At 39.6% G+C, this 72089-nt stretch overlaps 2 protein-coding genes across 2 annotated transcripts in view; both read right to left on the bottom strand.

The window, feature by feature from the left end:
- The window catches only part of LOC135464425 (uncharacterized), a 1353-nt gene extending 55 nt beyond the window's left edge, over positions 1-1298 (bottom strand). The window contains exon 1 of the mRNA XM_064741852.1: positions 1-1298. This exon is cut by the window's left edge and continues 55 nt beyond it. Coding sequence (XP_064597922.1) covers positions 1-1298 — 1298 coding nt within the window.
- Positions 1299-34743: 33445 nt separating this feature from the next.
- LOC135464758 (chitin synthase chs-2-like) lies at positions 34744-63602 on the bottom strand. The gene is given in 16 exon segments (XM_064742298.1): positions 34744-37824; positions 39445-39793; positions 39795-40064; positions 40536-40933; positions 41496-41696; positions 42315-42528; positions 43009-43165; positions 43469-43577; positions 44095-44174; positions 45019-45176; positions 46378-46486; positions 47189-48216; positions 50031-50226; positions 51472-51669; positions 52321-52619; positions 63310-63602. Coding segments are annotated over 16 exon segments (5100 nt in total). The 5' UTR covers positions 63343-63602; the 3' UTR covers positions 34744-36523.
- Positions 63603-72089: the final 8487 nt, after the last annotated feature.

Genomic DNA, 72089 nt, shown 5'->3' with positions numbered 1-72089 from the left:
AGCCGTAAATCCTTTCTATTCCAGAAGTCATGTCTCAGCTGAAAACCCTTTCTATTCCAGAAGTCACGAGCCAGTCGAAAATCCTTTCTATTCCAGAAGTCATGTGTCAGCTGAAAATCCTTTCTATTCCAGAAGTCATGTGTCAGCTGAAAATCCTTTCTATTCCAGAAGTCACGAGCCAGCCGTAAATCGTTTCTATTCCAGAAGTCATGTGTCAGCTGAAAATCCTTTCTATTCCAGAAGTCATGTGTCAGCTGAAAATCCTTTCTATTCCAAAAGTCACGAGCCAGCCGTAAATCCTTTCTATTCCAGAAGTCATGTGTCAGCTGAAAATCCTTTCTATTCCAAAAGTCACGAGCCAGCCGTAAATCCTTTCTATTCCAAAAGTCACGAGCCAGCCGTAAATCCTTTCTATTCCAGATGTCATGTGTCAGCTGAAAATCCTTTCTATTCCAAAAGTCACGAGCCAGCCGTAAATCCTTTCTATTCCAGAAGTCATGTGTCAGCTGAAAATCCTTTCTATTCCAAAAGTCACGAGCCAGCCGTAAATCCTTTCTATTCCAGAAGTCATGTGTCAGCTGAAAATCCTTTCTATTCCAGAAGTCATGAGTCAGTCGAAAATCCTTTCTATTCCAGAAGTCATGTGTCAGCTGAAAATCCTTTCTATTCCAGAAGTCATGTGCCAGCTGAAAATCCTTTCTATTCCAGAAGTCATGTGTCAGCTGAAAATCCTTTCTATTCCAGAAGTCATGTGTCAGCTGAAAATCCTTTCTATTCCAAAAGTCACGAGCCAGCCGTAAATCCTTTCTATTCCAGAAGTCATGTGTCAGCTGAAAATCCTTTCTATTCCAGAAGTCACGAGCCAGCCGTAAATCCTTTCTATTCCAGAAGTCATGTGTCAGCTGAAAATCCTTTCTATTCCAAAAGTCACGAGCCAGCCGTAAATCCTTTCTATTCCAGAAGTCATGTGTCAGCTGAAAATCCTTTCTATTCCAGAAGTCATGTGTCAGCTGAAAATCCTTTCTATTCCAGAAGTCATGTGCCAGCTGAAAATCCTTTCTATTCCAAAAGTCACGAGCCAGCCGTAAATCCTTTCTATTCCAGAAGTCATGTGTCAGCTGAAAATCCTTTCTATTCCAAAAGTCACGAGCCAGCCGTAAATCCTTTCTATTCAAGAAGTCATGTGTCAGCTGAAAATCCTTTCTATTCCAGAAGTCATGAGCCAGTCGAAAATCCTTTCTATTCCAGAAGTCATGTGTCAGCTGAAAATCCTTTCTATTCCAGAAGTCATGTGCCATCCGAAAATCCTTTCTATTCTATGTGCCAGCCGAAAATTCTTTTAGTTAGTTTATGACAGTGAGTGGAACACAAAAGTAGATTTTTTTCATTAGATCTCCTCTTGCAACTTTCCAAATAAGTTTACAAAATGAAAATAAGTCTTCATAGAGTTTTGCCATTTTAAGTCGCCCTTTTGTCATTTTCAGAGGTCAATTTACATTGGAGAGTGGCTTCAATGTACATGGAGAGCGAGTCAATAGGCACGCACCAGGAACATCTCAGTGGAAGACACCATCTTACACCTGTCATTCCATTGCAAGTCTACAGAATTGACGTCGTGAAGTTTATAGAAAAATGCTTCATGGCCGGAATCTTTTTTTATTCACTCGGGTTCGTTAGTTGCGTTCGTTCGTTACGATTTTTTAAAAATGCATCAAATATTATACACCGATACTGCACTGAATGTGTATAGCATGTACGTATGTTTAAACTTACATCTCAACTACTTCTTATGTTGTTTTTTTCCGCTCTAGGTATTGACAATATTTTATTAGATGTGGTTAAACGTCACGCCTGACTACATCAGATGTAACGAAATGCGCAGAAGGATACTCACACCATTACAAGCTCACTGAACTGGACCATGAACTATACACAGGGAGTCACGATCTGTGTTGTCTAGACATCTTTGTAAGAAGGTAATGAAGCCGACAAACTGCGTCGGGATTTCTTTCTTAACACTCTACTTTCACTCTTACAGTATCGCCTTTTAGAGAGGGGTTAATGTCCTTATGCTGTCGTTTCCAGGCCCGGAGAGCACTGTATTTTCATTTTCATCAGATTGAAGGCTTTGACTTATCTATACTGAGCATTTCATCCTCTGTATTTTTTCTGTCAGCTCAAGTGCTTTGTACAAGCAATAGTTAAGTCTTTTCTTAATTTCTGGGTCGTCAATGGCGTTGAGCACTGCCTTTTCCGGCGTTTTATTTATTTATTTTTTTGGGTTTTTTTGTGGGGGGGGGGGGGAGCTTTTAAGAAAGTGTGTCATTCATTTCGTCCACAGAGATACTACGATCATCTGCTGTGTTCAGCTCTTTTGGCACAAACCACTATCTGCTGGGTCCCACGTAGACTGAATCTCAGCCACGTGCACACCAAGCGCACACCTACAAAAGCTTTCATTTTCAACTTTTCAGAATGCAACGAGTACAAGACTATTTGCGATTCTGACCAGAGTACAGTGGAAGAGAGCTTTACTCCGAATTCCTAAAATACTGTCTTACCCAACTATAGCGGCGAAAAGTTCAAAGCGACGAATTGTCGTTTGCTTAAGGGGCACACCCTTTATTTCCCTTTGTTGAAATCAGGCGAATACACGCTCAAGATTTTGTCGGACAGCTCAAATACACTACTGCAGTAGTGTTTGTGAAAATGAGCATCTCAGGCGTACAAACTGCATCATTTAATTATAGGATTTGCTTCCCCGTACATTTTTTGATGTAGATGGGGGCCTCTGTGGCTCAGTTGGTTAGCGCACTAGCGCAGCGTAATGACCCAGGAGTCTATCACCAATGCGGTCGCTTTGAGTTCAAGTCCAGCTCATGCTGGCCTACCTGCGGATGATCGTGGATTTCCCCCGGGCTCTGCGCGATTTCCTCCTACCATAATGCTGGCCGCCGTCGTTTAAGTGAAATATTTTTGAGAACGGCGTAAAACATCAATCAAATAATTAAATAAATAAATTTTGATGTAGACGATTATATCTGTACCGTTGTTTACATCGTATGTCTTGCATGGCTATTCTTGCCTTGATAGTTACGACAGAAACCAGTTTGGGGGCCTCTAGGGTAAAGTAATTAGCCTGCCACTGTATGTTCCCATGTACCATAATGCTGACCACCGTCGTATAAGTGAAATAGTACTGACTGCGACATAAAGCACCAATCAGATAAATAAATAATTAAAAAAATAAGAAACTTCTTCGATGAGAGCAGGCAGTGTTGATTTTAACAGATTTTGGCAAACACCCAAGATATTTTCTTTGCCCATATTATATTATATTCGACATCTATCAATCTAGCTGAGACAATCTGTATATCTGTCTCTGCCATGAACTGTAGCTGATGTGACTGTTACTCTTCGCTCTCGTCGGCGGTGTTTAGCATAACAAAATTCCTTGGAAACGGTTTATCACCGAACGTGACTCTCAACCTGTACGCATCATGGTCCCTGGCTGTGCCCATGTTTCGCTACAGGGGTCGATGAACGTGCGTACCCGCTTTTTACAGGTACATCTGAAAGAACATACAACGAAAAGTTGTATAGCAATCAGTCTGGCAGTGAGACAAGGACCTGTCAGAATTCCGAGACCTTACGTGCGTATTCCAGGATGCTTGCTTTTGACCCATTCCTTTGCAAACTGTTTCACAGGGACAGGAGTCGTCTTTTGACCAAATCGTGATAATCTCCTACACATGACGAATCTGGCTTTCAAGGAAGATCAACATTAAACCATGATCTGTATTCTTCCTACATGAAAATTGAAACAAGTCAAGTGGCTGCTTATTTCCGGTGACATCGCCATCGGGCAGGGACATTTAGGTACCTGAATACAAAGGGTTTCAGACTAGTAAAGCGTTGCCACATAAGCTTGGTCGAGGGTGCCCGTTTTCATTTGTCTGACGACATACCAACCTAACCTAGAAGGTAGCAGCATTATCTTTAATTAAGGATAGCACTTTCAGGATATTGAACAGATTGTAGTGCTGGAATTGATAGTGACCACTGCGGCTTTCGAACCAGCGATTTCAGAGCCATGCAACAAATCATGCCAACCGTCCAGACCATTCGACCATTGGGCATGTACGCCTGGCGAATTGGTGACTACCATTCAACTTAGAAAGTGGATTTCTGGTCGAGGATGAGGGGGTTTGCTTCTTACTGTAGCCTGTAGAGGGCACCTGCAAGGTTTGTGAATTGTTGGCTGCTAAACAAGATTTACAGCATAGAGAGTGAAAAGAGAGCGGCGACGACATTGTGATAATTGGTGAATGCTCACATGGACCAGGTGAAACACCGATCCTTGTTAATTTATCCCAGGTAAGATTTTATTCTAACGCGTTCATCTGATTTGTAGGTAATGTATTACCTACCAACCCTCTGACTGATTCTAACCCCTGACTACTAGATATTTGACGTCTAGTCCCCATTTTATGACAAAGCTTGGACTACATGTACCTCTTGGAAATCTACATTTCCGTGCTCCCATGGCATAGTGGGTACAGAATATAATTCAACGTAGGAAGCTTTCCTTCAAACCTCTGTGGCTCACCTCGACCTGAAGTTTCTAAGTAGCCCTGTATTTCGATTTCAGTGTTATACCGAAAAATGCCAAATTTGTCTACCGCTGGAATTTTGATTTCTCCATCTCCCCAATTGCTCAATGTGTTCTTCAACCGCGGATTCACATATTTGTTGAATGCCTTGCATTTCCTTCATTAGACTTCCTCTGTTGTTTTTTACTGCCACTGATGGTCTCTCGCGCTCTATTAATTGCCCTGATAAAATTGTCACGAAACAATTTTTCGCAGGCCACTGGCCTGTGCGCTTTCATCGCTCACTGGTTTCTCTCCCCTGTTGGCCCTCCGGCTGCTTGTTGCCTCTATGTTCGCGTTCACTCATATCACACCCTCTTACTTTCAGGCGTCGCTTGAATTACCTGCAGTCAGCGCAGAAATTATTAAATCTTCAGAAACTATAGTCAGGAAGCAATGAGCCCAACAACCTACGAGACATTCGTGTATATCTTTAGTTTGCATTTTTATGTGCAGTTTTTAAAGTATATGTACCCATGTATGCTTGAGATTTAACGTCGTCGTTAACAATTTTTCAGTCATATGACGACGAGGAGTCATTCAGTGTGTATACAAATATTGTGTCTTCTTGAGGCACGGACTGGCCCCGATAGCACAGCTGGTAGAGCAGCGGAAACAGGGTCAATCCTGGGTCGAGTCACACCTAAGACTTTAAAAGAGGAAGTTGTAACTTCTTGGCGTTCGGCATGAAGGGGATAGTGCAACGACTGGTTGACCCGTATCAGCATAATGGCTCGGAGGGGCCACCTTACGTGCCTTCGTCTCAGTAAAGCAGCACTAGATAAAAGAGCGGTGGAAATCCTTCCTGTAACAAGGAGGCACATTACATGCACTCTAAGGATTCCTTCGTCGTCATATGACAGAAGTGGCAATATTTGTCGAGAGTCAAATATACAGTATTTAGTCTTCGAATAAAGAAACATGTGTATAGGTTTAAATATGAGGAAATTGAAGCTTTGTGGCCTATGTTATAACTTATCAATATGGCTGATGATATCCACATATGCTATTGAAACAGTAACAAATCGATATTTAAATTTAAGCTCAAGGCCAATAGTGGTGATAAAAGGGACTTGAGTGGAATATGTACTGTCGCGACCCAATACCCTCTTCCGCATTCTACATAATCTTAGACATGTAATACCAGTAACTCTTATAATGGTTATTGATTGATGTTAAACGACAAGCCTTGATGGCTTGCATTTGATACAGAATAAAATATTAACAGAATCAGTGAAATTAAGAGACAATATTTAAAAGATAAAAAGTCCCACACTTGACATCTAATCTTGTATGAAATCGGTGCAGAATTTAGAATTTCATCTGTGAATTAATTTGGGCACTGAGAGCATATTCATTTGCTGGGGTAAAATGTCATTTGCGAAACGTCTGAATTTCTGTGCCACTATTTCATGTGTTTTTATTTCAAGAGCAGATTGTAAAGATCTCTTTGTGTGTATTACTATCTCTCTTATCCGATCGGAAATTCTGGATTTCACATGTTTATCAGTGAAACTTTGAAATCAAACGATCTCAACAGCTGCTTCTCTTCGACAAAACAGTGAAAAGAAACGCCTCGTGTCAGCGTATGTTGTTCTTTTAAAAGGTACTAAACGGATGGCTAACGTTTCAATTGCCCTGTGACTTGAAAAATAAAACGCCAGGGTGTGGGATTCTATTACTGTGAGTCTTTCATGTAGCGATGCAATTTGTCATGAATGATAACAGGTTTAATAAGACCTTTTGAAATGATACGACGCTGCTGAAGAAAAGCTGTCAGTCAGAAAGCTGCTGATGTCTTCACTTGATTTCGTCTGAACTCAAAAACATGTTCTCATCCCAGTCTGCACCAGCATATATGACGCACCTTCACCAGCCAAAGAAACAGCACTTGAAGCTTTTTCATAACACGCCGGAGCAATACGTTCACAAAACCTGCGCTACATGGGCTGTCTTTACGATAGATGTAGTGTTACATATTACACGGAAATAGCACGCACAGGCCAACATCAAGATTGTATTAGGTATAATTGGGCACATTTTGCTTAGCCAGTAATAACCAAACGGCGATACCCGGCCCGGATAGCACAGTTGGTAGAGCGTCCGCTTCGGGACCGGTAGATCCAGGATCAAGCCTTGATCGAGTCACACCTAAGACTTTAAAAAAGAGGAAGTTGTAACTTCCTCGCTTGGCGTTCAGCATGAAGGGGATAGTGCTTCCGTCCTGCAACAAGGAGGCACATTACACGTACATGCACCCTAATGATTCCTTCGTCGTCATATGACTGAAAAATTGTTGAGTACTACGTTAAGCCCCAAGCACTCACTCACTCACCAAACGGCGATACATGTAGACAAGTCTGAAAATTGACGCCGACAGGAACTGTGCGTTCGTAGCATGATTCACAGTGTTATGTCAGTGTTGTGTGACTCAGCTGTTGTGTTTCTGTGTTACTGGATGGTATGTCACGTCTGGTGTCAGTGTTGTTTGACTGTTGTGTGACTGCGTGTGTTGTCAAGTCGGGTGTCAGTTTTGTATGATTGGACAGGGTGTCATTTATTTTGTCAGTGTTGTGTAACTGTATGGTGTGTCATGTCTGATGTCAGCATTGTGTGTCGGGGGTGTCATGTCTTTTGTCTCTAGGGGTCACTGTCTGGTGTCACTGTTGTGTGAGTGGGTGGTATGTGATGTCTTAACTGTCAATGCTGTGTGACTGGGCGGGGTGTCATTTCTAGTGTAAGTACTCTGTAACTGTCTGGTGTGTCATGTTTGAATTGTTAGTGCTGTATGCCTGGGCGGTGTGTCATATGTGGTGTCAGCGTTGTGTGACGGGAGGGGCTGTCTTATCTGAATTTTCGGTGACATGTATCTGTGTGGTGTGTCATGCCTGAATTGTCAGTGTTAGGTGCATGGGTGGGGTGTCGTGTCTGGTGTCACTCGTGTGTAACTGGGTGGTGATTCCTGCCTAGTGTCAGTGCTGTGTGACTGTAAAGTGTGTCATGTGTGAATTATCAGTGTTGTATGAAAGGGTGATGTGCCATGTTAGGGGTCAGTGTTGTGTGAAATGGTGGTGTGTCATGTTAGGTGTCAGTGTTGTGTGAAAGTGTGGTGTGTCATGTTAGGTGCCAGTGTTGTGTGAAAGGGTGGTGTGTCATGTTAGGTGTCAGTGTTGTGTGAAAGGGTGGTGTGTCATGTTAGGTGTCAGTGTTGTATGAAAAGTTGGGGTGTCTTGTATGGACTCACTGTTTTGTAACTGGGTGGGGTATGTGTGCTTCGGTTTTAACGTCGTCCTTAACACTTTTTCAGTCATATGACGACAAGGTAGGTATATAGTGCCTTCTTGTGGCAGGGCGAGTCCATGCCGTCAATCATGCCTGTCCCTGAGGCATCAGGACGGCAGCAAACATGACACCCTAGCCAGTTATATTATAATGATTATACTGATTATACTGATACCGGACCAACCAATCCTGTTTCCTTGCTCTAACCTCTAGTCACACAACACTGACACCAGACATGACACCACGACGAGTCATACAACACTGAAACCATACATGACACCATACATCTGCCAGTTATGAGCGCCTAGCGATGCAGCAGAAAGTACCATTTTCAGCCTTGGTTTGACCCGATCCGGGTTTGATTCCGGGTTTCCCGACTTTAAGGCGGACGCTCTAACCGTTGAGCCATCGAAGCGGAGTGACTAAATAAGTGGGGTGTCAGTTCTGCTGTCAGTTATGTGACTCGGCAAGGTGTCATGCCTGGCGCCAATGTTGTCTGACTTGACAGAGTGTCATGTCTGGGCAGTCAGTGTTGTGTGACTGGGAGGCGTGTCATGTCTGGCGCCAATGCGGCATGACTTGGCGCGATGCCATTTCTGGTGCCAATGTCGTGTCGTGTTGTGTCACTCGGCGGGGTGTCACGTCTGGTGTCAGTGTTGTGTTATAAGCATAAGCACTCATTGACAGCATTCACTGACAGAAATCATTTGCACTGATCTCATTGGGAATTTCCAATAAAAATAAAATAAAATCAGTTGATTTACAAGTCGTGTAATACAGCATACCTTATCGGCCCAAACTGCATTTATCTCCTCAAATACATTTTTGTCGTGCATCTTAGCGTTTAGTCAGCAGTTTCTAATTAACAAATATTACAGTCAGTCCAAAATTCATTAGGGATGCCGAAGGTTTATGGGATTGAGAAGGTGGCATGTCACCGGGCAACGCCTAAAATTAGTTAAAAATGTCTGACGTCCGCGATAGTTAGGTCGGCAGTGCTTTGATCTTAGAAGCCACCGCTTCAAAATAGAAGCACAAAATCCAGGAACAGTCGAATGTCTAGATCAGCCTCTGTGGTACTTAGATTTATTTCCATTTGTTTCAGAATTGAGCATGAATCCATCTGTACAACAATGCTATTTATAATTTTCTAAACATTCCACCAGCACAACCTCCCCTGAGGCTACTTCCTGAACCAAGAATACCTTGGTCGTGTATCTGCAGCTAGACTATTTGAAAAGGGTGGCTGGAGTTCTTTGTTCCAGTAGGCCTACTGTGTCAACAGTTCAAGTGGAAGAAATACTTTTTCAGCATGTCCAATTTCCGAGAAAACCGTATCTTTCACTTTGGCCTTGATCGCCGAAGTTCACAACTTTTATCTGCCAGTGCATAGAATATTATACGGAAAATACTTTTAAGATACTTTGAATGGCAGTCTTTCAGTAGACATAAACATATACTCAGGTGCTGTCTCTTACTTTAGCATATATAATAATAACAAACACCTTAAGCCGTACCTCTACAAATATAAAACTTGTTTTCCTTTTAATGCATGTTCCCTGGGTGATTTAAGCTGATGTCATTTACCGACACATTACCGGAGGCAGTTCACAGCCTTATATTTACATGACAAAGACCTGATTTAGTCAAACTTGGTGTTTATGTACTCTCCCAGGTATGTATTATACACGTGATGTATTCATGGTTTAGCTATCTCATAACCCATCAAACTACTTTTTTCTTACATCGGTAGCAGCTGACAAAGCAGTATCTTGAAGGACAGGTATTAAGAGGATTAAGGAACATTAAGGAGCAGATGCTTGGCAAGATAACGGTCTCTCCTGAAATTTACACCGACTAACAGCAAAATTATCAGGAAGCACAACCCAATGGTGAGTTCATTTTAAGTATATGCACAGATGCATTTAAATTGCTGTTCTGTATTTTACCCTTAAGCCTTGTATAATAGATGCGGTTGATTTTGTTCTAATACCAATTCGCAATGCCATTTAGCATTTGGCGTCTTTGTACGTGTATACCGTGCACAAGATTATTTTTCAGTTTAAATAACGTATTGGCTTGGTTAGTGCTCTGTCTAGGACACCCCAAATCGAGACCAGGAGTACAGGTGCACCCTTCATGACTGACGAGCTTAGGCTAGATTAGTATAATTCACCCTATAACAAGGGTTGCCATGGTCATTTTTTTATTTGATTATTGTTTAACGCTGTGCTCAAGTATTGATACGATACGGCTCAGTTTTATGAACGGAGGTAACCGAATTGCCTGATCTAAACGGCCGACCTTTGACTAGTTACTGACGGACATTCTCACGTGTGACAGGCACATATATACTAGTCGTATTGTCCGAAGATGAATGGTCTTCAATGAACGTTAGACAGCGCAAACTGTCAAACGAATCTCCTTGCTCGCGTTTTGTCACCAAAGACCATGATCAATGATGGCAGCTAAATCTACAACTTCCCTGCCCAAAGCCAGGTTCGAACCCGTACCTCGCGTGTCCTACAGAATGAAAGGTAAACGTCGGTAACAACCTGGTCACGGATCGCACCCTTGGCCATCTGTGAGAGTTTTTATACTGTGCATGTAACCTCACTGTTCAGTAATTTAGATTGTACATTTGTACATCGTGTTGGCCTCTTGTCGGAGTACACTCTAAACAAGTCTATTAAATTGACAGAATAAGATATATTTTGACTGGTGGCGGACTAGACAGTACTATTGTTAGAAGCTATTATCTCATTATAGTTGACAGACCTTTTCTGATATTCCAACAGAGTGCCCCTGTTCGTCTAAAGGGATGTTACGCTGTGCATACCATAATATTATGCTGTAGTAACACAATCTCTTCTAGCATTTTAGAAATATAATACAATATGTTAATGGCGTGCTGTAACCCTTTTCGTTGAAATTAAACCCCAATAATAATACTTACAGACGTTACAGAGAATTTCAGTGTATCTAACACAGAGAACCTTATATAACCAATTTGAATGATTATTCCCCTGTAATCAGTGAATGCGTTAAGTGCTGGTGTTACGCGATAGATTTGCGTCCATTTCACTGAACTGTGACGAAATGTCTTTATGGTCGGCGTTTGCTTGCTAATGACTGAGAATTTTATCATGCTTTATGGCCCCGAATATTTAGAAGGAGATTGTGTTTCTGAATGATACCCATACAAGGGTTTTCTGTCGGGTTTTATAGGTAGTACATACAATGGTACCATATGTAATTTTATCACATGGAGTGGTATCACACGCAGTGGTATCACGTACAGTGACGTCACACGGAGTGGTATCACACGGAGTGGTATCACATGCAGTGACGTCACACGGAGTGGTATAATATGCAATGGTACCACACGCAGTGGTATCACATGCAATGGTACCGGTACCACACGCAGTGGTATTACATGCGTGATTGCCAGCTCACATAGGCTAGTAAATATGTGCCATTGTAAAACCAGTATATACTTATATGGACAAAATGCATAAACTGTTCGTATTTATATATATACATTTATCACCATTCAGAGAAAATTCTATTGATTTGATTGGTTGAAATGCCAAACACACAAGACCGAATATGACGGGCCACCGGAGGTACATCAGTTTGGAGTCAAGGCCTCACGCGTGGATATATCCTTGAAGTCAAGGCGAGGCGAGCAGACTGAGTGTTGAGTGCAGAGATTTTTCCTACTGAGTACTGTACCATCCGTATCGTTATCCAAATCGACATCTTCTCTTCTGAAATCAAAATTGCCAGAATCACATCTGTCACAGTATTCTGTCGTCTTGTCTTCATTTGATTTGCCCTAGGCCTAATACTGACCTTGACAGACCTAAATCAGCTGATGAGTGACTGTGATGACGTAGCTTCGCCACCATCGACAAGAACATATGACAGCTCTGACATTTATTAACTGTACGATACAGTCAATGAAGAATAATATTAATACAAAAATTACATGGATTACAACCTTCTTTCGACGCCGGATGGCTCTATACTTCAATACCTAAGCGAACTGTAAAGATTTAAAGATTTTATTTTATTGCCTACAAAAAAAAAAAAACGCAAAGGGAGATAACTCCTGGCAAGCAGTTGGATTGGCCTGGTGAACATCACTTCACCCAACAGTTTACCCGCGGAAAGTTGTCATGTAACGAGTTTATAACCATCAGTTTTCCTCAGTTTCACCTCTCAAAAATGCTCTTTATGGTGATAAATCTGTTATATGGCAACCTTCCGCGGGTATACGACTTTTTTGTGGGCAATAAAGTAAAATCTTCAAATTTTGACGTTAACTTTGTGGAATCAACCCAGGATATTAAGTGAGCTGATTTCTTAGATCTAGGGAGGGATTTATAAAAATAGTTGCTTAAATTATTTTGTGATTTATGTCCCTGGATTACCCTCGCCAAGGTAAAAAGTAAAAGTGGTTTAGTGAAACCACAAATTTCATTTCCAAATGCGGGTTCCAACCCATACATGATGTGTCCTACTCATAGAATGGCTAGCGCCTCTAACCACTAGACTATGGCATTCTCACTTAGACGAATGTGTCAATCTCACTGAAGTCAGGTCTAGAAGCGTCAAATCTTCGTCGCAATCTTCACGTGAGCCACCAGTGCAAGTCAATGGCGAATGCTCTGCTACATGTATGCACACCACATTGGCGGAAAACAACAAATGTTGGAATGAGTAAGCGGCCACATGAGCGTCGACGACCGCTCATTGTCACCAAGCTCAACCTCACAAATGACCAATAGCTAGAGCGCGAGGGCTTTATAACTGGTAATTAGAGTGCATGTAATGTGCCTCCTAGTTGCAGGACAGATTTCAACCACTCTTCTATCGACAGACAGTTAGAAATGGGGAGTTTGTATCAGGTGCTATGATGATTTCCATATCACGGCATTGTGTAGGTTAACAAACAAAATTATAAGTGCCATAAACCCAAAGGGTAAAGACAGATATGCTAGTAGACCATATAGATTTGTTTTCATGTCTTAGATTCAGACAGAAACGTGTGAAAAACCTACAGATTTATACTATATCATGTATGAGCGAGATAGTTGTTTCGAGTGGACATTAGCAAGATTTCCTAGCCGAGGGACAAACAAACCCACGTGGTTCACACAATTCAGCAGAAATATCGTGAATTTTATGCAGCTCTTTGTGACACATGAGATTAATCATGGGTTTGAGCACACACTTTCAAGTCGAAACTTGCACAATAAAATAGAACTGAGCTGCACCTTGGGTGAGTATGGCAAGTCAAACGTTGCAATATTAAAAAACAAAGAAACAAAAATGTGAAAAGCGTATTTTCATAAGTTAGTTAGAGTGACCTTCCCTACACTCTCTTTGAAAGTCCTGCAGTGATTTATGAAGTGTAACTTCGGAGAGTTCCGAAAGTGTCCGAGAGTCTCCCGACCTGAGGTCAGCTGACCGAGCATCGGGGCCACTTTATCGCCAGGCTGAAGATACATCGAACGCACAATCCTGATTCACGTGTGGAAATCATTTACCGGAGATATTAGGTAAATCTTGTTGGACATCAGTCCAGACGCCTGACCCGATTGACATAAAGGGTAAGGTACACTCTCTTATTGGTTGTTGCCATATCTGTCCTTAAATCACACCAGCCTCGTTTTTCTCCAACAGGTTAGCTAAACATTCTAGATGACTTATGAAAATACGCTTTCAGTATCTGAGAGAAAAGTGCCTTAACCAGTCATAGGATACCTATCGTCCGCGTTTAGGAAACACAACATTTTTTAACATAATAGCTGTCAGGTTTGTTATCAGTAGCTTATGTTTGCAGGAAGCGCGGTTAGCGTGGCGAGATCAATTAAGCCAAGCTGGTGTGAACTGGATATATTATCCTTCTCTGTGCTAATGTAAACCGCCGCGATACAACTTAAGATAGCGAGCTTGACGGCGTAATGGGTCACTGCTACCACTTCACTCGTAAACGGATGTGTGTGTATCATGGTGTTATTTTTTTTCTTCTTTGCTGTCCATCATTAAGGAAACTAATATTTAATTGGATTTTATTTATTTATTTGATTGGTGTTTTACGCCGTACTCAAGAATATTTCACTTATACGACGGCGGCCAGCATTATGGTGGGTGGAAACCGGGCAGAGGCCGGGGGAAACCCACGACCATCCGCAGGTTGCTGGCAGACCTTCCCACTTACGGCCGGAGAGGAAGCCAGCATGAGTTGGACTTGAACTCACAGCGACCGCATTGGTGAGAGGCTCCTGGGTCATTACGCTGCGCTAGCGCGCTAACCGACTGAGCCACGGAGGCCCCAATATTTAATTGGACGTTTAATTATTATTCACCAGTTATCGAATGGGAGTGAATCAATTGTTTTTCTCGGATGAATCAAAATGGTAAACGCAGCTGTATGTGAAATGTCTGATTTGAAGAAATGAAGACGGGCTTGGGCCAAGTCGGAATTTCTAGATTAGGATGTTGGCGATCGGTGAATTGGTTTTAAAGATCTGAAGATAAAATGGCGGGCTGTTCTGAAATAAAAAGTAGTATCGCCACCATGAACAACCCACGCGAACATGCTATACTTAGGAGTTCTTTACCCGATATTTACAAATACTTCTCCGGTACCACACTGATTACCCTCTCCATGCCCGTAGCTTCCCGTCAACTACCTGTGCTGAAAGGACTCAAAATTCTGAAACAGATGTCTAATTTGCATAATCCAGAATAACCAATGGAAACTACCATAACTTCGTTGTTTGTACAGTTGCATTTAACATGCCAAACGATAGGGCCATAACACACAAGGTAATGCGGGTCAAATCCGTTGATAGAGATGGGGATTCATGTATGTAGACTCTTTATGGCCCACTTTTGGTCGCTAGGTAGGGAGGTCGCTAGTGAGGTATGGCTGAAATATTTTATTTCAGATTTTGTTGGAAATTCGAGGTCTCAGTAGTCGACAACCTGCCTCTATGTAAGTTAGGTGAATATTATTGAAGAAACACTTCCATTTCGACTCGATTGCCAAGATATATTTTTCGTTAATTTCTCTAGCATGGATTACGTCACTTTTCACACATTTGTTTGTCTTGTTGGACATACATAACCTGATACAATCTAATGGCGTGTACACAGGTATTGAAGACTGGTGTAGAAAATGCCACATCATTGGTTAAGGAGAAACACGATTTTAAGATGTCTATAAATTGTTGTAATACATTTCCTTCATCCATACATTTACGGTGACTTAATTAGCAAAATTGTAAGCCCTTCGTTCTGTGGAAAAGATCATGTAATTCCAGGTATATTTTAAGTAAACTGCAGATATTTTTCGTCCTTCTGTGAGTGACCTTCACCTACAAACGTATTCCCATATCCCCGTATCCCCATACAGATCTCTATACTCTTAGTCCACTCTGTATTATGGTTATGCTCGGTAGAGCACAACTGGTAAAATGAGTCATTTCATTCAGCCGTTGTTGGTATGGAGATAACTGTCACTGTGTGCATTCATGCGAGATGACATTGTACCATAAAGACACATTATAAGGTATACTTGAAGTAATCGCTCCCTTCAGTTTAGCATAATGGGTAATTATGAAGACTGTTTAGCGTAATGTTTAATTTTTAGGGAAACGCCATATTCGATTACAAAAAGTAATACTGAAATTACAGTAGACGAGTATGGTGTTCCCCTGGCACTGAGTCATGCTGTAACATCAGACGAGTCTGTATGTATGCTTGGATATTAACGTCGTATTTAACAATTTGACAATTTAACAAAAATAAAAGTCATACCGCGACGAGGTGTCATTAGGTGTGTGTACATCTTCCTGTGGCAAGGCGAGTTCATGCCGCTAAAGTGCTGCCGCCACCGAAGTACCATGCCGGAGACACCAACCATTTCACCTCACCCCGGCGCATTATACTGACGCCGGGCCAAGCAGTCATGTTTCCTTGCTCTAACCTCTCACTGCTGAGCGCCAAGCGGGGCAGCAGCAAATACCATTTTTCAACTCTTTCATATAGCCCGACCCGAGTTTGATCCTGGACTCTGCCGACTTCGAGGAGGACGCTCTAGCCATTAGGCCACTGCAGCGGTCAGCAGACGAGTTTAGTGTTCCTCTAATACCGAGTCGTGGCATTGCAGCAGGAGAGTATTGTGTCCCTCTAACACACAGTCGTGGCCTTGCAGCAAGCGAGTATAGTGTTCCTCTAATACCGAGTCGTGGCATTGCAGCAGGCGAGTATTGTGTCCCTCTAACACACAGTCGTGGCCTTGCAGCAAGCGAGTATAGTGTTCCTCTAATACCGAGTCGTGGCATTGCAACAGACGAGTATTGTGTTTCTCTAACACACAGTAGTGGCATTGTGGCAGACGAGCATTGTGTTCATCTAACACACAATTTTGGCATTGCAGAGAGCGAGTATTGTGTTCCTCTAACACACAGTCGTGGCATTGCAGCAGGCGAGTATTGTGTTTCTGTCACACACAGTCGTGACATTGCAGCAGTCGAGTATTGTGTTCCTCTAACACACAGTCGTGCCATTGCAAGAGACGAGTATGGCGTTGCCCTAACACTGAGTCGTGTCCTAACACTGAGACGAATAGGGTGTTTCTGTAACACTGAGCGGTGCATTGTAACAGACGAGTATGGTGTTCCCCTAACAGCGAGTTGTGGCATTGCAAGAGACGAGTATGTTGTTCCCCCACCACTCAGTTATGGCACTGCAGCAGACGAGTATTGTGTTCCCCTAACACACAGTCGCGGCATTGCAACAGACTAGTATGGTGTTCCCCTAACACACTGTCGTGGCACTGCAGCAGGTGAGTTTGGTGTTCTCCTGACACTGAGCCGTGGCATTGCAGCAGACGAGTATGGTGTTCCCTTACCTCTCAGTTGTGGCACTGCAGCAGGCGAGTTTGGTGTTCCCCTAACACTGAGTCGAGGCATTGCGACAGACTAGTATGGTTTTCCCCTAACACTGAGACGTGGCATTGCAGCAGACGAGTATGGTGTTCTCCTAACACTCAGTCGTGCCGTTTCAACAGACGAGTATGGTGTTTCCATAACACACAGTCGTGCAAGTATGGCGTATTTGATTTATTTTTTATTTCATTGGTGTTATGACGTACTCAAGAAAATTTCACTAATACGACGGCGTCCAGCATTGTAGTGGGAGCAAACCTTTCCACGTACGGCCGGGGAAGAAGCCAGCATCAGCTGGACTTGAACTCACAGCGACGGCATTTGGGCATTGCGCCGTGCTGGCGTGCTAACCCTGTCAGCCACGGAGGCGCCCCACTCCCCCCGAACATGGTGAATACAAATGTGTTTAGTTATAATGTGCTACAAGTGATATCCTGCAGCTATTATGAGTGAATACGGGTCAATACCGTTGATAGAGACGGGGGTTTATGTATGAAGACTGATTATGACCCACTTTTGGTCGCTGTACATTAAACTATTCCATGCATGGGTTCAGTTGGACTCTCATTTTGAACATTCATTAATCCGGCCTTTCGAAGTCTACGGTCTGTTTGAGACACGCCTCTAGCTACAATGATGTCAGCACGCATAAAAATAATTAATTCTCCAGTATAATGAATTTAACTACAATAAATTAATATTTACATATGTTTTTTGCTATATTATCAATCTAACGAATAATAATGTAGTAATATCAATGTAAGGGATGGGATGCAGTCCATTTAAGCTGGATTATCGCCTTGGATAAAATCTAAACTTACCTGTGTAACACGGGCTGACCGCGAAGACCGAACTGTACATTTACGTCAAAACTAAAATAAATGGATAAATGAATGAGTAGGGTTTAAGATGTATTTCGAAATGAAACTGATAACATACAAAATCAGAACATACAGGAAGCTAACGCTTTTTAAGTCAGCTAAAATAGACCAAAGACAAAAAAAAACAGACAGTTGCATTAAATTTTACTTCTTATGTATTACAGCCTTTATATATATTAAGTATTCAACTAGAACATCGCCAAAAGCTGTCACACAACTACAGTGTTAAAATGCCACACAGAACACGTCGGGGGTTCTGTAGGTTAGTCTCCGTTTACACCACTGGAGAGTCGGGTAACTGTAATTGTTAAGTTAGGCAAAATTAGGTAATCTGTAACTTTGAACTCTGCTCTGTACTTATGGTCTGTCGACAGTTTATTTGAATGTAAAATATCAGAATCATAAGCATCCCACACCTATGAGGTTACTGTTGCCTGCCTTTAAACCGTGATCTGATTTACACGGACTTTTCGCCAACTATGATTGGAGACACACCTATACTTAAAACCCGATCACTGTTGATTCAAGCAAATTCTTGCTTCCATATTTAATGAAATGAAGCATCCTTTTCACTTTATTTCACTCCAGGCATTTGTGATTTAAGAGAACGATTACAGTAAGTACCAAGGTCAACGGACGGGCTCGGTTAATGTTTTATCTTACATCAAGTAAGAAAGAAGTTTTTGTAGGGAGCAGCTTCTATAATCCACAGAAATAGGTCCCTGATTTTAGAAAGGACATGGAAAGGATTGTGGAATTATTTCACTTCAGGCTTTCGCGAGAACGATTGCACTAAGTGTCGTAGTTTGACGTCTTCACGCGCAGAGAATTTATGGAGATATCGTAAGGTTGTGTTAACTCAGATCAAATAAGGAAGAAATTTACTGGCGCATCTTCTAAGTATTTGGTGACGATATGTTGCTCATAAATGCGAACATTTCGACGAGTCAACATTAATATTCGGGCCGAACTATCCTTTAATGTATCTTAGGTTTTACGAGATGTTGATTTTTTTTATGGTGTTTTACGTTATACTCAAATATTTCACTTATACGACATAGACTGTTGCATTAATGTAGCAATGTAATGCGTCAATGCTGCTTGCCGAAATGTAATCATCATGCTTCTTGTTTCAATTTATTTTTTTTTTTGGATTAGGGTAGGATGACTGGAATAAAAACATTAAAATAATATTAATATAATGTTAATATTAAACATTTCATCGTGTTTTCCTAGTCTATAACGTCTAAATGCCCACAAAGCATGCAAGAGCCGAGAGGAAAGGTACACGAATAATAAAAACACGACGTAACAAGACCTTTTATTGGACACCAATGCTTGACTGGGATGTCGTCTATAATGCTACAGACAGTGGCTAAGTTATGCAGATATGGGACGAAATTTTCACAGTGAAGTTGTTAGATAAAATAGGAAAAATGACAATTACACTTAACGAAATCGTGAATGTACGCCAGAAAAAAGGGATTAAGAAAGTTTTACTTTATATGCACGTGCCATTTGCCCAGTAAGGAGTAAGATATTTGCAAAGGAAATATAATGTTTCCAGCTCAAACGAAACAAAAAGCCCCGTCTACTTTACTAATGGATTAAGATGTTAATAAGAATATATCTAAAGAGGCTTGTAAGAAACTTTACCGTAATTAAGTATACGTCTATAATAATTGTCTGAACGCAGAAAAGTGAAAATAATAGAGATATGAACTCAATGCAATAACCTCAGTATCATTTTTCAAATACAAATTTCAAAAACATTTTTTTATGTTTTTTGCTGTGTTTGTGCATATGTTCCGGATGACCCGTTATTTGGTCAAGTTGATTTTGATCCTCATTAGCTATGTCTCTCTTTTAAACCTTAATTAAACAATACCACATTATTTACAGTAGCGAATCGAAATTTACACGTTGTAAACAATATATGCAAAAAAATGATACTTGGAAGTATACGTATATGTGTTGAAAATATTTTTGTATGGTGGGTATTTGGGTATTTATCGTTGTTGTATAATAATGTTCTGAATAAGGATGTGATGCTTGTCTAATAAATTTATTTGAATGTAGATTTGTTGTTTATATCGAAACATATGTATTTAACCTAAATTATGACAATAATTAAGAACATATTAAAAATATAAATATGATCCAATTTGAGGTTTAATACATTTGTTAGCTAAAAAGAACAAATTCTAGTGCAAACATATTTATTAATTCTGTATTAAATCCTTACTGGTGACATTATTAAACAAAGACTATAAATACCAAACCTGGTCCCAAATATCCACCACACAAAATTATTTTTAAGTTTTAAGTATTTTTAAGAAAAATCGGAAAAAATATTGAAGACCACATTTAAGAATAACTTTTCGCACTCTTTCATCTGAATTTTATGTTACTTTTATGTTTTCTCAACCTAAACTAAAATTTAAAATTAATTTGAAGACTTACGCTTATTAATCAGTGGTGTAAACGCTTCACTGCAGACTTTTAGACTTTACGTGTGGTACTCTGTAATGACTGTTACATCTATATGCCGCCTGTTGGGATACGTTGACTTTTTATCTTTGAGCTCATTGACACCTTTCATGAAACGGTCACAAAGTGTAAATACAAATGTAAATACAACATCGTATTAAATGGGTTCCATGTAACTTTGCGACAGCTCTGTTACAAAAAAGGCCTCTGGCGTCTAAAACAGCAGTTTCCATGCATAAAATATATAGTTTTACGATTTACGTCAGTACGATTTTCTACTCCAATGCAAATTGAAGCCATGAAAAGCTCGAGTCAAGCGTGGTTGATATGCACCGCTAGAGCATAGAACACGAGTAAGACCTGACCCCGCGATCACGAAGAAATCTTACACTTAAGTCAAAATTTCAAATCCTTATAAAATTATTATTTCTTATGTAATAAATTGAAAATATTGCTGTGTAAGTTATTGTACAACAAATTTCAGTTAAAGTGACCATAGAGTCTGCCACTATTATATAATTAGAAAAATTTCTACAGGACACAGTTATCACAATATGTAATAATATGTAAAATATGTAAAAATATGTAAAAATATGTAAAAAAATTCTCTAAAGTTTCGAAAGCCTAGAAGATCAAGTTCAACGATATAGATTTTTTCATTCAGGTATCAAGTCTGTAGGTGTATTGTTATTGGAATTGTAGGAAAGACAGATATCCTGTAGCTTCTACAACCACGTTTCAAGTGTAGCGCAAGATTTCCTGTGTTTTCTACAACCATGTCCAAGTGTAGTGCAAGATTTCCTGTAGTTTCTACAATCATATCCCAGTGTAGTGCAAGATTTCCTGTAGCTTCTACAACCACATTCCAAGTGTAGTGCAAGATTTTCTGTAGCTTCTACAGCCATGCTCAAGTGTAGTGCAAGATTTTCTGCAGATCCTACAACCAAGTGTTGTGCAAGATTTCCTGTAGCTTCTACCACCACGTCCAAATGTGGTGCAAGACTTTTTGTATCTTCTACAACCATATCCAAGTGTAGTGCAAGATTTCCTGTAGCTTCTACAACCATGTCCCAAGTGCAGTGCAAGATTTTCTGTAGCTTCTACAACCACGTCCAAGTGTAGCGCAAGATTTCTTGTATCTTCTACAATCACATTCAAGCGTAGTGCAAGATTTTCTGTAGCTTCTACCACCACGTCCCAAGTGTAGGGCAAGATTTCGTGTAGCTTCTACAACCATCTCCCAAGTGTAGTGCAAGATTTCCTGTAGCTTCTACAACCATCTCCCAAGTGTAGTGCAAGATTTCCTGTAGCTTCTACAACCATCTCCCAAGTGTAGTGCAAGATTTCCTGTAGCCTCTACAACCACGTCCAAGTGTAGTGCAAGATTTCCTGTACATTCTACAACCTCGTCCAAGTGTAGTGCAAGATTTCCTGTAGCTTCTACAATCACGGCCAAGTGTAGTGCAAGATTTCCTGTACATTCTACAACCACGCCCCAAGTGTAGCGCAAGATTTCCTGCAGTTTCTACAGCCACATCCAAAATGAAGTGCAAGATTTCCTGCAGCTTCTACAACCACGTTCCGAGTGTAGGACACGATTTCCTGTTTCTTCTACAATCACGGCCAAGTGTAGTGCAAGATTTCCTGTACATTATTCAACCACGTCCAAGTGTAGTGCAAGATTTTCTGTACATTATACAATCACGGCCAAGTGTAGTGCAAGATTTTCTGTACATTATACAATCACGGCCAAGTGTAGTGCAAGATTTCCTGTAGCTTCTACAACTATGTCCAAGTGTAGTGCAAGATTTCCCGTAGCTTTTACAACCACTTCCAATTGTAGTGCAAGATTTCCTGTAGCTTCTACAACATCTACGATGTTTGGAAAGAACAGATAAGGTATAAATATTCATAGATATAGGTACGCGATGTTTTTACAAGGATACTTTAACACTATAAATGGTGCAGGTAAGCCTCCTATATTTACTAGAAGGTAACAATTTGAGCCATTCTTTGTAAGTACACAAAATCTGATTTGATAAGCAAATATAGAGTTTTGCTAAACGAATAGCCTTTTATAGCAATAAGTGTTCTTTTCTGGCACATGACCGTGGTTCAACTCGCCAACGCTTTTTTCATCACAGCAGATGAGATGTCACTGGAGACTGTCAGCAGACCACGGCACACGTCAACAGAACAGACGACAGGGAAGATTGATGTCACAGACACTGAGGATTCAAAAGGCAGCGATTATAATTCCAATAGCACCGTTGACTGGGCTGCCCATATGTCAGACTTGGACAGTGAAATCATGTCTGCTGCCAGTGAAGAAGTAAAAACACATTCTGGCTATGGGGAGGAAGCTTCTGACGACAGCTCCGAGGGCTCCCCAAACGCCGGTATTGGTTTGTTGACTCTCAAGTTTATTTTCTTTTCGATATTTGCAGCCGTAGGCATTCTCGCCACTTTTCTTCCATTATATTTGAAAGAAGTTGGGTTAAGTGCCGGACAGATCGGAACTGTTTTATTCTTCCGTCCAATCGGAGGGTTTTTTGCGGGTATCATCAGCCCTGTTTTGGTTACGAAATTCCCTTCACAGGAAAGAGCAATGCTGTTTTTCTCTGGACTGTTCGTCGCAAATGCTCTATGTATAGGCCTTCTGCCTTTAATGCCGTTAGAGGATAGGTGCCCAAGCTCACTTATTTGGTACTCCCATTATCGTAACTTGACGTCTGAAATTTCCAACGTGACGTCACAAATCTCCAACGTGAGGTCAGGCACCACTGACGAGAGGCAAGCCGCAGACAAAAGCTGGATGTACCACACAGATAACTTGGCGCTGGTGATATCTACGTTCAGCTTCCTGGTATTTTCTGGAGAGTTTTTCCTAGTTAGTGTGGATACATTTCTCCATGGTATTACCATGACACGTCTTGGAAACGGAAATTCTCAGTCTTACGGGTTGATCCGGTCCTGGGGGGCTGTAGGCCACGGAATCGGGTGAGACGAAACTTGTTTTTCAATGCCATCTCACGAAAGCAATGTGGAGAATTTTGATCTGCACCTGTCAGACTCCTGCACGAGGTACATCAACTTAGGAAAAACTTCACAACGCATTCTCTGACAAAGACACACTTTTGTTGACAACATAGAACATTTCTTTATTACATGTGATTTAATGACCTCTTTAATTTACAAAACAAGCCTTGTGTTTTCCTTAAGAGCAAACAGCATCCACACTTTCTGAAAATAGTAATGTCAGATTAATCATTCTAAATTCATTGTTTTTATCAGTTACATTTCTTTCGGAGTTTAGTTGGGAAAAAAGATGATTTACATGTCTACATATATCCCTACACGGACACATCAGGATTATTTTCCATGATAATTTATACATGTATATGAGAACTATAAAGAGATAGCACGTTTTAGTTCATGCCATTCTCTTAGAGCACCATCTTAATTACTGATGGTTTTATATATGTAGTGTTTATTTTATGTTTGTTTGTCTTCGGCCGTATGTGGAAGGTCTGTCAGCAGCCTGCGGATGGTTGTGGGTTTCCCGCGGGCGCTACGTATAAGTGAAATATTCTTGAATACGGCGTAAAACACCATTCAAATAAATAAATAAATTTTCTCTTTGATAAGGTTTATTCTGAGCCTGTTATTTTTGTGCTATGTTTGAAAACTAGCTTGCAGATATCTGACATCATGAGACCCTTAAACTAGCATGCACATAATAGCTATGTTTTTTTCTCTTTCTTGAATTCAGAGTATTTTGTCCGTTTCAGGGCAACAGTAACAGGGGCAATAATTTCATTGACCGTGGAGTACAAGAAAACCTGCGGACAGCTCTATATGTCCGCGGACTATCACTGTACATTTTATGTGCTCTCGTGCTTTGCACTCTTTACATCTCTCAACATAGGGAATATGCTGGATGTAAGTATGTACGCTTAGCCTTTTTACGTGGTACTTAATAATTTTTCATTTAAATGCTGACCAAGTGGATGTAAGTAGGTTGAAGTTTAAAAGGAAATACAACAAATAATATAAAGTTATTTCGGAATTGTGGACAAAGAACTGAACGCCCACAGATATTTTTCTGACATGCTTAACTACTGTAATTAATGAAATAATTAATTTTCCATTAACTTACATCTTAACGTTTGACCTCACAGCACTGTCCCTAAATATGCGAGCCACGAAAGCTCTGGGACTGATAATCCCCGTCCCCTGACACAACTCTAGTGAAATATTATTCCTGATAGGGGTTGAGCGATGAAATTGTTCACAAAGCTGACAAACAGCGAGAGGCGTCAAATCCACCCAGGATGGGGCCCATGGAACACGATTATTCACTACTTTTGCTTAATGTGCATCCACCACCTTTCCCTCACACAAAAACACACAAATTTATACCTAGAATGAAACTTTGAACTACTACGAAATGATATCATTTACCAAGCAGACAAAAACCAAAAAGGGCAGCCAAAAGCAGCAAAAGAAAATATGTCTAAAACTAGCAGGGGATTACATTCGTTGAATAATTGTGGACTTTAGCATGACAGGGCCCCAAACTTTGTCTGATTTCAAAATCCTTTGGTCACAATATAGCCCAACATGTTATAAACAGAGTGGACAAGTGACAGACAAATCCAAGCAAAGACAAGAAGTCTGTGACATGATTCCCAGGTGTACCCCCACCCTACTTACCTCCCCTTCTAACACTCACAATTTCCGACGAAATCCAAACACCCTCAGCTCGTCATAACTTCACAACCACTGAAGATGTCTTCATTCGGACTCATTCAAAATTGGCATCAAAGCAAAACAGTATTATCCAAAATTACATTTCTTTCATCTCTTTTCCAATTTTCACATGTGATTTTCAAATGAATTTAAGTCAAATCCGTCAGTACTGTCAGAAAGGCAGTGTAGAGGACTGACAGTGGCTGGAAATGGGAATAAAGTAAGCAAAAGTGTACTTAGTAGAGACCAATTCCTGTTTGCGTGCAGAAGCGCATAACCTTGGTTTCTTGGCAAAATTCTGTACATTATCTGAGTTTATGGCGTCAGTAAACCAGACAGATGTGCTTTAGGAAACCAAAACGTGGACAGACAAAAACAAAACGGACGGGCGAACTGACAAACAGACGGACATAGATGGAAACGTTTTTAGTGATCAAGCTAGCAGTCCCTCTGCTTTCACTGATCAAGTTAGCAGGTCCCGTCCACCTCAGTAGATAACACTTCAAGGAGACTAACATTGCTGCCTACCGCAAGGGCATGCTTCAGGCTTAAACAAGAAAAGACAGTGAACAACAACAACAACAGCTGGTAAACAGGTACTACGGAACTAGCTGTAGAATTTGACTACCTTTCAATTTTTGTACCACAAATCCAATTTTTTATATACCATGTATTTTTTATCCACTAGGAAATATAAAAAAACTGTCAAAAGTTTTCATACAATGCCAAAAATTATAAATGTATGTGTTAAACATATCAAACTGTACTATACTCACGAAAACTGAGCACTCAAAGCCTAAAGCCTGTTTTGACAACATACCGCTGGCAGGTCACAGCCCACACTTAACTTCACATTTACTTACATGGTAACGTTTGGCCACACAACACTGTCCCTAAATCCTCGAATCCCGAAAGCTCCTGGCCTGATAATCTCCGTCCCCTATAGTCATGAATGAGAACGCTCGCATGCTTCAGTTATGCTGGTAAGAAGTCCTTTTGTTGTTTTCGATCATATGCGCAGGCTGGTTTGAGTCCCATTTACTTTAAATGGTACAAATAGCGCACCAGGGAACAAAATTAGTGCACGTGCCGTTGTTTGGACATGCTTGACCTCCACAAATGAAGCCAGTAAGGGTTAGCCGTTTCGTATCCACCTGCCTGGCCGCGCATGCGCGCCGTGTAGATGGCGGCCATTTCGTAAATGGAAAGTCAGGGGAGAGGGGGACTTCAAAACTAGGTGGATATTTACCTCTGGAATGATCGACATCTCGGGATTTTAACTGTCAGGTGCCCTAGAACCATAAGCATTGGAAAGGAGTGGATGGATGGGCGAAGTTGGTAATAGACTGTTTTCCACAATTTTACAATTCATCCTACCGGGCTAAAGGGGACCCAGCCATGACTACGCGAGGCCCTACGAGCGTTGTCATCCAGGGTTAGTCCCCTAAAACAACTCTATTCAAATTCCTGATAGGGGTTGATCAATGAAATTTTTTTACAACACTGACAAACCCACCCAGACATAGGCATGTAAAACACGACTTTTGCCTAGTGTGCATCCGTCATCTTTCTCTGAAAAACACACAAATTTTTACTTAGAATGAAACTTTAAAGCCTCTTCTACAAACTCATAGCGCTTAACAAGCAGAGAAAAGGAAAAGGGGCAGCCTGACGGAGCAAAAGAATATATATCTAAAAAGAATTTCAAGTGTCAGACTAGTTCAGACACAGTATTGTGTTATATGCGGTCTAGGCCTACCATGTAATTTCAGGTCTGCCGTAGAGATCATTGAAAAAAACGAATTCTTATAATTCGGCTCTAATTTCTTATACTATTTACACGTGCGCTCTAAGAGCGAACGGGACCGGTAGATCCAGGATCAATCCTTGATCGACCCACACCAAAGACTTTAAAAGAGGAAGTTGTAACTTCCTCGCTTGGCGTTCAGCATGAAGGGAATAGTGCAACGACTGGTTGACCCGTATCGGTATAATGGCTCGGGCAGGGCCGCTTACTTGCGTTCGGTAAGTCGTCTCAGTGAAGCAGCACAAAATAAAAGAGCGGTGGAAATCCGTCCTGCAACAAGGAGGCACATTACACGTACATGCACCCTAAGAATTCCTTCGTCGTCATATGACTGAAAAATTGTTGAGTACGACGTTCAAACCCCAAGCACTCACTCACTCACTCCAAGAGCGAAGGTTGCATTGTGGGAATCTGCGTCGTCCAGACCCTCGACCCGATTAATATGCAGTCAGGGGAGGTAACAAGAGTCTAAGCACTTGACTAGGAATAAGCGCTGCCTCAATTGCATGCTATCTCGTCGCGCGGACAGTTTAGACAAGTGATAAATTTTCCCTTATAATAACAATTATAATATATTATATTATTATATATTATTAAAAAAATAATTATTTTCCCTATAGTTGACATTTTTCGAAAACTTTAGGCCCAGGAGGTTTAGATAGGATTCAAATGCAACTCATTTTTCGTAAATAACTGCACCAACTCTAAAATTTCGGGGGTATGTCTCTTTATCTTGGAAAGCGTATAGCCTACACCTTGTTATTACCAAGGAAGATTTACAAGTCTTAATAAAGAGAAAGTGATTGCTTTAATAGCGATACGCTTTAATGTTTACAAGTGATTTTTTTTACTTTTAAGCATTGATTAGCAAACGTCAGTACGAGTCAATCTAAAAAACATTTCTAATAGAAGAAATATGTACATATAAAAATAAGTTAAAAAAGGAAATTTGTAGAAAACAAATGTTACATTTTACTCACTACTGGATGGTTTCAATACTGCTAAATAAAATGCTTAAACAGTTTTTTTATATATATTTGATCTATTTGATTGATGTTTTACGCCGTACGCCGTAGAATATTTTACTTTTACGACGGCGGCCAGCATTACGGTGGTAGGAAACCGGGCAGAGCCCGGGGGAAACCCACGACCATCCACAGGCTGCTGGCAGCCCTTCCCACGGATGGCCGGAGAGGAAGCCAGAATACGCTGGACTTGAACTCACAGCGACCGCATTGATGAGAGGCTCTTGGATCATTGCGCCGCGCTGGCATGCTAACCACTTAGGCCCCGTATGCCCCAAACAGAATTTTATGTGTTACAAATGCTACCTTTCAATAATTTAAAGAAGTAAAGGTCAATTAATACATCGTCTTCAAATCACCGTTTATTTTACCTCTACTTAAAAGTTATTTGCTGTGCTCAGGCTGTAATTAGCAATAAGCCAATGGTCAAATATTCGTTTTTTTCCCTTTACTCGGCACAGTCGATTTCCCATGTAAAAATTGTTGTGCATGTTTCAGACATCTACCAAGGAGCAGACGACAACGATCATGTCACGTGACCTCTGTCTGACAACGCTTTCGAAACTCAACAATATGGCCTGGCTTTTCATTGTCTTATGCCGGAGCATGTTCTACGCCGTTACGCAAGGATTTCTGTACTGGCACATGGAAAACATTGGTAAGCCTAAATATGATAACCTAAAGACTGAACGAAATAATGTATATGATGATGAATCATCAATCCTTTTTGTGATTTGGCAAAAGGATAATACGAATGAAGTTCTATACTGTGCAGAACATACGGATAACCAGGGGGAAATGTCCGATTTACTTTGTATGCTTTAAAATTCATGGAACAAAAGTCCCGCACGGCCGACGTTTTGTGATATTTTAGGATTGGGGCGTTACGTGAACTATCCGCTGCTTAAAATCCACCCCACGTACATAACATGCATTCGTACTGTAAGAAGAATAAAGAGTGGTTTAACGCATAGAGTGTTGCTGGTTAAGCCTTCATGTGACACCACATGAATTTCAGATGTGGCACCGCACCGCGTAAGTCACGCCAACCTGTAGTATCATTTACAAGTATTTTGTTGGCCTACTGATATATGGAAAATTTTTTGATTTAATATCTGACTGACAAGCCAGTGATTGAGTTCGTTTGGTTACGAAAACTGTATGATGACAGCAGGTGTGCGTCGTGACTGCTTAAGCCTTCATGCTACGCCTCACGGATTTTAAATCTTCGCATAGCACATGACAATACAAAAAGTTAACATGCACCAAGATGGTGTTTATGGCTGCCATAACAAAACGACGTCCTGACAGGCAATTGGTGTTTACCAACACTCTAATATTTTAATCCGAGAGGCCTAAAATAAGAAAGCTGCTTACCTATTGTACTGATTATAACTGAAAGCAGTTTTTGCCGCGACATTTTAATGGTTGAAAGGTTGGCGTATCGTGGCAGTGAATTTTAAACCTACATAATTGCATTCAGATGATACTTTTTCGCACCAATGTTGATATAGGCCTGTTTGATATTTACAGAGAATAGGACAACTAGTGGTTCAGAGGACTTCGAATGTCCAAGTGGTGCTGTTTTCCCTTGTTTCCCTCCATCCCGTTGGAAATTTGCTTGCACCAAACCTTGATTACTTTAGCATGGCCTTAAATGCAGATCCTGAGGATTCAAATCCACATTACATGTAATACCAAAACAGAAGTCCATTACATAGAAGTATGCAACTTTTCTATAACTAGTCTCCACGGTACTTCGCAATTTCCTTCGATCTCTAACACATTATGTGACGTATCTGCGGATTAGTGTATTTTTCTTTCTCTCTGTTGCGCAGCAAACGTTTGAGAAAAGGACATGTTCCATCGCGGTTGTGTTGAAATAGACTTACAAAACTGTCCACCATGGAAAGTTTTGACAAAGGATACCATTGTCTTTGATAGTAATTGTTTTATAGTTGCGTGGAAATATGAAAATAGTCAATAGTTTCTTAACTGCATGGCAACAAAGATCAATGAAATCGTAGTGTTTAAATACGGAGTTTCGGTTTCAAGGTGTGGCCAGTTGTTGTAGCAGCCGTTTACAATAAAATTTCCCATGATCACAGTTCACAGCTCAAGAGGTTGGCATATTTCTCCACCAGGTGGCGCGAGCTTCTACCGCTGTAGCATGTGTACTGTGACCTGGAGACTACATGTAGCTATAGGGAAGTTGCATATATCTTAGTAATGACCAGGCCTATATACACCAAGTGCAAGCTTTCACAGGCTATCGCTAATATCCACATGGCACAAATATCTCCTTCCTTAAATTAATTTAGCGATAAAACAATAGAATGACAGTACTCGTGGGTTTTAATAGCAGAGTGCATACATATAGGTCTATATGTGTGTTTTGTGCAGAAAAATGAGTAATTGAGTGAAGTGCATGAATAGATGCGTTTAATCAAGATTTTTTTCTTTACAGGCGCTTCTCCTGCATTAATTGGAACCGCAAATTTAATCACAACAGCAACAGAATTCATGATGTTTTTCGCTACGCCTAAGTTAATCAAAATTTTCGGACATGCAAGGCTGGTTACAGTTGGCATTATCTCATACATATGCAGATTTACCCTCTTTTCTTGCATATCCAACCCTATTTATATATTACCCGTGGAAGTCATTGAAGGTTAGTTCACATGCACTAGTCAGATGTTTTTACGTGCCCGTTCTCAGCGACGATGACAACAACTGACACGCAAATTAATTTCCTGTATCCTTTGCTTGCTATGCAATTATCCCAAGCCACGCCTGCTTACTTGCAACGCATTGAAATGTAACAGTAGCATGTGTAACTCTACCGACGGCATCAGTTATTATATACGTAGACGATAACCTGTAGGCTTTCACTAACCCATGACTAAAGTAAATTCTCCTGTTGCATTAAACTGTTCCGTTAACTATCATTCAATATAATTTTCAGAGAAACACCACGAATAAAATAATCATTCAATTGCTAACAATTTTGTCTGATTTCTAACTATAATGTTTTTCAAATTTTTTAACAAATAATACCAATAACAGTGTGCCGCCAGGTGGTAGACTCCTCTGGTGTTGAGGTGGTTTTTGCACGTGTTGAGATGTTTACCACCACAACCTGTACGCTGCTTTTTGTGTGATGGTCTCCCCTGGTGTTGAGGTGGTTTTCGCACGTGTTGAGGTGCTTAACACCATAAACTTTATGTGTGGTATAGGTCTTTATAACCACAAACTGTATGCCTCTTCTTTTGTAGTGGTCTGTCCATGTATTGAGTTGTTTTAACACCTGATTCTTCCTTGATATTTGTCCGTTCTGGTGTTAAGATCTTCATTATCACCGGAAAATGTGTGCTGTTTTTTATCACCATTGTTAGTTTGATGCATGGGATAAGCTAATCTGTTAAGGGGTTATGAAGTTTTCACCTTTCAAAATCACAGCTGGTAAGAGATCTCAGGGTGATAAAATATTTGGTTTTTTTTCTTGACGTTATATGGAAGGAGGCAACGAAAATTTGCGATTGGCAAAAGATTTTATGAGAAATTTTACAACTGAAACGATTATTTCACATATACATATAGTATAAATATTCCATTTTATAATTGAAATTCCACATAAATATCATTTTCCTTGCACTTACTAAAGAAACTTCCAGATGTTTTCAGATGTGGGGCTTAAACCTAATTATTTCTTTTTTAAAAATTGTTTCATGAATGCACCGGTACGATTTTTGTTCTAATAACAAAAGAAACATAATAGTAAGGATTGGGATAGTCCTAGTTTCTCGTACAATCCTGAGTTACATTCGAGTCCTGATCTGCTTGTAGGTGCGATGTTTGCGTGTGTTTGGAGCGCCATTGTTTCATACCTAAGTAACCAGGTAAAGGATGAGGGGCAGACTCAGATTCAGGGCGTCGTCCAGTCCGTGTTCATGATGGGCACAAGCGTGGGCTTCTTGCTCAGTGGGGCCCTCACCGAGCTCATGGGAGTAGCGGCCATGTTTCTCTCGTTTGCCGCGTTAGCAACCGTGGCGCTTGTTGTCTTCGTCATTGCCCTGGTAGTGCACGAGAGAAGAGGAGCTTCCACGTAGCTTTGTACTAATCGTCAGCGAGATGGAAGGGTAACTTGGATGACTCGCTCAACCCGGCGTCGACATTTCGTTGGTCAGTGTGACTCACATTACGGGTTCATGCTCACGGTGATGTTTGTGGTCATAATGTTTTACCTATGCAGGCATTCAATAACACACAAGGAATACAATTCCTGAACATGCAACATACTGCACAAGGAGAGTAAATCAGAAGAATGTAACACTTCCGTGATTCCACACAACTCAAGACGTGTAACAAAGAGGCAAGCAACACTCCCCTGATTCCACACTACACAAGAAGTCTAACTTAGAAGCACGGAATACTCCCGTGATTCCACACTACTCAAGGAGTCTAACGTAGAAGCACGTAACACTCCTGTGATTCCACACTACACAGGAAGTGCAACTAAGAAGCACGTAACACACCCGTGATTCCACACCACTCAAGACGTCAAACTAAGAAGCACGCAACGCCCCCGGGATTCCACACTACACAGGAAGTGTAACTTAGAAGCACGCAATACTCCCGTTATTCCACACTACTCCAAAAGTGTAACTAAGAAGCACGTAACACTCCCGTTATTTCACACTACACAAGAAGTGTAACTTAGAAGCACGTAACACTCCCATAATTCCACACTACACAAGGAGTCTAACGTAGAAGCACGTAACACTCCCGTGATTCCACACTACACAGGAAGTGCAACTAAGAAGCACGTAACACACCCGTGATTCCACACCACTCAAGACGTCAAACTAAGAAGCACGCAACGCCCCCGGGATTCCACACTACACAGGAAGTGTAACTTAGAAGCACGCAATACTCCCGTTATTCCACACTACTCCAAAAGTGCAACTAAGAAGCACGTAACACTCCCGTTATTTCACACTACACAAGAAGTGTAACTTAGAAGCACATAACACTCCCATAATTCCACACTACACAAGAAGTGTAGCGTAGAGGCACGGAACACTCCCGTTATTCCACAGTACTCAAGAAGTCTACCTTAGAAGCGCGCAAGACACCTGTGATTCCATAGTACACAAGAAGTATAACTAAGAATCACGTAACACTCCCGTGATCCCACACTACACAGGAAGTGTAACTTAGAAGCACGCAACACTCCCGTTATTCCACACTACTCCAAAAGTGTAACTTAGAAGCACGTAACACTCCCGTGATTCCACACTACTCAAGAAGTGTAACTTAGAAGCACGTAACACTCCCATGATTCCACAGTACACAAGGAGTGTAACTAAGAAGCACGTAACGCCCCGTTATTCCACACTACACAAGAAGTGTAACTAAGAAGCACGTAACACTCCCGTGATTCCACACTACTCAAGAAGTGTAACTTAGAAGCACGCAACACTCCCGTGAATCAACACTACACAAGCAGTGTAACTTAGAGACACGTAACGCTCTCGTTATTCCACACTACCCAAGAAGTGTAACTTAAAAGCACGCAACTGGATCAAACAAAACATTTCTGAGACCCGCTTATGTTTAGGTTTCTACGTAATTGCCAAACAGTTTTCAAAATTTACACGGGTTTTGTGTAAGACTGCATGAAACCTAAGCAAATTGTGTTACCGCTAAAAGGGGTATTAAGTTCCATTCCCTTTGAATGAAACTTTGGAATATTTTAGGGTATGCCTTGGAACAGAGTCACATGATTTTGCGGCCATTTTGCATTCGCGAAATTTAGAATTTTTTTCTCAAGAATTAATGCACCGATTGTTCCAAAGTTTTAGACTCCTGTAGACCGAGCTCAGGTACATAAGATGAGAAATGAGAAATGCAACGAAATTTGTCACAAAAATTTGAACTTTAACATAACCTTAGCGTATTATGATGCATTTCAGGCCGCTGGTTCCCATTCTGCTCGTATTTATCCCCTGTGTTGTGTAGTTTTTAAGAAATCAGAAACAAAAGTTTCTCATCTGCCTTACATGCGGACTTTGTGCAAGACTGCATGAAACTTGTGAACTTTCCCAGTTTATCCTTTGAACGGACATAAGCCTGCAACAGTTTTTTCTTTCTGTCTTTTTGCTCTCGACTATGAGCACACGATCAAAGCTGGCCTGTAGTACTAGTCCCATTGTACGTGATACCTTGTCCTCTCGGGTTCAAATCCAGGACATTCCTTTTCATTTTTTTTTTCCTTTTGCACCTTTTTTGTTATCATTACAATTACCAGTATAATTTATGCAGAGAGTACTGAGCTTCACCGCTTCCACTCTGCCTTCTGAATATATGCCTCAGCAATTGCGTATTCTACCTTCACAAATTCAGTGTACATCCTCATAGCTTGGGCCTGTGTTGCAAGACTTTCTGATTTATTTATTTATTTATTTGATTGGTGTTTTACGCCGTACTCAAGAATATTTTACTTAAACGGCGGCCAGCATTATGGTGGGTGGAAACCTGGCAGAGCCCGGGGAAAACCCACGATCATGTGCAGGTTGCTGACACGCATGGCCGGAGAGGAAGCCAACATGAGCTGGACTTGAGCTCACAGCGACCGCATTGGTGAGAAGCCCCGACTTTCTGATTCATCTTTTGTAAAGACGAACTGAAGTTTGGGTCCTTATTTAAACTCTTAATGATGAAAGATTACAATCATGCTAACCTTGTCAAAAAACATTTCGACGGTCAAGTGTTTTTATCTGTAGTGTTTATTTGTAACCAGATAGATAGCTAGATAGATTAAAAATTAGGTCAGAGGTACTTATACATACATATACATATATATCTTATATACATTACTCCCTATTTGTTTGATGCGACGCATGGTTTGAATGACAGTTATCTCCCTTTCAAGCCCTTTCCTATGTTTTTATTCATGACGTCGTCTGGACTGGAGCATGTGAGACAAATTCTATAATATATAACGAATAATGTACGATTCCTTGGGTTTAACAGAATTGTGTAGGCTGTTCGGTCCCTGACAGTACGGTAATTTGGGACCGACCAGTCACTATGATATAATGTTGTATGGCCCAAAGTAGTGTCCATTGTTTGTTAAATGTTAATCACTGAACAAACAACAGAAACAGAAACATCTAAGACCGTCACTTTGGTGTAGAATAACATTCCAAGTTTGTAATGTATTGACTTTATCACATGTTAAATGTATGGCGATGTAAAACCTTCGGTATTATATATATTCGCTATTAAAACAAAACGTTTGGCCCGTGTCACGCTCTGTCTTGACTCGTTCATGATTTCGTTATAAAGTATATGGGACACGTCTTATCTTATATCCAAATATCGAGGGTATCGGCATAGACTGCACCATAGACCACGTGATTCTTAATGAACAAGTTTTTGTAATGGACTCAGTAGATCTACGTTGGTTATGCAAACGTTAAAGACAAAGAAAACGCCAAAAATGAAGTTTGTATTAGATGAAAGACCAATAAAAACTGTCCAGGAAAATAATTGAATAATTGGATTAATTTCTTTTTACAATTTGTTTAACCTAGAAAAATACATCTGAATATTTTATTCTATGTGGCCTTTTCTTTTCTGAGGTTTTTGCTACTTAACACACATTAAACTGCTACATTTCATTATTCAAAATGCATATACATATGGATGTTCGAATGCATTTCCCGATTTGACCTTGAAACGAATTAGGTCAGGCAAAAAGTACAGATATAACGTAGCCAATACGTTTTGGGACACAACAGACACCGTAGAATGTAATCTTTTAAGACGGTTTTACTAGGTTAGAAATATTCTAAAAACAAAAATAAATGCAACTATTTTCCTGGACAATTTTTAATAGTCTTTAAATTGATATGTACTTCAGATGAAAGACTATTTAAAACTGCATTACCTTTAATACAAACGATTTAAGCAGATGGGATGATAAAATATATAGTCCATCAATTATTTCTATACTATATGTATCAAAAGATCTGAATTTTTTAGGGCACTGGTTTTATATGTTGTTCAGTAGAGTTGGATATAATATAACGAGAGACCTCCTCTTGTTTCCAGATTACCAGTGTTCCGGAAACAAAACGCTAAACGGACGCTACCACCGATATCACACAGATTACACATTACATATCTAGCATATATGGTCACTTCCAACTCGCCGTTTCGTATATATTTATTCAATAAATTGCTACCATAATCTGCTGCACCACACTAGGCTCTGCGACATGATGAGACCCATTTTGTTATAAATCATATTTTCAGCACAGGCACTAAGAGTGTTGTATCATCTTTCATGTCACATCTTCGTTTCATTTGAGACTGGCTGACTTTGATTGGTTGTTAAGTGCAGAAAGTCATTGTTAACGCCACTTATATAACTTCACAAAGAGACAGTTAAACGTAACCCTCACCTTAGATATTGGTTTGTCATTTTTTTTTTACTTTTGGTTTCCCTTTTCACTACAGTGCTACGATTTTGGTATTCCATGCATGTCTCCAATACCTCAATACGGAGAGTCGTTATGTTCGTTGAGGTTGCTCTTGTTGAAACTTATTGGTGTTTTGTTTTGCTAAACGATTTGGACATTCCATGCATTTCTCTGATATTTTAATACAGGGCTTCGTTGTTTTCGTCAAACATTGCGGTTGCTCTAGTTTCTGGTTCTGACCCATGGACTGTAGCCATCGAATTTATCATGTAGCTGTCACCGACAGGCCTGCCGCCATGCCGCAACCTTTGTACCAAACCTCGCCCCCTCACGACATCCTCGCTGCTGGTCAGTTCATGGGATTTTGATTCTCGCAGATCCCTATAACATACACTACCAGCATCTCCCCCTAACGGAATCTCCTCGTTGTCTCCATAGGTCGACTGGTATTCAAGCTCTCCATGAACGTTATTTCCCCTAGTGTGCAAACGACCCTCACCTACTCCTGGCGATGTTTTGGCCTCCCGGTTTAATTGCTTAACTTTTCTGTAAGCCTTAAGCCACCTTCTTTTAGGTAGAGGCAAGTTTCTCTCATTTTGTGTATTTGCAGATAGCATCCTCATGAAGTTGACAATTTGACGGAGTCTTTCCGTTGCCTCTTTCTCCTCTTTCAGCAGATTTACGGCGTTCTGAAACTTGTTATTTGTCCGGCGTGTAAACCTACCTTTCGGCAGAGGCCTTGTGGTATGCCCTTCATCTTCCATGGTGGTTATCACCTTGTGGATGTTGGAAATGAATCTGGCTCGTAATGTTCCATGCGTCAACTGTCGCCGACGTTGCCTTTTCGCAAGACGCCGCACGATCCTCCCGCCTTTCTTCTGACCAGAGCCCTCCGTAACCACCGACGTGGCGTCATCGTCTTCCGCGTCGTGCAGCATCTGGAGCTGCCTAGCGATCTGTATTTTCCTGGCGGTATCGTCTTTGTCTTTACGGTGGCTTAGCTTTGTGGCAGCATTGATATGAAGGAAGGTGGACAAACGATGGAACAACATCGCCAGCAACTGGATGAAGAGTAACAAACCGAAGACGCCCATGAACATAACGCTGAGAGGCTCGATCATCATTTCTTCGGGATGCTCCGGCCCGTAAATGTAACAGGTAGCGTTCACTCTCAGCAAACCTTGTGACGTCTGGACGTACTGTAACGTCACGATGATGACGACATAGATGGCGTTCAGAAGAAAGTAGAATAGGCAGACTTTGTTTCTCAGTTCCTTCAGCTCTTCTGACACTCTCTTTTGCTCGTCAGGGTCATTTAACAAAGGCGCTAGGTATTTCTCTTGCAGCTGTCGCCAAAACGATATCTCTGAATTGTCCAGGTGCTTGACTTTGCCTTCTCCGAGTCCTGAGTCGTGGATCCAATAGGGATCAATCAGTTCGTCTCGCCATACTGGACGGCTCTCTTCAAACAACGGATTCTCTACAAAACAAGCATATACAAAGTTAATCAAAGCTATACATGTGGATAGCAGTGTCCAATACACTCAAAACATAATCTATAAATTTTAAAGGGATACAAAATGAACGCTGAATGGCTGACAGTGGTGATAAGATTTCCTAAGTTCAAACTGCAGCCTTTGTCAAGCTTAATTAAATCTGCATACCTAAAATTCGCTTAGCCTTGGCATACATGTAGTCTGGACTATGTCTTTAAAAGCAACCAAAAATGCTTCTATATCGCATTATCAGAAAGTATGTTGTCTAAGTAAGGCTAGAATGCATTCTCTTGTTGCAACATAGTACTGTGACATAATTCAACATACTCGTGGTAACATGTTAGTTTAATGTAATGTTTATGTTAAATTGATAAAATCAATAGGTGTAGTATTCGCCAAAAATTTCCAGGGTATTTACCTTCCCAATGTACAGTTTATGACATTTTAGGAATTTTATGAAGTTTGAACGCCGCAAGTTTAAAGGCTGTGTGGGCATCAAGACACCTTAATAATCATTATATAGACAGGCCTTATCTATATATCTGGGTAGAAAGTGAAGTACTTGTAGCCGAAGGGGTGAACGACTCTAGTATAGCAGTCTTACGTTCGTCAAGACAACTTGTCTTCCACGTATATGGTATTAATATGTGTACGTCACACATGGGAAAGTTGCCGCTGGTTTACGCTGGTTTCCTACCCATAAAACTTGCCGCTATCGTACAAGTGAAAATTGCTTGAACATGATAACAATTAAATAAATAAATAAACAACGTATTAAAAGCGTATTATCCGGCTGTTATCTATGAAATGAACACATGACGTAACATACATGTCTGTCACCTGTAAAGGACAGAGTTTGTTAGTTTGGATTTAAGTCATACAACGCCGATTTGGTGTAATGACGGGGACAAGCCATAGCATCTTCCTCCACAACCAGACGAGCGACAGATTAATAGCAGATTGGAAATCAGAGAGAGTGTGTCACAAGGTGAGAGATCGGTTCACTGAATATTACATATTATTACATGCTTCAACTTAAAGTTTGCCAGTAAATTTAATCCAGTTTTTGTACGTTAGACGTAACCGCGGAGAACAGACTGATAAATGGTGTTTAGTCACACGTAAGCGCAATGTTGTAATCGTTATCAAAGCCGCCTCGCTTTTGGACCGCTTTATATTAGGACGTTCCTCAGGCACCTGGCAACTTGACGGGGTTATTATTTGGTCACTTCCTGGTATTCCCAAAACATAAAATAACTCCACTGCTTTCCTAACAACGAATTAGACGTAATCTTGCACACTTACATATGTACTACTTAAACACATATAACTTGGTTCTTCACAGCCTCTAGGAACTAACCTAAACCACACTTCTGCAAATAAAGCGTCTGCAGAATAAATTAAATGTCTCACTACAGCGAATTCAATGAAAAACGCACATCCTTCTCTTGAGTTGTGTAGACATAGACACATTTATCTCCAGTTATTAGTAACTGACAATTAATATAGCAATAAACGAATACATATACATCTAATGCAAAGTATTTAAATGTTCCTTAATGTACTTAGCTTACCTGTTAAGCAAACAGTAAATAAACACTTACTTTTATCCTCATCTCCCTCAAAAACTTTGTCAGCGTCGTCCATTTTGATGATGCCCATGGAGACACTGCAACTGTCTGAGTCTTTGCCGTGTTTCAGATCCATCAGGTGACCTTCGATATAATCTAAGCGATCGTTGATGGCCTCAAGAGCCGTTTTATGCCTGTTGGTTTGCCTGGGACAACACAAACATTTGCACAAATTTCCGAACGACACAGCATAGTCGCTTTCCGATGAAGGAGTTTTAGCAATTGTGGACAAGATATTGTCTAGGAGCCCCTTTTTTCTGGTTTGCACAGGCGCCTGGCCAGCGACATCTGTCTTAGGAGCTTGTTTTACCTCCCTTGTCCCCCCACGAGACCACGTTAAGGTTGCAGAGAGAGTAAATCATCAACAACATCGACATGCTGGGAATGGCCAAAAAGTAGAGCAGACCGAAAGGAAAACAGTAAATTTCTTGAGGGTGAAGAATGGCGGCCAGAAAAAATGTTCCCACCACAAAGATAAGGAAGATGGTTGTCAGAGAGCACAATCCGTCGTCAATAACCTGGATAACTAGGCTAACAATGACGAGCATCATGACGAGGGAGTAGAGCACGGACAATATGGCGGCATACGTCAACTAACAAGGCAAAAAAAAAAAGATAACCAAAAATTAGCAAAATGTTCTTCAAATATAACAGTTCGCAGCATTTAGAAGGTGAAATTGTAGCATGTGAACTGTACGTATATTGTAGCTGCTTTATTTCAAAAGTGCATCTAAATATTCGAACATGAAGATTTTTCTTTTATCAGCATTTAACATTTAGACAGTGGCCTTTCCTTGTCCTTCATTAGTTCCAAGTTAGAGCTAAATCTGCCTGTGAACACTACAGTATTGAGTTAGTATGTGATGAACGAAGACACTGAGACTTGAAAGATCACTTTTCGTCATACCGGACTAGTTTGGAATGTAAAATTTACATAGTTCCATCTTCTTTAGCATCAGTTTAGATATTACTAACACTGTGTTTTCATTTTGTCGTGACAGTTCGCGATATTATTTCTTGTCGGGCCAGAATGATATATTATTCAAAACTATAAATCTAAGTACCTGTACATCCCCCTTCGCTAAGAAGCACAGGGCAAAGAAGATGGCGATGGGGAGGAAGTTGAGAGTAAGTGAAACTTCAAGGCTGAATGTCGGGAGGGCTATGCTGATTGCCCCTGAGATGAGAAGAAACACGGTGCCAGGGGTGACGATGGACGAGCCCATCATGAAACCCTGGTACATGATGTACAGGCACGAGATGTTCTCGTTCATACGAATCACGTTTTTCCAATCTAGTAGGAGGTCGAGGATGTTGGCCATGGTGGACGGTGTCCAGCGCCTGCGCTGTGTGAAGTACTCGCTGAAGCCCTCCGGGGCGTACGTGTAAGCGTCTGAGGCTGCGCAGTACTCCACACGGTAGCCCTGCTGGAGGAGGAGGGTACACAACCAGCGGTCCTCACCTACAGCAGGAGCACGAGGTAAACGTTTATTTATTTATATTTTATTTTTTTATTTGATTGGTGTTTTACGCCGTACTCAAGAATATTTCACTTATACGACGGCGGCCAGCATTATGGTGGGAGGAAACCGGTCAGAGCCCGGGGGAAACCCACGACCATCCGCAGGTTGCGGACAGACCTGCCCACGTACGGCCGGAGAGGAAGCCAGCATGAGCTGGACTTGAACTCACAGCGACTGCATTGGTGAGATACTCCTGGGCCATTACGTTGCGCTAGCGCTCTAACCAACCGAGGTAAATGTCACTGATTTACTAATTGCTATTTAAGTCAATGAACTTATTTATTTATTTTATCTGATACTTGCTCAGCCATCTCTATGGCCCTTCGAATTGTGCAGATTGTTCACTGCAACAAAGCACTATCCTAGGCTGGAACTGAACCGACACAATCGAAAAACTGAATCAATCAATTTTTCACCTGGAAACAGGAAACATATTTTTCTTTCGGGATGAGAATCGTAATCACGTTTAAAACCAGCTATCTGATTCGTGTTAAGCCTTACCCTGGTCGTACTGGACGTAATGGCTGGCCTCTGTGGCCGTTGTTGTGTAACGCTTCATCACATTGTCATCCATTAGAGCGGAGCCACGAAACAAGCTGAAACATCCGGGACTGCAGAGAACACAGCCAATCATATGCTCTGTTGACTTTTGCAGCCAATGGCTGACTGCATACTCAAACTTCTGGTACCAGACCATGGGCCCTGCAACATAGAGAATTGAATTCTGTGCATGATTTGTCATTACTGCCGGTAATAGGAACCATGCAGATTGAATAGCACAGTATTTGGAAAAATTCTATGGACTCGAGGAGATCTAATAAAATTGCGATTTACATCACTGAAGTTTTTTTTAACCTAATTCTGCTTAAGGCTAGATGCTGTGGAATGTGTATGTTGCCACAATTTGAACTTTTACATGAACAGTCCAGAGCAAAACCCTTGAGGTAAACTGACAAGATTCCTGCCTTCACCGTTTACATATGACCATTTGCTAACTATTACGCTGTCGACGCTGCTTTGGTTTTTCTCTCAACGCCTTAGTATTTTACATTTTGTTTTCACCACAAACAATATGGAAACCATCTGTTAACTTAACGCAACCAGAACGTTGACATATTTGTATGGGTGCAACATTTAGGGAAATTTTTCATCGGGTTGGGAACTCCTATTATTTGTTCACTTTCGTACATTTTTGTTCAGTTGTGTCTACTTTTAGTGCTATTTTCAGTGGCCACAGCACCTAGAGACATGAAACGTACATTCGGAGTTTTGGTTTCCGATATTTTAACGATTCAATGTAGTTATACAACTAAGAGTTACCAGCTCCTATCGGATGAATCCTTCCACAGGCAGCGCCCACACGGCTGTCTTTCTTCATCCGGTCCACGAGAAGCTGAATGGCGGAGGGGTTGAAGTCCACATCGCCGTCCAAAGCTAACAAGAATGTATTCTCAGCGCGCAGCTGCTTCTGTTTGTAGCTCAGGGTTTTCACGTCCATAAGTTGATGACCCAAGAAATAATACATGTACATGACCTGAAGATGGTAAAGGAGTTAAGGCAATCTTTGTAACATCTTTCTGCAAAAATGTGTTCGTTGGAGAAATATTTCAAACCAGCATCGCATCAGTATATTTGAATACAAACCCTACTAACCAAGATCAGTTTGGGGTCTTTGTTGATTAATAACCAAGGAAAAACCAATAAACCAAGGACACATATTTAGCATTCAATATCAGATATAAAACAGCAAATTTTAGTAAAAAAAAGTCTTGGTCAATTACCGCGCATTTTTAACAATAACAGACTCATTTTCAGAAACTGTACACCATGATACCTTGCAAGGGCTGTTGTCTTAGGTTGTAAACTGTGGGGAGTACGGAACAAATCAACATTCGGATGAGTATGTGAAGTGGTTACATTTTAAATCCGTTTTTTAAATGTGTTTTACTGTAACACAAGGTAAGTGAGTGTCTAACCAAAGCAATCTATTTCAACAATAATCGTGTATTCTCACCTGACTCCAGCGTTTCTTGTGTCTTATTTTAACTTTGTCTTTCAGATGGGCCACCAATTTGTTACCGCCAGGTAGAGTCCACTCTAGGCGACCTCCATATGGGGTTGGGGTCTTGATTGGTGGCCTGAGCACCATGTCAACGATGCCGTGGATGGCTCTATGGTAACACAAACAGGTTATCTGACGTGTCAGCTTTATTGACTGATTTACGAGTCAATTAAAAGTATTAATTGAATGACAATCTATTGCACAAAGTAATAACGATATAACGTTTTATTGTTATTCCAATACATGTCAACTGCGTAATATCATTAACACTTTAAATTGCATGTAATTTTATATGAACTCCCAAAACTAATGAGCCAGAAATTTAAGTCTTGAAATTTAATGTGCATTCCGAAAGCTTTCTATTTGAACTAAGTAAATTACCCATCAATTAACTATCAATTAGACAACTCACTGCACAGCAACGTCGACAACTCGGACCATCATCCGGACGAATCCATTTGCTCTGTACGTGAACTCGGAGTCCGTATGAGCGTCAAAAGCGTCGTCAAAAAATATATGTGCTAAAGGAAGGCACAAAAACACGGCCATTTTAGGCTTATATTAGAACCCTTCAATTGAGAAATATGGTCACAAGGAAGAGTCATGGGCGTGCATGTTAACCACAACCGCATATTACGATGAGTGATCCACAGATAAACGGATAAATATAAATATCATACATGTTCAGCTTTTTCGCAGGATTTGATACAAAGATTTTAGAGGGATGAAACTTATATTCTGAAAGACAGACTACTATTCTTATTTTCTACCTCTTAGGATTCCAGAGGTCTACTCTCATTCCATTCAGTACGTGTAAATTTGTAAAACAAAATTATATTATTAAGGCTACATATAAATGGATGTTTAATCTTTTTTTTTTTTTTCATCTGCTTGCCTGGCTTCCACGGTTTTCAACAGGCTTCACAGTTTAAAAGAAAGACACCCATGTTCAGTTTGACAATATCAGTAAATGTGGCGTTTAAAACAGAGGACAAAACCCGATATGCCTGTGTTTTTAAATCCATTCCCTTACATTACCTTCAAACTCGTAATAATCTGGATCTTTTGCCCCGAGAGCAGTCGTGGCATTCCTCCGGGCACTCTGATCCTCATCCAGCCTAATGTAAAGTGAATGTGCCCAGCAATAATGTTAGCAAGAATGTCAACCGTAATTTCCAGCAATAAAATAAAAAAAATATTGAAATTTAAAACATTGCTTAGTATTGATATTTATACGTTAATAAATAAATGTAACAAAGGAATGCTTCTTTTGAAGTCAAAGAACTAACTTGGATAGTTTAAACAATATTGTTTTTTTTTTTTTAATTGATTGGTGTTTTACGCCGTACCCAAGAATATTTGTTGTTAGTACAAATTCAACATTAGCCAAAGCATGTACCATCACTTCAGACACTACCCCAATCCCAATAAATGTAGATATTTTAAGTGATGCGCGAAATCTCCCTAAATTGGACATGTCTTGCGATATATACATTGCAGGGGGTCTACACACACCCTCTGCCTTGTAAGATTTTCCGGTTATGTAGGAAATTGAACAGACAGTACGGAAACCTGTTAATGTAGGCATTTCCGATGATCTTCGCAATTTGAACGTAGGCATCCATTCCAGATAACATATTTATATTTATGTTGATTGTTGTTTAACGCCGCTCAACAATTTTTCATTGACGCAATGGAAACCGGAAAGCCCTTCGCGCATAGCGTAAACCACACACCTTTGGCAAATTATTAATGAACTTTTCCACATGTGATTCACACACATGTACACCATATTGGTAGAAAAGACCTTTAACGAACGTTAGCGTAGAGTTTTACAGTGCCACTTTAGATACACAATTCACGATATTCATAAATTTGAAAATAGCTAAGAGAAGAAGAAGGGTACGTTAAAATAAACCTTTCTGGAACTCATGAAAGCCTCGATATGGATGGAGGTCTCACCTCATTATAGACTTAAGCACCTGTATCATCTCATTCTCTGACTCGTGCCACATTGTGGCGCAGATGTAAATCATGGGCGTGTATTCTGTCCGCACGGTGCTCGGGTCCAGGGGATTTGTCTCCGTCAGTCCTCTCACCGAATCTACAGGCGCTATTCTCTGCACACATGCATATTATACATATTTGAGCAATGTTTTCGAGATGTTCAGTAAACCCAATATCGGTAATATATGATTTATTTATTTATCTGACTCGAGTTAACGCCGTACGTTTTTCACTTATAGGATGGCAACCAGAAGTATGGTGGGAGAAAACAGCGCATGGCCCGGGAGAAACCTACGACAATTCGCGGGGTGGTAATGTAGCTCAAAATATACTTTGGTACAGTCGAAAATACATGAAAATAAAATAAAATAAAATCAATACTTAATTTCGTTTAAATATCTATATTTGTGTGATTAGGTAATTTCTTTTATCTATATTTGTGTGATTAGGTAATTTCTTTTATCTATATTTTTGTGATTTTGTCTGTGATTTTTGCTCTGTGTTGTTAAACAGTGCTCTTTAAATGGACCGGATTGAAGAACAGCGGTGCTGTGTTATTTCTAAAGTGTGCTTTCAAAAGTTGAAAAGGACTATTTTGAAGGAGACAATTTTAATTTAGATAAACGTCTATCAATAAGAAAAATGGGTTAGTCGGGTTTTTTTTTCTTGATCGTACCTCGTATAACTACTCAGCTATAAACAATAGACGTGCTGTTTTCATTATTCCATATCATCAGATAAAGGAAATCGTGTTTTATTCGGAATTTAACCGAGTACAGGTACACGTATGTGTGGCCACATGCAACTCTCTGCTAAATCGACGACGTCGCAGCGGAATTCCTTCTGTGATTGCCACACGGTGATAAAAAAAAAAAAAAAAAAAAAAACGGGGAATGATGCACTGTAGATCAACGATTTAAAACAACAGTTCAGTTTTTCATCATTCTGAAGTGATTCAGACAGCCTTTAACTTAAAAAAAAAATACAGCTCGGAGAGTAAAACCAGAACAGCAACGACTGTGTGGTAGTTGACAAATGGTCAACACCTCTTGTCAATTCATCTAAATTAGGGTTTTATTCCAAATGTTAATGTTATTGCTTAAATAGAAAGAAATTGCATCCCCACCCGCACCCCCACCCCCACCCCATTACCAGCAGCATGTCACACGCAGGAGTAGGTAAACCAGATGCAGTGATGTAAATTATATTGCATTGGACGTCGCTGGTCAAGAATGACTCCAAATGACTCATCACGTTTAATAAACCCATAATGTCCCAGCACTATCGAAGAAACTATCTGTAAAGAACGGATACCTTGTGTTCATCACGCTCTAGCTTTTTATAATACTGCTCATCTCGTCTTCGATTCAACAACAACGACTGCTCCAGAAACACCCCACAGTAGAGCGGCCGCACAAATAACCTGCAAGAAACAAACAAACGGAAAGTAGATAAAATTGGGCAGGTAATCAAGCCTCCAGGCAAGGCAAACGTTGTCACGATTTACTGAACACTGTCAGGATGTAAAAAAACACTGATTGCGTTGTCGTGAAGACGTTACAGTGGTTTAAGCGGCATAATGCTAGTACAAACGTTTGAGTTTTACAGTTTAAGTTCCAAGTTAAGTTATATGTGGTTCAATCAAAAAGCCTCAAGGTCAGCACAGCCACCAGCCTGCTAAATTACAATGGTTACAACCGTGTTATTAAAGCCGAGAAAGACAGCAAACCTCTGACACCTTTCTATAAAGATGTTGAATTCATTAGCCGTTTGCTCTTTACATGTAGTCTCCGATGATAAAATGCAACCTTCACCACTTAAACAATCAGGTCGCGAGTTCGAATCCAACTGTCGCTGTTTCGGCCAAAACGGGTTACACACCAATTAATCAGTCAATCCTAGTTAGCCACGTACTTCAAGTTTATTTAAGATATAACACAGCATTCCTTTTACGGCTAGAAAGAATACATATTCATCACACTTTCAAAGACACATTCATAATTTTTCTTAAACAGCGTTTCTGTTAACGTGGGACATATTTTCGTAAACATGCTTATGACGTTTGACATATATGTTCGTACTATTCAGTCGAAGACGCCAGTTGGAGGCATAAAATACAGCTTACTTTTCCGTTTTGGCCAAACGCTCCATTTTAGGTTTCCATACGTGCCAGGTAAGCCAGACGAGAGAGAGCCACCAGACAACAACAACAGGCATGTAGTAATCCGTGGTGTAACTAGCGGTGAAGTCCACGAAAGTGGAGTTTCCACGGCTGGCGTCACAGTGCCAGAACAGTAACGACGGCATAATGGACAGGTCAAATAAGTATTCCACAACGCTGTGCCACTGAAAGCAGAGCCCAGCAAGGATGATGAACGTTATGGGCGTGACCAGCATTAGGGGAAGGGAAAAGCTGATGCGCTGCAACATGATTTTGCAGGCCGTTTTCACGAAGGTGTAGCAGAGGCCGGCGCTTAGCACCTGCACAATGGCGATCCAGAAGTGATCGTGCCCCATCTGGGCATCTATCTGCGCTGACGTCATCGTCTTGGTGCTATTGAGCCGGACCCCGAAGCAATCGTCCGCCTCTGCTTTCTGAAAATACAAGACGTCAACGCACTCTTGGTTCCTCCAGGCGAAGTACACAGAGATGTAAATCAGCGTAGCTATGATGCTCCAAAAACTGGACAACGTTGTCAGGATAACTCTACACCTGTTAAAGTCCTTCTTTAGGCTTCGTATCGACTCACCGAGAACTACAAATGACGTGTTTTCAGTAACGTAATTCTCCCACCACCCAATTGACGTCAGCGTAAGTGCAACCGGCAGAAGGGCTTTCGCAAAAGAGAAATCCTCCTGTAGGAGATCAGATATCAGCCACAAGAAAAGTACCGACAGTTGGGCCAAAAAGGCAAGGGTGTCAAAAACCTTAAACACGATTGTTGTCCTCTTGACAGATGGTAATTTCTCGGAGTCGGAGTGGCCAGATGCATCGGGAACATCCACTTCATTTTTCTCAAAGAGCTTTAAAAGCGCTGGTATGGTGGCTACCCCAAATGTGAGCCATACACCGCGCACTACATCATACGCCGGCAATGTCACGAAAACAAATATAAATACACCGACAGACTTGAGGGTTTCCTGTAGCAGCCACTGTGGATGGAAAACTGATATATGTAACTTATAGTAAAACACCATCGTATTACTTTATATGTTATTGGAGTATTCTTGCCATTAGGTATTATAAGGTAGAGATGGCTTTAAATAAATAAATGACGATTCTTAATATAATACATGTGGGAATATATCATACATACCAAGTTTATGTCAGATGAAGAACTATTAAACATTGGTCAGGTGAATAGTTACGTTTATTGCTTTTAGAATATTTCCACCCGAGTATAATGTTTGTAAACATCGCTTTGTACAATGGTTTGTTGACATCCGGTGGGGATCAGTGATGGCGTACGCTTAATTTTACTTGATATAACTCACTTCAAGATCGAATGCCATCATACCCTTTATGAGTCCGTGCATTTCCAGTGTATATACATTTTGAATTTTAAGTTTAAGTCTGTGTGTGGTAAAAATCTGACGAATCGTCGTTGGTCACAACATGGTCAGAAAAATGCATTTGTCTCAGTTGAAAAAAAATATAAAAAAAACAACAAAAAACCAAAGAAACAAATATAAATTCAATGAAGTGTATGAGCGTGTTTAATGGTCCTTTCAGATCAGATCTCTCAAAATAAACTTTCTGAAATGATGAAGTTTGCGAGGAGCATAGAACTGTACACATAATGCATTGCCTTTATACAAAATGAATGTATACAAAGCCAGAAAATACCTGGCTTATTCAACACTTTGAGTAACGGTATCTAACTTCCACAGTTGTACCAACAGAGTTGGACACAGACCCCCATTACAACTTCCGTTTTTCAGTAGGGACGATTGTAGTTCTGTGTATTTTAGGCTTTTTTTGCTGCCAGCCTGCCGTTTTTGGTGTACATGTGCATGCTTGGTATCAAAATGATGGAAATTGTCTAAGCTTTGGGCAGGTATGAGTTTTAATGGTGAAAGTTTGAAATTCTGGGCGAGAGGACACAAGCAGACAGGTGGTGATGAGGCCGCGAGTGACGTCCCCTTGGCGTTGCTAGGCACCCCTGCCAGCTGCCGGCATGGATAGGTCCAGATTTTGACGGCCAACCTATGTCAAGATTTTTACAGCTTCTTTCTCACAGGCTGGGCCAGGTATGCACCAAAGCTTATTGGCCTCGGAATGTTTGGGACTGAGCTACAGCGCTAAACCTTAACATTGTCGCTTATGGAAAACTAATGGGGGTCTGTGGCCAGTTACAGCGGTTCGCTCATTAAAGTTCGGCAAAAGAATAATGAGTGACAATGTTTTTTCTCTTTGTTTGATTTTTAAATGGATTTATATATTACATTACATTACTACGATTTTTTCACGTTCTACGACGGCTGTAAAGGAAAACACCATTGGGAATGAAAGAACAGAAAACCCTGACTGACAGATAATTTAGACGTGGTTAAATTTTTAACGCGTTTTCACCATTCATGGGGATATACATGTGCAAGGAGATATTGCTGGATACCAATGCCTTAGCATTGGAAATATGGACATACTCATGATTATTTATGCTTTAGGCCTACTTAAGGCTAGGGGGATTTATTTATTTATGTATTTGATACGTGTTTTGTGCTGGACTCAAGAATATTTATCTGATACGACGGCAGCTAGCATTATGGTGGGAAGAGACTGGGCAGAGTTCTGGGGAAACCCACTACCATACGACAGGAGAAGAAGCAAGCATAAGTTGAATCAACTCACTGCGATCGCACTGGTGGGAGACTTCTGGGTCATTGCACGGTGCTGAATTTTATAATTTCGACAGTGTCAGATGTTGCCAATCAAGTATAAAATGCAGTAGAGCTAGTAGGCTTACCAATAAAAGCGTTGTTCTTTTAGGGTACTTCACTTTTTTAAAACAGAATACCCAAAAACCGCGGATGAATTCAAAGAAGTAAATGCCACAAACGCATATCAGCATTGCCCAGACCCATATCATTTGCTTGGACTGGGGGAGGGCCCAATCGCCGTCACTGTTCGACCGGACGCATGTGTTATTTACACATGTAAATCTGAAAAGTAACAAATATATTAGCAACAGAATAATTCTGAGTCAATCTGTTCAGTGTAAAAGGTGATTAATGACTTCATACCTGGCTACTTAACATTAAACTGGTCTGGGCAAAATTGCTTAGATTAAGCTAAGAAAACGTATGTCATCTAATGTTTCCCGCAAACAACAAATGCCAAACACGTGATCATTGCTGTACGGTAATTGGGGCGGGATGAGGTTTGTTGCAATGCCAAATTTTCAACATTGCTTTTGCTCCGGCCATAAGACTCCCAAGATACGATACTAGGAGGATATTATGTCACATCTAGCGTGACATTTGCTGTGCTATTGTATGAAGAGCTGTTAGTGCTAAAATGGATTCGGTGAAATAGAAACGAATCATTTTTCGTAGTTATTTTTGTGTGTGTTTTTAGGCCGTTTTCATGAATATTACGCTAATGCAATGATGGGCAAGCCTTGAGGTTGGAGAAAAACGATTCGAGCCAGGAAAAATCCACAACGACCCGCAGGTTGCTGGTAGACCTTCCCACATGTGCATGACCATCGACGAAGACAGCATGAGCTGGACATCAACTCACAAAAAGCATAAAATGAATTAAAGTTTGTGTCAAACTAACCAGATTACAGTAGCTTTATGATTTATCTGCGTAAGGTGGACTCTTAAAATGTAACTGATCACAAACGTTCACAATTTAATCCCATGGTACTGAAATGCAAATTATTTTTTTCATTTTTAGATATAGCTCATTAAAGCATCATTTCCATCAGCACTCCATCAGAATTTCTCAAAAATTCGCTCGCATGCTTGAAAACACAGGCTAATTTCCACCTTCACCTTTAATAGTTGTTTTGAAAGTATTCACGATATGCGACACGTGCCTACATGTGCCTCCGTAACACACTGTCTGATTGTTGGAGAGCGGTATAAATCTTATATTTAAAACCTTTTCAAAGGTAAAGACTTATTAACCCTTCTACATGCCACAACAAATCACGTTTCATCACAGTGTTGAAAAAAGGATTCTCCCGGTGGCCAGGGCTGAGTTGTTCTAGAGGTGATTATTCCCTATTGTTTTCATACTTAACAGTGAATACCTGTAAGCCTTATCCAGTATTCGGAATGGTGTTAGCAGGAGGCAACAAGATAAAACGCTAAGCAATTGCGCCGTGTAAATATTGAAACTCAACATGACACATGGAACGTACAGAGCTTTGATTGAGTAGAGTAAATTTTTCGACTCACCGGGTGTTGTCTGAAATGTACCCAACGATGAGGAAGAGGCAGAGTTTGCTGGTGACGGCCGAGCACACAACCACAGCGAACATGAAGACTGAGAGGATCACCTTGACAACCCGGCGAACACTCTGCCAGAACTCGTCTCCACACAGATCCGAGTTGTCCTTCTGTACAACTTGGAAAACGTCCCACAAATCTCTCCGCCTGCAATCCACGCCATATTTTATACAGTATTTATTCATTTCGTTGCTGTTTTCACATGATACTTCCGCCAATGCGGTATTCATATCTGTACATTACATTTGCGGCTTGTCAGTGACTTTTCATAGGTCAGTTAGGCCCCAGGGACGTCTTCCTCTTCCCATAAAACTGACCACTATCGTTAAACAACAATAGGCAAATAAATAAATATGTTCCTGGCAAAAATCTATATTCAATAATTAAACCTTATTTTCTGTATTTACCAAAACTAGCTCATATCCTTGGCTTTACAGTAAATCTTAGATTCGTACCTGTACTATTTACAGTGTTAAAATGATTCCAAAGTGGGTAAAAGTTCTAATTTGACGTCTTTTATAAACTTGAGGAATTTTATTACGTGTTTCAATTTTGAGCAGTCGAGATTGATATTTTGTGAAAGGTAATTATTTCGGCCATTCTAAAAGAATAGCAAAACTTGAAACTCAGTCTTTGAGCTGATAAACTGTGTCCCCAAAAAAAACCCCTCAGGTAACAACAATCAAATGGAAAATCAAATCAGGTTTAGGGGAAATCACGGCTACCTGACAGGTTCACTGAAGCCAACACGAGCCTGTACGGCGAAGGACTAGTGTCTCAACTTGTTCCCATACTCACTTGGTGGATGTAGGTTTTCTGTCATTCGCCGGAAGTTGATCGTCTTCCTCCTCTTCTTCCGCGCAATCATCTAGATCATAGTCTGGTTCCAGATCTATAGAGTCCGCCGTCTCGAAGTTTACACGGGCACCCTCGTCATCACATTCGCTCGCTCCTGGCTCGTAGTCCGATCCACTGAACATAGGATTCGAGTATGTGTGTTCGTATTTCGAATGATTACTTTCCTTCACTAGGGATTCTTCATCAGGGTGCCCATTCCCACTTTGGGGTAGAGCAAGTCCACGAGGAAAGACCCCAGGCTGGTGTGAAACAAAAAAAAAGAGAAAAAAGGGATGTAGGCCTATTGCAAAATTTTACACTTCACTTAACTAAATCGCATTATTACTCCATCGATGAACAGCTCTGGAACATACTCCAACTTTATTTTTTCCATTGTCAGTTACTTCTTCTTTGTGATTTAAACCGCTTAAATTACCGTACCTTTGTTTCCCAAGAACACTTTTGTACTGTATAGTTACTTCTTCAGGTAGTTAGTATGCAAATTAAACGTAAGCTGACATGTATCATCAAAACAGAAAAATTGCATTCTTAACCTGTTTTATTCTGTTCACAAGGCAAATGTGTCTGATTCCCATGAAATGCAAATTATCAACCGATAATAACAAAAATCTGTGTTCTAACCAAGGATGCCCTGCGAAAGTAAATAATTTAGACTTTATACATATAGGTTCTTAATGTGACAAAACAACAACAGGGTAACATTGTCCATATTCTTAGAGTATCCTTACATTCCGTTTTAACTACGCAATACCGTTTACAACGCAGTCCATCTATACGCCTAGTAATCAGAACTGTATTTTTTTTAACTTCTGCCTTACTTACTCACTGAATGATTTGTCTCACCAGAGCGTCTTACTCAGTATAACGGACAATTTTTTCCAACCAATTCGTTTATGTATTTTTTTTATTCAAGTTCAACCATACATTAAGCTTAACGTCCTTTTAGATCAAGGGTAATCACGATAAAACATTAAATGCCGAGTAATCAGCGTAATAAACAGGCCAACAAAACACTATCAGTACTTATCAGTACTTTATCACAAACTGTCCCATACCACAAACACAACGACATACACCAGAACAAGGAAGTGAAATTCCGAACTTATCTAATAGATTACAAAACCTGACGAATCAAACTAGGGTAGCAAATCTTGACTTTTGTGTGCAATATCTAGATGTATGCATCTCCGTAGTAACTTGTTAGCCAGTAACTTGCTAAAGGTCCGTGCTTTTGACCGAGCATTCGAGTTTCCTCTCCACCCATAAAACCACCACTGTTGTAAAAGTGAAAATATTTGAGAGTGGCGTTAAAAAAGAGTCAAATAAATAATAAATAAGTAATGATATGAAATTATTTCTTGGTAAACTCTTTGGTTACATCCTGTATTAGGCCTACTCTACTGGTAACTCATAAACTAATGGCATTCCCTACCATGGTTGGTGGAGTTTTCGAGCATGTGCTTCCTTTATACCTATCCTTATATATATCATGGGTGACTTAAATCAGTATAGGGTGGCAATTGGGGTTTGGAATAATTTTTTTTTTATTATGAAAAAAAATCGGAAGTTAAGTAAGTTACTGAAGTTTTACGAGCATCTTTGCTGTGCAATTATAGCACAGAGTTCAAGTCTTGGTCTTTGTATTATTGATATTCTTTCTACGATCTGTAATCAATATTACTTTTTAACTATACATATGACTTTATTACTTAGATGTGTCACTTTTGTCACTTTAATGCTCCTAGCTTACTTGCTCTCCTCTTATTCTAAATTGGATGACGCCCACACCTTGTTATGTAAACGATGAAATTATGATATTATATGTGTCTCAGAAACCTGGCTTGGTTCTGATATACCGATGAAATAGCGAGCCTAAATGGATACTGTATAGAACGAAAAGATAGAGACCGTCGTGGGGGTGGAGTAGCGATTTATTGTAAGTCACCATTTAGTGCTATGCGCAGAGGGGATTTAGAAAATGACAATGAAATGTTGTGGATTTCAATCAAACAATCTAATAAACATATATTGTGTTCCATTGGCTATCGTCCGCCGAACCAGTCTTCACAAACACACGACGAGTTTCTAGTTAACTTAGATAACATCCTCAACTCAGCCCTGACAGAAAATCCAGACGCCTTGATAATTATGGGTGATTTTAATGACAGGTGTGTTGATTGGTCCAAATACCACGATAAGAGCGAACTAAAAATTAAGTTGTTTGATATTATTACAAGTAAAAATTTATTTCAGTTAATTAATGAGCCCACAAAATATAGCAATGGAACTTCATATATTTTAGATTTAATCATAACAGATAGTATCGGTTATGTGACTGAATATGGAGTAGCTTCGCCAATGGTCAATCTTGACCATTGTTCTGTATTTTGTACATTAAAAGTTGTGGTAAATGATAAACCAAGAGCATATAAAAGACACATATGTGATTTTAAATGTGCTGACTAAATACAGCTTCAGTGAGTTATCTCTACCACTCCCTGGCAAGCCGTGTGTGACATATTCGATGATATGGATGGTAAGCAATACCAAATACGCAAGTAACAATACGACCAAGGGGTAAACCATGGATGACAAATGATGTTCGTTATAAATTACGAATAAGAAATAGATGTTAAGATTTAAGAGGACAACGTTAGAGGAAGACAGATTTCAATTTTATATATCTAGGCGTGAAGCTAATACCATTAAGATAAAAGCAATATTAAGATATGGTGAAAAACTAATGGGTAAACCTTACTGTCCCAATTTAGATGCCAAGTCTTATTGGTCTATAATGAAATCTCTGCTGGGTTCAAAAGCGAAACCACGTGTCCCTTCTTTAATCGTTAACGATAAAAATGTATCACATGATACTGAAAAAGCTAATGAGTTCGTTAGCTTTTTGTAAGCCATTCAACTCTTCCGTCAGTAATACCAGTTTTACCTCCATTGACCTGCTGCACGCCTTAATTGTATACAAATAAGTGGAAGCAAAGTAGCTGATTTTCTGCCCAAACTAAATATTAGGAAAGCTTCTGGTGCTGATGGAATAAGTAATTTCATGCTCAGAAATACAGCGGAAAATATAGCACCTTACCTAACTTAACTATTTAATTTCTCACTTCAGTCAGGAGCCTTTCCAACAGCTTGGAAACTATCTAGAGTATGCCCTATCTTTAAAAAGGGAGATAGACATGATATGTCAAGTTACAGACCAGTTTCTCTACAGCCCTGTCTCTCTAAAGTGCTAGAAAAAGTAATACATAAGCACTTGTATGAATATTGTATCAACCATAACCTTCTAATATCGAATAATTCTGGATTTAAACATGGCGACTCGACAATATTTTCAGTTAACTAAAGTTGCACAAGATGTATACAGAAGTCTGGATAATAGCACTGATACGTGTTTAGTTTTCCTAGATTTTTGATGAAGTCTGGCATGAGGGTCTTTTGTTTAAATTGAGACAGTTCGGTGTTGGGGACCCATTACTGACATGGATTAAAAATTATTTATCTGATAGAAAAATTAAAGTTTGTTTAAACGGAGTAGAGTCAGACATATGTTCTATTCAAAGTGGAGTTCCATAAGGCTCCGTTGTAGGACCGCTTCTTTTTCTGATTTTTGTAAATGACATAAATGTGAACATTGAATGTAATATCAATATCTTAGCTGATGATACATCTTTATCCGAAGAGATTACTGAGTTTATTACATCTGAAAATAAAATAAATCGAGATCTAGGTCGCTTGTCACAATGGGCCAAACAATGGTTGATAACATTTAATGCACAGAAAACTGTATACTTACTTGTTTCCTTAAAAAAGAACCCGATGTACCCTAAACTGTATTTAGATGGTATTGAAGTGAAGAGCGTTCAGTACCATAAAAACCTTGGTATCATTCTACAGCACGATGGTAAATGGGACGAACATATAAGATCACTCGTAAATAAATGTAATAAGAAATTAGGTATTATAAACAGAGTGAAGAAGATATTAACAAGGAAGTGTTTAATAACTTTATACAATAGCCTCATTAGATCTACAATAGAGTATGGCGACATACTATATGATAACTGTAGTATTGCGCCTTCCCAAAAACTGGAAAATGTTCAACGGCGCGCGGCTTTGCTTTGTACAAGTGGAATGCGTCGTACATCAGACAAAGCTCTGCTGAGTGAACTTAATTGAACACCACTATATGTTCACTGTAGACAACATAGGATTCTGCTCTTTTTTAAAATTGTAAATGGCATTTTACCCGCCTTACCTACAGTCCCCTATTACCAAGACGATCAACAGAGTATAATACATATAACTTAAGGTATAATGAAAATTTTATTATATTTAGATGCCGCCTCAGTATATATAAATCTTCCTTCTTCCCGGGGCCTCCGTGGTTCAGTCGGTTAGCGCGCTAGCGCAGCGTAATGACCCAGGAGCCTCTCACCAATGTGGTCGCTGTGAGTTCAAGTCCAGCTCATGCTGGCTTCCTCTCCGGCCGTATGTGGGAAGGTCTGTCAGCAACCTGCGGATGGTCGTGGGTTTCCCCCGGGCTGTGCCCGGTTTCCACCCACCATAATGCTGGCCGCAGTCGTATAAGTGAAATATTCTTGAGTACGGCGTAAAACACCAATCAAATAAATAAATAAATCCTTCTTCCCGAAAACAACTAAGGACTGGAATAATTTACCTATACATATTCGCCATTTTTCAATTAAAGAACTTCAAATCTCCACCAATTATTACTACGTCTAGTGATTTTTTTATCGTTATATAATGACCTTAGCAACTTTTCATCTGTCCAGCACTGCAGAATGAGAATGGGACTCAGCGCTCTTCGGGCAGACCTTTTTAAGTATAATATTACTGAAGATACTACTTGCCACTATTGTAATAATACATGTGAAGATACCTTTCATTTTTTTTTTATTTGCTCTCAATTTGCCACACATGCTACATTCTCTCACACAGATTATTTCACCCGGTGTAAATTATTCTGTTTCTATTCCACAATGCTAACGATAAATATGTAATATACTTTTGTTTGGCTCTAAAGATCTAAATTACGAAGACAATAAACTTGTTTTTCAATGTGTGCATAAATTTATCAATGATACAGAAAGGTTTTATGATCATGGTAATGGTGATTACGATGGTAACATTGTAAATAATAATTCTTGTATTAAGTTACTACATGCACTCTACTGGTTACTTCTTTTATTAGACTTCTCTACAGGTTTCTTCTTGTATTAGGCTACTCTACTGATTATTTCGTGTATTGAGATACTACTCTATCGGCTACTTCTTGTATTAGACTACTATAACGGTTACTTCTTGTATAAGAAGGCTCTATCGCTTATTTATTGTACTGAGATAGTACTCTACAGGTTACTTCTCGTTGGACTTCTCTGTTGGTTACTTCTTGTATTGGACTATTCTGTTGGTTATTTCTTTTATAAGATAACTCTACTGGTTATTTCTTGAATAAGAAGACTCTACTGGTTATTTCTTGCATAAGTATACTCTAATGGTTACTTCTTGCACTCAATCTACTCTACTGCTTTCTTGTTGTATCAGGGTAGCTACGCTATTAGGATAGTACCCTACTGTTTGTCTCTTGCTTAAGGATACTCTGGTGTTTACTTCTTCCATTGCTTCAAATTACTTGGGTGTGACAGCAACCTGCGGATGGTCGTGGGTTTTTCCCCGACTCTGCGCGGTTTCCTCCCACCATAATGCCGGCCGCCGTCGTATATATTCTTGAGTACGACGTAAAACACCAATCAAATAAGTCATACAAATCAAATTTGCTGTGTGGCACATAGTCACCAAAACGACAAGATGTACTATGACGTATATATGCTGTCATCAACGAAACTGTTATAATTCCTCAGTTACAATACAATCAATTAGCTTTCTTTAACTTTGTTAAGATGGAATGTCGGCGAGCCAAACTAATCGACTGGTGTCGCATTTCAATGTTATATTCATATTTATCTCTTGTTAAAAAGGCTTAGTGAGTTGGGGACTGATTTTCGTACTTTTTGGCCCTGGCAAGGCCAGAGTTTTAAGCCCACACTACAAATAAAATACAGGTGTAAATTAGCAACGTTCTAAATGTTTGTCAACTAAGTACTGTTATAAATTATTACTTATTTAGACCTGCAGATAAAAGGAGTCTCTCCGGTCACATAGCACAGCGGAGTGCCTGTAAACATGTCAAAAGTGATCAAATATTTCAATTGTTACTTTCGGTCTTCTCTTGAAATAATGGGCTAGATACGGAATTTTATGGGCGGAGAAATGGAGTTGTCTATATAAATATCAATCCTATATATCAATCCACTTTAGGCGCATATTTGTGTTTACAAAATCTATCTTTATTGTTGTAAGGATTGTGATATACATCTAATGCGACAAACGGACTCAAAAAACAGTTTTATTCTTAGTCAAGCTGAAGATCAAGGAAATGCAATCCTAACTTCGATGACAATTAATCTAATATACGCAAAATTTTACAAGGAACACCATATATGTCTATCAAAATGTCATATCATCGTTTCTCGCAAACTAAACTATGATGGGCTTTTTGCTTTTAAATTACAGTGTTCTGGTTCAAGCTAAATGGAAAGATACTAACACCATCTGTAATGTTTCTATGGTTTCTATTTATTTTTTCATGTATTTATACATAAAAATTAGTACCGGTACAATGTTTGTCCTTTTATATCAAATATTTGTTTTAAATTCAAAATTTTGTTAAGCTTTTTATGAACCGCTGTCATGGCTGTAGAAACCCTAACGAGCGGGAACCGAAGCACATTCCTGTAATGACATCTTCTCTTGTAAAACAATGCTGCTCACACATGAACAAAACACAAGAATAGAAAAATAAACAATATACATCAACATACAAGAAAGAACATATTATGTCAGCTGGCTCATATGTCATTGAAAGTAAATGAAGTGAACAGATGAACATGTATTCCTTTCCTTACCGTGTCGTCCTCCGCTGGCGCCTCCATCTCCATCTGGCGCTTTTCTTTATGTTGAAAGAATTTGACGTTGGTGTCACACTGATGAAATTCTGACTAGCTTGGTCAAACAATTTCTTATTGCCAGTCAGACAGGAAAAACACTTGAAAGTGCATTCACTGTAAAAAAAATCCAGCCGCGTTCTATTACATCACTAAGTTCACATTTTTCAATAGTGTTTAGCCGAGAAAGGAACTGTGTTCTAACTTTCCGCCCAACACCAACACACGCCCTGGAAATAATAGTGTATGCGCACTACTGAGTTTAGAACTGTTATATCTGACTTAAATTATCTCGAGATTTCCCGTGAAACTAACTGGCGACGGTGGCAAAAGTTTATATGACGTCAGATCATCGTCGCCACAACAGGTCAAACTCCCGTACATGTGTTGTAAATCACGAGGTAGGTCAGTTGTCTCGGTAAATATAAGAATGCTAAGTTCCACTTTGTCATTCTGTCACATCTATAAAATCATTAAACATTCACAAGCTGACAGATTCTGGCTGATACGATGGGCAGGAGAACAAGGTTTATACATACACAATAATGCTCTAGTCAAACATCTGCACAAATGTAATCTGCCACGCTTTACTTTTGAGAGGAATCACGGGAGAACATTCGAAAGGGGCGAACAAATTTCCGGTGATAGTTATTTCTCTGTGAAGTGCTGCATCAATATATTATCGCTAGAGACGGCCTGTACCGTGACGTGATTCTCTCGTGACGGCCTGTACTTTGACACTTTTGACGGAGAAACAATACCGTTATCATCACATTAGGCCATTACCATATGTTGGGACTGTCATAAGCTATTAACCACAAATAAGCAGTGGGCATGGCCAAGTGCATGTATGGAAGCCGGATAAGGTCTTCATCCCAACAGTCGTGATATGACTGAAAACGTGTTAAAATAATTTTAATAATTTAGACGTTATGCATATAGGTTCTTGTGACCTAATGTGACAAAACAACGACAGGGCAACATTGTCCATATTCTTAGAGTATCCTTACATTCCGTTTTAACTACGCAATACCGTTTACAACGCAGTCCATCTATACGCCCAGTAATCAGAACTGCATTTTTTTTTACACTTCCGCCTTACTTAATCACTGAATGATGTGTATCACCAGAGCGTCTTACTCAGTATAACGGACCATTTTTTTCAACCAATTCGTTTATGTATTTCATTTATTCAAGTTCAACCATACACTAAGCTTAACGTCCTTTTAGATCAAAGGGTAATCACGATAAAACATTAAATGCCGAGTAATCAGCGTAATAAACAGGCCAACAAAAGACTGGCCTTACCAGTACTTTATCACAAACTGTCCCATACCACAAACACAACGACATACACCAGAACTAGGAAGTGAAATTCCGAACTTATCTGATAGATTACAAAACCTGACGAATCAAACTAGGGTAGCAAATCTTGACTTTTGTGTGCAATATCTAGATGTATGCATCTCCGTAGTAACTTGTTAGCCAGTAACTTGCTAAAGGTCCGTGCTTTTGACCGAGCATTCGAGTTTCCTCTCCACCCACAAAACCACCACTGTTGTAAAAGTGAAAATATTTGAGAGTTGTATTAAAAAAGATTCATATAAATAAATAATGATATGAAATTATTTCTTGAAAAACTCTTTGGTTACTTCCTGTATTAGGGTAACTCTACTAATAACTTCTTGTATTAGACTAATTTACTGTTTACGTCTTGCATTAAGCTACTTTATTGTTTACTTCTGTATGTATTAGGTTACTCTACTGGTTATTTCTTTTATAAGGCTAGTCTACTGGTTACTTCTTCTATTAGACTACTGGTTACTTCTTCTATTAGACTACTCTACTGATTACTTTTTGTATTAGGTTACTACATGCACTCTACTGGTTACTACTTTTATTAGACTTCTCTGCAGGTTTCTTCTTGTATTAAGCTACTCCACTGATTATTTCTTGTACTGAGAGACTACTCTATCGGCTACTTCTTGTATTAGACTACTCTACCGGTTACTCATTGTATAAGAAGACTCTAGCGATTATTTCTTGTACTGGGATATTACTCTACCTGTTATTTCTTGTATTGGACTACTTTGTTGGTTACTTCTTGTATAAGATGAGACAACTGGTTATTTCTTGTATAAGAAGATTATACTGTTTATTTCTTGTATTGAGATAGCTCTATACCGGTTACTTCTTGTATTGGACTTCTCTGTTGGTTACTCCTTGTATTGGACTACTCTGTTTGTTACTTCTTGCATCAGATGACTCTACTGGTTACTTCTTGTATGGGAAGACTCTAGTGATTATTTCATGCGTTCAGATACTACTCTACCGGTTACTTCTTGTATTGGACTACTCTCCTGGTTACCTTTTATATAATATTACTCTACTGGTTATTTTTTGTATAAGACTACTCTACTGGTTACTTCTTGCACTCAATCTGCTCCACTGCTTTCTTGTTGTATCAGGGTAGCTACACTATTAGGATAGTACCCTACTGTTATTTCTTGTTTAAGGCTGCTCTGATGTTTACTTCTTCCATTCCTTCAAATTACTTGGGTGTTACAGCAACCTGCGGATGGTCGTGGGTTTTCCCCGGACTCCTTCCCCGGACTGCGCGGTTTCCTCCCACCATAATGCTGGCTGCCGTCGAATAAGAGAAATACTCTTGGGTACGGCGTAAAACACCAATCAAATAAGTCAATCAAATCAAATTACATTTTGCTGTGTGGCAAATAGTCACCAGAACGACAAGTTGTACATTGACGTGTACATACTGTCATCAACGAAACTGTAATATTTCCTCAGTTACAGTACAATTAAATTTAACTTTGTTCAGATGGAATGTCAGCGAACCAAACTAATCGACTGGTGTTGCATTTCAATGGGACATTCATTTTTATCTCTTCTTAAAATTGTTTAGTGAGTTGGGGATTGCTTTTCGTACGTTTTGGCCCTGACAGAGCCAGAGTTTTAAGCCCACACTACAAATAAAATACAGGTGTAAATCAGCAACGTTCTAAATGTTTGTCAACTAAGTACTGTTATAAATTATTACTTATTACACCTGGAGATAAGTGAAGTCTCGCTGGTCACATCGCACAGTGGAATGCAGTAAACATGCCAAAAGTGATCAAATATTTCAATTGTTATTTACGGTCTTCTCTTGAAATGATGGGCTGGATATGAAATGAAGTTGTCTATATAAATGTCAACCCTATATATCAATCCCACTTTAGACGTATATCTGTGTTTACAAAATCTATCGTTATTGTTGTAAGGATTGGTATATACATCTAATGCGACAAACAGGCCGAAAAAACAATTCTATTCTTAGTCAAGCTGAAGATCAAGGAAATGCAATCCTAAATTCAATGACAATTAATCTAATATACGCCAAATTTTACAAGGAACACCATCTATGTCCACCAAAATGTCATATCATCGTCTCTGGCAAAATATCCTACAACAGGCTTATTGCTTTTAAATTACAGTGTTCTGGTTCATACTAAATGGAAAGATACTAACACCATCTGTAATGTTTCTATGGTTTCTATTTATTTTTTCATGTATTTATACATAAAAATTAGTACCGGTACAATGTTTGTCCTTTTATATCAAATATTTGTTTTAAATTCAAAATTTTGTTAAGCTTTTTATGAACCGCTGTCATGGCTGTAGAAACGCTAACGAGCGGGAACCGAAGCACATTAATGTAATGACATCTTCTCTTGTAAAACAATGCTGCTCACACAGGAACAAAACACAAGAATAGAAAAATACACAATAAACATCAATATACAAGAAAGAATATATTATGTCAGCTGACTCATATGCCATTGAAAGTAAATGAAGTGCACAGATGAACATATATTCCTTTCCTTACCATGTCGTCCTCAGCTGGCGCCTCCATCTCCATCTGGCGCTTTTCTTTATGTTGAAAGAATTTGACGTTGGTGTCACACTGATGAAATTCTGGCGAGCTTGGTCAAACAATTTTTTATTGCCAGTCAGACGGGAAAAACACTTGAAAGTGCATTCATGGTAAAATAATCCAGCCGCGTTCTATTTCATCATTAGGTTCACATTTTTAAATAGTGTTTAGCCGAGAGAAGAAATGTATTCTAACTTTCCGCCCAACACCAACACACGCCCTGGAAATAATAGTGTATGCGCACTACTGAGTTTAGAACTGTTATATCTGACTTAAATTATCTCGAGATTTCCCGTGAAACTAACTGGCAACGGTGGCAAAAGTTTATCTGACGTCAGATCATCGTCGCCACAACAGGTCAAACTCCCGTACAGGTGTTGTAAATCACAAGGTATGTCAGTTGTCTCAGTAAATATGAGCATGTTAAGTTCCACTAGTCATTCTTGCACATCTATAAAATCATTAAACATTCACATGCTGAAAGTTTCTGGCTGATACAATGGGCAGGAGAACAAGGTTTATACACAATAATGCTCTAATCAAATATCTGCACAAATGTAATCAATATATTATCGCTAGAGACGGCTTGTACCGTGACGTGCTTCTCTCGTGACGTCCTGTACTTTGACACGGAGAAACAATACCGTTATCATCACATAAGGTCATTACCATATGTTGGGACTGTCATAAGCTATTAACCAGAAATAGAATCGCCTGGCAATATCACCTTCAAATCTGAAGGCTATGGGAGCAAGGACATAGAGCGGGGCAATAATGAAGCGATAATGCGGATACTAACGAAATGATGGCATTTTTTGATGGTTTGTGACATAAACTGCCTGATATTGCTTTTTTCTTTTGTCAGGTGTTTTGCCTTCCATGATTACTGATTAGCCTTGTAATATGATACGTAGTTTTTTAATTCGAAAATGTACAAATCCCGTGAACAATAATACATTACCTACACATCTTCTGTGTTTCCTGACCCCCGGGTCAACATTTTAATTATTGAATTTGGTGTGTTCCTTTCGGTTATTTTAGCTGAAATTTGTTTTTCAATAATTTACCCTTAATGTACGTTGTCAAGCAATACTCTGACCTTGTTACATAAAAAGAACAACTTCTGTGATTTGAAATTTTGACTTAAGTCAAATATCGTTTCATGATCCCCGCACCTTGAAATATAGCTGTTAAAAATAATAATAGCAAACTAAGGATTTCTGTCAGACGGCAAAGACAGTTTTGATGTAAAAGGGAGAAGCCAGAAAGATTTTTGGGTGATTCACAATAAAAATGTTGAACTCTAAATGTTGAACGCAACATTTATAACTGTTATAACTGTCTTGCGGTCCAACTTCTTGTAGAAGCCAATGAGAAGGGGTTTGCTTCCTAACAGAAGCATCAAAACCTCCTCGTGCGGCAATTTTATTATTAATTTTTTTGGAAATGTATTTATTACTGTTTTACTTTTACTTACACATTAATGATTTCTATCTACCGTATCTCATTATATTTTTTTGTGTTTCAAAATGAAAGATCATTTAAAATTTTTATAAGTAAACATACACAAAATCATTTAACAAAGACTACTATTTTCAGTGAATTATGTTACGTGATGTTTTTAATATTAAAAGACTTTGCATTGAATGTATTTTTTCATATTGTTTTTTTTTTTAATATCCCTGGCCTTTCTCGATACCTTTCCACAATATGTGTCTAAATACTTGATTTTCTATTTGTTTCTCATTTAACGGCGAATTCATAAGGAAACCAGAATTGCGGTTACAGGTCCGGAGTTGATCGATATTATCTGTTAAGACCTCTATGTATCCAGTGATGTTGTTTGTTAGCGTATCCCGGGGCTAGTGGCGGAATTCGTCGTATTAAATTAGATTTTGGTTACCACCAACACATAACTAACTTGGTACATGATTTGGAGACTGGCTTCATTCGTTCGTTACGAGCATTCCACGAGTTTTTCCAACATCAGTGAAAACTGCTGAGTGCTCTATTTGCATGAATTCGTCTTGATTTCATACTTTATACAATTTCTTAGTTTTTTGGTGGTTTCGGCTGAACGTTGTTTCTGGAAATGGCCTTCAGATACCTGAAACGTGGAATTAGATTGACTACTGGTGTGCGAATTTCTGTTTTGACGTTTTAATAAGTAAGAGTAATTGGTCAAGTCTTGAGTGTCTTGGGCAAAAGACGGAGCTTGTAGATAAAAAAGTGGTTAACTGGGAACGTCGAATCTAAAATTTTGTGTAAAGATTTATGGTGATTTGTATATTAGGTTTTTCACGCGGTACAGTGTTTTCATTTTGACATATGATTGACGCCAAACCAATAAAGACAAATGGGATATGTACAATCTGCGCTGCTTTTTTGAACATCAATCATGGCACCAACGAAGCTAAGACTTACGCTTCTATGCAATAAATCATTCCATTAGTCAGTTATTTCGTCAAAGTATCAACAAACTCAATAAACCATCATTCATGTATTATTATTATAATAAAACACACAACTGCTGCCAAATTATGTTTTGCGTCTTTTTCTAAATATTTCAACTCATTGAATCATTATATCATTAAAAAAATCACTGGATTGCTCCACAGTGTATTGTACCTTCTACCAAATCATAGAACTAAAAAAACGACCGACCAGTTATTGATATTTTATGCACAGTATAAATGTCAACGAATTGTCCTGTTCCTTTCTGCTCTACAAACTGCCGCAATAAAGATAATCCGTGTTTATCAAATCTCAAGTGGCTGTATGTTGTGAAACCTGTGATATGGTCTCGCAGGCCGGAGTGGAGTACAATACACGTCTTTATAGTTCAGCTCTATACATATATCATTTTACATGGCCCATAAATCTCGTATATTTCTCAGCATTGAATTTACCCTTGTTGTTTTGCCCACAATTAAATCTTTAATATATACATGTAGAAAACTACTAACGGCAAACGCCTTACTGAAGTACCGGAGTATGCCTGCAATAATAGATGGCATATATATATATATATATATATATATATATATATATATATATATATATATATATATATATATATATATATATATATATATGCATAGTGGTTAAATTTTACCACCAACACGAAGCTGGTATGGATAGATGAATGTATAGCAGATAACTTTTTTCTCGGTCTGTCTCGGTGATTCGGTTAAGGTCCAACCATAATACTACCTGCTATCGTACAAGCAAAAAATCCTTGGGTATGGCGTTAAACTACAATCAAAAAAAAAGTAACTGGATTGCATAGCGGTATGTTTTGAACACCTAATACAGTGTGAAACACAGCGTTTAAGTTTAAATAAACCTTAAATAGGCCACACAGACCTTGCCTAGGAACGACAAGATACACCGGGTAATTTTGAACACCCACATAAATCTGGTGTAGAAAGGATTAGGCCTGACGCGAAATGGGTTTCATCTCAGGTCATACAAATTCGTGGTGCTACACGAGTTAGAAGGTATAATGCGTTGCTATTTTCCAGTACTGCTATACCTGTCATTAAGTTTTGTGTGTGGCTACACCGCTGTCATTAAGTTTTGTGTGTTGCTGTTTTCCCGTGCTGCTACACCTATCTTCAAGTTTTGTGTGTTGCTGTTTTCCCGTGCTGCTATACCTGTCATTAAGTTTTGTGTGTTGACGTTTTCCCGTGATGCTATACCTGTCATTAAGTTTTGTGTGTTCCTGTTTTCTAGTACTGATATACCTGTCATTAAGTTTTGTGTGTTTCTGTTTTCCCGTGCTGCTATACCTGTCATTAAGTTTTATGTGTTGCTGTTTTCCCGTGCTGCTATACCTGTCATCAAGTTTTGTGTGTTGCTTTCTTTCAGTACTGCTTTACCTGTCATTAGGTTTTGTGTGATGCTGTTTTCCAGTACTTCTATACCTGTCAGTAAGTTTTGTGTGATGCTGTTTTCCAGTACCACTATACCTGTCAGTAAGTTTTGTGTGTTGGTGTTTACCAGTACTGCTACACCTGTCATCAAGTTTTGCGTGTTTCTGTTTTCCCGTGCTGCTATACCGATCATTAAGTTTTGTGTGTTGGTATTTTCCGGTACTGCTATACCTGTCATTAAGTTTTGTGAGCTGGTGTTTACCAGTACTGCTACACCTATCTTCAAGTTTTGTGTGTTTCTGTTTTCCCGTGCTGCTATACCGATCATTAACTTTTGTGTGTTGGTGTTTTCCGGTACTGCTATACCTGTCATTAAGTTTTGTGTGTGGCTACACTGCTGTCAGTAAGTTTTGTGTGGTGCTGTTTTCCCGTGCTGCTACACCTATCTTCAAGTTTTGTGTGTTGCTGTCTTTCAGTGCTGCTATACCTGTCATTAAGTTTTGTGTGTTGATGTTTTCCCGTGCTGCTATACCTATCATTAAGTTTTGTGTGTTACTGTTTTCTAGTACTAAAATACCTGTCATTAAGTTTTGTGTGTTTCTGTTTTCCCGTGCTGCTATACCTGTCATTAAGTTTTATGTGTTGCTATTTTCCCGTGCTGCAATACCTATCATTAAGTTTTGTGTGTTGCTTTCTTTCAGTACTGCTTTACCTGTCACTAAGCTTTGCGTGATCCTGTTTTCTAGCACTGCTATACCTGTTAGTAAGTTTTCTGTGATGCTGTTTTCCAGTACTGCTATACCTGTCAGTAAGTTTTGTGTGTTAGTGTATACCAGTACTGCTACACCTGTCATCAAGTTTTGTGTGTTTCTGTTTTCCCGTGCTGCTACACCTGTCATCAAGTTTTGTGTGTTTGTGTTTTCCGGTACTGCTATACCTGTCAGTAAAATTTTGTGCGTTGGTGTTTACCAGTACTGCTATACCTGTCAGTAAGTTTTGTGTGTTGGTGTTTACCAGTACTGCTATACCTGTCAGTAAGCTTTGTGTGTTGGTGTTTACCAGTACTGCCATATCTGTCAGTAAGTTTTGTGTGTTGGTGTTTTCCCGTGATGCTATACCTGTCACTAAGCTTTGTGTGATGCTGTTTTCCAGTACTGCTATACCTGTCAGTAAGTTTTGTGTGTTGCTGTCTTTCAGTACTGCTATACCTGTCATCAAGTTTTGTGTGTTGGTGTTTTCCAGCACTGCTATACCTGTCAGTAAGTTTTGTGCGTTGGTGTTTTCCATTACTGCTATACCTGTCGTCAAGTTTTGTGTGTTGGTATTTTCCGGTACTGGTATACCTGTAAGTAAGTTTTGTGTGTTGGTGTTTTCCATTACTGCTGTACCTGTCAGTAAGTTTTGTGTGTTGGTATTTTCCGGTACTGCTATACCTGTCATTAGGTTTTGTGTGTTGGTGTTTTCCAGTACTGCCATATTTGTCATTAAGTTTTGTGTGTTGGTGTTTTCCAGTGCTGCTATACCTGTCAGTAAGTCTTGTGTGTTGCTGTTTTCTCGTGCTGCTATACTTATTAGTAAGTTTTGTGTGTTGCTGTTTTCCCTTGCTGCTGTACCTGTCATTAAGTTTGTGTGTTGCTGTTTTCCAGTACTGCTATACCTGTCAGTAAATTTTGTGTGTTCCTGTTTTCTAGTACTGATATACCTGTCATTAAGTTTTGTGTGTTTCTGTTTTCCCGTGCTGCTATACCTGTCATTAAGTTTTATGTGTTGCTGTTTTCCCGTGCTGCTATACCTGTCATTAAGTTTTGTGAGCTGGTGTTTACCAGTACTGCTACACCTATCTTCAAGTTTTGTTTGTTTCTGTTTCCCCGTGCTGCTATACCGATCATTAAGTTTTGTGTGTTGCTGTTTTCCCATGCTGCTATACCTGTCATTAAGTTTTGTGTGTTGGTGTTTACCAGTACTGCTACACCTATCTTCAAGTTTTGTTTGTTTCTGTTTCCCCGTGCTGCTATACCGATCATTAAGTTTTGTGTGTTGCTGTTTTCCCGTGCTGCTATACCTGTCATTAAGTTTTGTGTGTTGGTGTTTGCCAGTACTGCTACACCTATCTTCAAATTTTGTGTGTTTCTGTTTTCCCGTGCTGCTATACCGATCATTAACTTTTGTGTGTTGGTGTTTTCCGGTACTGCTATACCTCTCATTAAGTTTTGTGAGCTGGTGTTTACCTGCTACACCTATCTTCAAGTTTTGTTTGTTTCTGTTTTCCCGTGCTGCTATACCGATCATTAAGTTTTGTGTGTTGCTGTTTTCCCGTGCTGCTATACCTGTCATTAAGTTTTGTGTGTGGCTACACTGCTGTCAGTAAGTTTTGTGTGTTGCTGTTTTCCCGTGCTGCTACACCTGTCTTCAAGTTTTGTGTGTTGCTGTCTTTCAGTGCTGCTATACCTGTCATTAAGTTTTGTGTGTTGATGTTTTCCCGTGCTGCTGTGCCTGTCATTAAGTTTTGTGTGTTACTGTTTTCTAGTACTAAAATACCTGTCATTAAGTTTTATGTGTTGCTGTTTTCCCGTGCTGCAATACCTATCATTAAGTTTTGTGTGTTGCTTTCTTTCAGTACTGCTTTACCTGTCACTAAGCTTTGCGTTATCCTGTTTTCTAGCACTGCTATACCTGTCAGTAAGTTTTCTGTGATGTTGTTTTCCAGTACTGCTATACCTGTCAGTAAGTTTCGTGTGTTAGTGTATACCAGTACTGCTACACCTGTCATCAAGTTTTGTGTGTTTCTGTTTTCCCGTGCTGCTACACCTGTCATCAAGTTTTGTGTGTTTGTGTTTTCCGGTACTGCTATACCTGTCAGTAAAATTTTGTGCGTTGGTGTTTACCAGTACTGCTATACCTGTCAGTAAGCTTTGTGTGTTGGTGTTCACCAGTACTGCCATATCTGTCAGTAAGTTTTGTGTGTTGGTGTTTTCCCGTGATGCTATACCTGTCACTAAGCTTTGTGTGATGCTGTTTTCCAGTACTGCTATACCTGTCAGTAAGCTTTGTGTGTTGGTGTTCACCAGTACTGCCATATCTGTCAGTAAGTTTTGTGTGTTGGTGTTTTCCCGTGATGCTATACCTGTCACTAAGCTTTGTGTGATGCTGTTTTCCAGTACTGCTATACCTGTCAGTAAGTCTTGTGTGTTGCTGTCTTTCAGTACTGCTATACCTGTCAGTAAGTTTTGTGTGTTAGTGTATACCAGTACTGCTACACCTGTCATCAAGTTTTGTGTGTTTGTGTTTTCCGGTACTGCTATACCTGTCAGTAAAATTTTGTGCGTTGGTGTTTACCAGTACTGCTATACCTGTCAGTAAGTTTTGTGTGTTGGTGTTTACCAGTACTGCTATACCTGTCAGTAAGCTTTGTGTGTTGGTGTTCACCAGTACTGCCATATCTGTCAGTAAGTTTTGTGTGTTGGTGTTTTCCCGTGATGCTATACCTGTCACTAAGCTTTGTGTGATGCTGTTTTCCAGTACTGCTATACCTGTCAGTAAGTCTTGTGTGTTGCTGTCTTTCAGTACTGCTATACCTGTCGTCAAGTTTTGTGTGTTGGTGTTTTCCGGTACTGCTATACCTGTCAGTAAGTTTTGTGTGTTGGTGTTTTCCATTACTGCTGTACCTGTCAGTAAGTTTTGTGTGTTGGTATTTTCCGGTACTGGTATACCTGTCAGTACGTTTTGTGTGTTGGTGTTTTCCAGTACTGCTGTACCTGCCAGTAAGTTTGTGTGTTGCTGTTTTCCAGTACTGCTATACCTGTCAGTAAATTTTGTTTGTAGATTTTTTTCAGTACTGCTATACCTGTCATAAAGTTTTGTGTTGCTGTTTTTCAGCACTACTATACCTGTCATTAGGTTTTGTGTGTTGCTGTTTTCCAGTACTGCTGTACCTGCCACTAAATTTTGTGTGTTACTGTTTTCCAGTACTGCTATACCTGTCCCTAAATTTTATGTTTTTCTGTTTTCCAGTATTGTTGTTCTGTCGGTAAGTTTTGTCTGCTGTCATTTTGTTCTGCTTAGCGTATCACGAAGTTGTATACACGTACTGTTATTCTTTGACTATTTGTTATTTTCCTTTGCTTCGGGACATGTAAGTAAATTTTACACAAAACCAGTCCATCTTTCAGTGCTACATTTGTACACATACCTTCCTGTGGTTTTAAACTTTTAATAAAATGCTGTGTCTAAAAACTTAGACAAAACATCAGTATCTATCGTTCGACATTCATATATTAACTGAATACATCAATATCATATTATCTTGGTAGCAATATTCTTTCGGTCGACAAACAAGAAATTTCTTAATATCGTCAACGATTTTGTTGAAAGGATTAATGAAATATTCAGAAACTGTTTCAAAAGTACCAAGTGGCGTATTTTGGCATCGTCTTAGATGTAGCGTCTTTTTCTTGTGCGTTTTGGAATGACTTTCTGACAATCGGGGAAGTCCCCGAAAAGTTGCTCAATTAGCTGTTTTTGTGAAACAAACTTACGCACAGTATAATATCTATAGCTCATATACATTGCATGGTACCTGCTCACACATGTTCAACCACCTCGCTGGAGTGTTTAATTCTTGATAAATTTAATATAAGGTATTTCAAAATTGAACTAACGGTCATCAGAACGTAAGTATAGCATCACTTAAGTATGACTTAATTCTAGCGTGGAATTGAAATGAATTGATTTAGTTCTGTTTAAATTTTGGAAAGAAACAAAAAACAGTCACTAAAACGAATTTTTGATAGTTTCCATATAATTGTCAGTAGGCCTTCTTTAAGTTTAAAGTCTTAAGGCTTAGAGGCATTTGGTTCA

The sequence above is a fragment of the Liolophura sinensis genome, chromosome 4 (assembly GCF_032854445.1).
Source record: "Liolophura sinensis isolate JHLJ2023 chromosome 4, CUHK_Ljap_v2, whole genome shotgun sequence".
Taxonomy (NCBI): domain Eukaryota; kingdom Metazoa; phylum Mollusca; class Polyplacophora; order Chitonida; family Chitonidae; genus Liolophura; species Liolophura sinensis.
Note: the sequence above shows the minus strand (reverse complement) of the source record. Positions and strands in the feature narration are given on the sequence as shown.